We start from the raw sequence: 72,089 nt of genomic DNA on the forward strand, positions 1-72,089 counted from the left end.
TTAGTTTTCATTTTGGTGTTGAGTATTTAGCCTGTGGTGTTACCGTAAAGTCTTGAAATCACAAAAATGATGGCAGAAAAAACTTCAAATGCTCATAGCTTTTGAAATTTTTTTTGGTGTTTGAATATTTGAAACCTAGGTAATAGAGGACAGTCCCTTCAATCTTTTGAGACTTAGTTTTCATTTTGGTGTTGAGTTTTAAGCCTGTGGTGTGACCGTAAAGTCTTGAAATCACAAAAATGATGGCAAAAAAACCTTCAAATGCTCATAACTTTTGAAATTTATTTTGGTGTTTGAATATTTGAAACCTAGGTAATAGAGAAAAGTCCCTTCAATCTTTTGAGACTTAGTTTTCATTTTGGTGTTGAGTTTTAAGCCTGTGGTGTGACCGTAAAGTCTTGAAAATTCACAAAAATGATGGCAAAAAAACCTTCAAATGCTCATAACTTTTGAAATTTATTTTGGTGTTTGAATATTTGAAATTTAGGTAATAGAAGACAGTCCCCTCAATCTTTTGAGACTTAGTTTTCATTTTGGTGTTGAGTGTTAAGCCTGTGGTGTTACCGTAAATTCTTGAAATCACAAAAATGATGGCAGAAAAAAACTTCAAATGCTCATAACTTTTGAAATTTATTTTGGTGTTTGAATATTTGAAACCTAGGTAATAGAGAAAAGTCCCTTCAATCTTTTGAGACTTAGTTTTTATTTTTGTGTTGAGTATTAAGCCTGTGGTGTTACCGTAAAGTCTTGAAATCACAAAAATGATGGCAGAAAAAATTTCAATTGCTCATAACTTTTGAAATTTATTTTGGTGTTTGAATATTTGAAACCTAGGACCTAGGGAGGACAGTCCCTTCAATCTTTTGAGACTTAGTTTTCATTTTGGTGTTGAGTTTTAAGCCTGTGGTGTGACCGTAAAGTCTTGAAATCACAAAAATGATGGCAAAAAAACCTTCAAATGCTCATAACTTTTGAAATTTATTTTGGTGTTTGAATATTTGAAACCTAGGTAATAGAGGACAGTCCCCTCAATCTTTTGAGACTTAGTTTTCATTTTGGTGTTGAGTTTTAAGCCTGTGGTGTGACCGTAAAGTCTTGAAATCACAAAAATGATGGCAAAAAAACCTTCAAATGCTCATAACTTTTGAAATTTATTTTGGTGTTTGAATATTTGAAACCTAGGACCTAGGGAGGACAGTCCCTTCAATCTTTTGAGACTTAGTTTTCATTTTAGTGTTGAGTTTTAAGCCTGTGGTGTGACCGTAAAGTCTTGAAATCACAAAAATGATGGCAAAAAAACCTTCAAATGCTCATAACTTTTGAAATTTATTTTGGTGTTTGAATATTTGAAACCTAGGTAATAGAGAAAAGTCCCTTCAATCTTTTGAGACTTAGTTTTCATTTTGGTGTTGAGTTTTAAGCCTGTGGTGTGACCGTAAAGTCTTTAAATCACAAAAATTATGGCAAAAAAACCTTCAAATGCTCCTAACTTTTGAAATTTATTTTGGTGTTTGAATATTTGAAATCTAGGTAATAGAGGACAGTCCCCTCAATCTTTTGAGACTTAGTTTTCATTTTGGTGTTGAGTATTTAGCCTGTGGTGTTACCGTAAAGTCTTGAAATCACAAAAATGATGGCAGAAAAAACTTCAAATGCTCATAGCTTTTGAAATTTTTTTTGGTGTTTGAATATTTGAAACCTAGGTAATAGAGGACAGTCCCTTCAATCTTTTGAGACTTAGTTTTCATTTTGGTGTTGAGTTTTAAGCCTGTGGTGTGACCGTAAAGTCTTGAAATCACAAAAATGATGGCAAAAAAACCTTCAAATGCTCATAACTTTTGAAATTTATTTTGGTGTTTGAATATTTGAAACCTAGGTAATAGAGAAAAGTCCCTTCAATCTTTTGAGACTTAGTTTTCATTTTGGTGTTGAGTTTTAAGCCTGTGGTGTGACCGTAAAGTCTTGAAAATTCACAAAAATGATGGCAAAAAAACCTTCAAATGCTCATAACTTTTGAAATTTATTTTGGTGTTTGAATATTTGAAATTTAGGTAATAGAAGACAGTCCCCTCAATCTTTTGAGACTTAGTTTTCATTTTGGTGTTGAGTGTTAAGCCTGTGGTGTTACCGTAAATTCTTGAAATCACAAAAATGATGGCAGAAAAAAACTTCAAATGCTCATAACTTTTGAAATTTATTTTGGTGTTTGAATATTTGAAACCTAGGTAATAGAGAAAAGTCCCTTCAATCTTTTGAGACTTAGTTTTTATTTTTGTGTTGAGTATTAAGCCTGTGGTGTTACCGTAAAGTCTTGAAATCACAAAAATGATGGCAGAAAAAATTTCAAATGCTCATAACTTTTGAAATTTATTTTGGTGTTTGAATATTTGAAACCTAGGACCTAGGGAGGACAGTCCCTTCAATCTTTTGAGACTTAGTTTTCATTTTGGTGTTGAGTTTTAAGCCTGTGGTGTGACCGTAAAGTCTTGAAATCACAAAAATGATGGCAAAAAAACCTTCAAATGCTCATAACTTTTGAAATTTATTTTGGTGTTTGAATATTTGAAACCTAGGTAATAGAGGACAGTCCCCTCAATCTTTTGAGACTTAGTTTTCATTTTGGTGTTGAGTTTTAAGCCTGTGGTGTGACCGTAAAGTCTTGAAATCACAAAAATGATGGCAGAAAAAACTTCAAATGCTCATAACTTTTGAAATTTATTTTGGTGTTTGAATATTTGAAACCTAGGTAATAGAAGACAGTCCCTTCAATCTTTTGAGACTTAGTTTTTATTTTGGTGTTGAGTTTTAAGCCTGTGGTGTGACCGTAAAGTCTTTAAATCACAAAAATGATGGCAGAAAAAACTTCAAATGCTCATAACTTTTCAAATTTATTTTGGTGTTTGAATATTTGAAACCTAGGTAATAGAGGACAGTCCCCTCAATGTTTTGAGACTTAGTTTTCATATTGGTGTTGAGTTTTAAGCCTGTGGTGTTACCGTAAAGTCTTGAAATCACAAAAATGATGGCAGAAAAAACTTCAAATGCTCATAACTTTTGAAATTTATTTTGGTGTTTGAATATTTGAAACCTAGGTAATAGAGAAAAGTCCCTTCAATCTTTTGAGACTTAGTTTTCATTTTGGTGTTGAGTTTTAAGCCTGTGGTGTGACCGTAAAGTCTTGAAATCACAAAAATGATGGCAAAAAATCCTTCAAATGCTCATAACTTTTGAAATTTATTTTGGTGTTTGAATATTTGAAATTTAGGTAATAGAAGACAGTCTCCTCAATCTTTTGAGACTTAGTTTTCATTTTGGTGTTGAGTGTTAAGCCTGTGGTGTTACCGTAAATTCTTGAAATCACAAAAATGATGGCAGAAAAAAACTTCAAATGCTCATAACTTTTGAAATTTATTTTGGTGTTTGAATATTTGAAACCTAGGTAATAGAGAAAAGTCCCTTCAATCTTTTGAGACTTAGTTTTCATTTTGGTGTTGAGTTTTAAGCCTGTGGTGTGACCGTAAAGTCTTGAAATCACAAAAATTATGGCAAAAAAACCTTCAAATGCTCATAACTTTTGAAATTTATTTTGGTGTTTGAATATTTGAAATCTAGGTAATAGAGGACAGTCCCCTCAATCTTTTGAGACTTAGTTTTCATTTTGGTGTTGAGTATTTAGCCTGTGGTGTTACCGTAAAGTCTTGAAATCACAAAAATGATGGCAGAAAAAACTTCAAATGCTCATAGCTTTTGAAATTTTTTTTGGTGTTTGAATATTTGAAACCTAGGTAATAGAGGACAGTCCCTTCAATCTTTTGAGACTTAGTTTTCATTTTGGTGTTGAGTTTTAAGCCTGTGGTGTGACCGTAAAGTCTTGAAATCACAAAAATGATGGCAAAAAAATCTTCAAATGCTCATAACTTTTGAAATTTATTTTGGTGTTTGAATATTTGAAACCTAGGTAATAGAGAAAAGTCCCTTCAATCTTTTGAGACTTAGTTTTCATTTTGGTGTTGAGTTTTAAGCCTGTGGTGTGACCGTAAAGTCTTGAAAATTCACAAAAATGATGGCAAAAAAACCTTCAAATGCTCATAACTTTTGAAATTTATTTTGGTGTTTGAATATTTGAAATTTAGGTAATAGAAGACAGTCCCCTCAATCTTTTGAGACTTAGTTTTCATTTTGGTGTTGAGTGTTAAGCCTGTGGTGTTACCGTAAATTCTTGAAATCACAAAAATGATGGCAGAAAAAAACTTCAAATGCTCATAACTTTTGAAATTTATTTTGGTGTTTGAATATTTGAAACCTAGGTAATAGAGAAAAGTCCCTTCAATCTTTTGAGACTTAGTTTTTATTTTTGTGTTGAGTATTAAGCCTGTGGTGTTACCGTAAAGTCTTGAAATCACAAAAATGATGGCAGAAAAAATTTCAAATGCTCATAACTTTTGAAATTTATTTTGGTGTTTGAATATTTGAAACCTAGGACCTAGGGAGGACAGTCCCTTCAATCTTTTGAGACTTAGTTTTCATTTTGGTGTTGAGTTTTAAGCCTGTGGTGTGACCGTAAAGTCTTGAAATCACAAAAATGATGGCAAAAAAACCTTCAAATGCTCATAACTTTTGAAATTTATTTTGGTGTTTGAATATTTGAAACCTAGGTAATAGAGGACAGTCCCCTCAATCTTTTGAGACTTAGTTTTCATTTTGGTGTTGAGTTTTAAGCCTGTGGTGTGACCGTAAAGTCTTGAAATCACAAAAATGATGGCAGAAAAAACTTCAAATGCTCATAACTTTTGAAATTTATTTTGGTGTTTGAATATTTGAAACCTAGGTAATAGAAGACAGTCCCTTCAATCTTTTGAGACTTAGTTTTTATTTTGGTGTTGAGTTTTAAGCCTGTGGTGTGACCGTAAAGTCTTTAAATCACAAAAATGATGGCAGAAAAAACTTCAAATGCTCATAACTTTTCAAATTTATTTTGGTGTTTGAATATTTGAAACCTAGGTAATAGAGGACAGTCCCCTCAATGTTTTGAGACTCAGTTTTCATATTGGTGTTGAGTTTTAAGCCTGTGGTGTTACCGTAAAGTCTTGAAATCACAAAAATGATGGCAGAAAAAACTTCAAATGCTCATAACTTTTGAAATTTATTTTGGTGTTTGAATATTTGAAACCTAGGTAATAGAGAAAAGTCCCTTCAATCTTTTGAGACTTAGTTTTCATTTTGGTGTTGAGTTTTAAGCCTGTGGTGTGACCGTAAAGTCTTGAAATCACAAAAATGATGGCAAAAAATCCTTCAAATGCTCATAACTTTTGAAATTTATTTTGGTGTTTGAATATTTGAAATTTAGGTAATAGAAGACAGTCCCCTCAATCTTTTGAGACTTAGTTTTCATTTTGGTGTTGAGTGTTAAGCCTGTGGTGTTACCGTAAATTCTTGAAATCACAAAAATGATGGCAGAAAAAAACTTCAAATGCTCATAACTTTTGAAATTTATTTTGGTGTTTGAATATTTGAAACCTAGGTAATAGAGAAAAGTCCCTTCAATCTTTTGAGACTTAGTTTTCATTTTGGTGTTGAGTTTTAAGCCTGTGGTGTGACCGTAAAGTCTTGAAATCACAAAAATTATGGCAAAAAAACCTTCAAATGCTCATAACTTTTGAAATTTATTTTGGTGTTTGAATATTTGAAATCTAGGTAATAGAGGACAGTCCCCTCAATCTTTTGAGACTTAGTTTTCATTTTGGTGTTGAGTATTTAGCCTGTGGTGTTACCGTAAAGTCTTGAAATCACAAAAATGATGGCAGAAAAAACTTCAAATGCTCATAGCTTTTGAAATTTTTTTTGGTGTTTGAATATTTGAAACCTAGGACTTAGGGAGGACAGTCCCCTCAATCTTTTGAGACTTAGTTTTCATTTTGGTGTTGAGTTTTAAGCCTGTGGTGTGACCGTAAAGTCTTGAAATCACAAAAATGATGGCAAAAAAACCTTCAAATGCTCATAACTTTTGAAATTTATTTTGGTGTTTGAATATTTGAAACCTAGGTAATAGAGAAAAGTCCCTTCAATCTTTTGAGACTTAGTTTTTATTTTGGTGTTGAGTTTTAAGCCTGTGGTGTGACCGTAAAGTCTTGAAATCACAAAAATGATGGCAAAAAAACCTTCAAATGCTCATAACTTTTGAAATTTATTTTGGTGTTTGAATATTTGAAATTTAGGTAATAGAAGACAGTCCCCTCAATCTTTTGAGACTTAGTTTTCATTTTGGTGTTGAGTGTTAAGCCTGTGGTGTTACCGTAAATTCTTGAAATCACAAAAATGATGGCAGAAAAAAACTTCAAATGCTCATAACTTTTGAAATTTATTTTGGTGTTTGAATATTTGAAACCTAGGTAATAGAGAAAAATCCCTTCAATCTTTTGAGACTTAGTTTTCATTTTGGTGTTGAGTTTTAAGCCTGTGGTGTGACCGTAAAGTCTTGAAATCACAAAAATTATGGCAAAAAAACCTTCAAATGCTCATAACTTTTGAAATTTATTTTGGTGTTTGAATATTTGAAATCTAGGTAATAGAGGACAGTCCCCTCAATCTTTTGAGACTTAGTTTTCATTTTGGTGTTGAGTATTTAGCCTGTGGTGTTACCGTAAAGTCTTGAAATCACAAAAATGATGGCAGAAAAAACTTCAAATGCTCATAGCTTTTGAAATTTTTTTTGGTGTTTGAATATTTGAAACCTAGGACTTAGGGAGGACAGTCCCCTCAATCTTTTGAGACTTAGTTTTCATTTTGGTGTTGAGTTTTAAGCCTGTGGTGTGACCGTTAAGTCTTGAAATCACAAAAATGATGGCAAAAAAACCTTCAAATGCTCATAACTTTTGAAATTTATTTTGGTGTTTGAATATTTGAAACCTAGGTAATAGAGAAAAGTCCCTTCAATCTTTTGAGACTTAGTTTTTATTTTGGTGTTGAGTTTTAAGCCTGTGGTGTGACCGTAAAGTCTTGAAATCACAAAAATGATGGCAAAAAAACCTTCAAATGCTCATAACTTTTGAAATTTATTTTGGTGTTTGAATATTTGAAATTTAGGTAATAGAAGACAGTCCCCTCAATCTTTTGAGACTTAGTTTTCATTTTGGTGTTGAGTGTTAAGCCTGTGGTGTTACCGTAAATTCTTGAAATCACAAAAATGATGGCAGAAAAAAACTTCAAATGCTCATAACTTTTGAAATTTATTTTGGTGTTTGAATATTTGAAACCTAGGTAATAGAGAAAAGTCCCTTCAATCTTTTGAGACTTAGTTTTCATTTTGGTGTTGAGTTTTAAGCCTGTGGTGTGACCGTAAAGTCTTGAAATCACAAAAATTATGGCAAAAAAACCTTCAAATGCTCATAACTTTTGAAATTTATTTTGGTGTTTGAATATTTGAAATCTAGGTAATAGAGGACAGTCCCCTCAATCTTTTGAGACTTAGTTTTCATTTTGGTGTTGAGTATTTAGCCTGTGGTGTTACCGTAAAGTCTTGAAATCACAAAAATGATGGCAGAAAAAACTTCAAATGCTCATAGCTTTTGAAATTTTTTTTGGTGTTTGAATATTTGAAACCTAGGTAATAGAGGACAGTCCCTTTAATCTTTTGAGACTTAGTTTTCATTTTGGTGTTGAGTTTTAAGCCTGTGGTGTGACCGTAAAGTCTTGAAATCACAAAAATGATGGCAAAAAAACCTTCAAATGCTCATAACTTTTGAAATTTATTTTGGTGTTTGAATATTTGAAACCTAGGTAATAGAGAAAAGTCCCTTCAATCTTTTGAGACTTAGTTTTCATTTTGGTGTTGAGTTTTAAGCCTGTGGTGTGACCGTAAAGTCTTGAAATCACAAAAATGATGGCAAAAAAACCTTCAAATGCTCATAACTTTTCAAATTTATTTTGGTGTTTGAATATTTGAAACCTAGGTAATAGAGGACAGTCCCCTCAATCTTTTGAGACTTAGTTTTCATATTGGTGTTGAGTTTTAAGCCTGTGGTGTTACCGTAAAGTCTTGAAATCACAAAAATGATGGCAGAAAAAACTTCAAATGCTCATAACTTTTGAAATTTATTTTGGTGTTTGAATATTTGAAATTTAGGTAATAGAAGACAGTCCCCTCAATCTTTTGAGACTTAGTTTTCATTTTGGTGTTGAGTGTTAAGCCTGTGGTGTTACCGTAAATTCTTGAAATCACAAAAATGATGGCAGAAAAAAACTTCAAATGCTCATAACTTTTGAAATTTATTTTGGTGTTTGAATATTTGAAACCTAGGTAATAGAGAAAAATCCCTTCAATCTTTTGAGACTTAGTTTTCATTTTGGTGTTGAGTTTTAAGCCTGTGGTGTGACCGTAAAGTCTTGAAATCACAAAAATTATGGCAAAAAAACCTTCAAATGCTCATAACTTTTGAAATTTATTTTGGTGTTTGAATATTTGAAATCTAGGTAATAGAGGACAGTCCCCTCAATCTTTTGAGACTTAGTTTTCATTTTGGTGTTGAGTATTTAGCCTGTGGTGTTACCGTAAAGTCTTGAAATCACAAAAATGATGGCAGAAAAAACTTCAAATGCTCATAGCTTTTGAAATTTTTTTTGGTGTTTGAATATTTGAAACCTAGGACTTAGGGAGGACAGTCCCCTCAATCTTTTGAGACTTAGTTTTCATTTTGGTGTTGAGTTTTAAGCCTGTGGTGTGACCGTTAAGTCTTGAAATCACAAAAATGATGGCAAAAAAACCTTCAAATGCTCATAACTTTTGAAATTTATTTTGGTGTTTGAATATTTGAAACCTAGGTAATAGAGAAAAGTCCCTTCAATCTTTTGAGACTTAGTTTTTATTTTGGTGTTGAGTTTTAAGCCTGTGGTGTGACCGTAAAGTCTTGAAATCACAAAAATGATGGCAAAAAAACCTTCAAATGCTCATAACTTTTGAAATTTATTTTGGTGTTTGAATATTTGAAATTTAGGTAATAGAAGACAGTCCCCTCAATCTTTTGAGACTTAGTTTTCATTTTGGTGTTGAGTGTTAAGCCTGTGGTGTTACCGTAAATTCTTGAAATCACAAAAATGATGGCAGAAAAAAACTTCAAATGCTCATAACTTTTGAAATTTATTTTGGTGTTTGAATATTTGAAACCTAGGTAATAGAGAAAAGTCCCTTCAATCTTTTGAGACTTAGTTTTCATTTTGGTGTTGAGTTTTAAGCCTGTGGTGTGACCGTAAAGTCTTGAAATCACAAAAATTATGGCAAAAAAACCTTCAAATGCTCATAACTTTTGAAATTTATTTTGGTGTTTGAATATTTGAAATCTAGGTAATAGAGGACAGTCCCCTCAATCTTTTGAGACTTAGTTTTCATTTTGGTGTTGAGTATTTAGCCTGTGGTGTTACCGTAAAGTCTTGAAATCACAAAAATGATGGCAGAAAAAACTTCAAATGCTCATAGCTTTTGAAATTTTTTTTGGTGTTTGAATATTTGAAACCTAGGTAATAGAGGACAGTCCCTTTAATCTTTTGAGACTTAGTTTTCATTTTGGTGTTGAGTTTTAAGCCTGTGGTGTGACCGTAAAGTCTTGAAATCACAAAAATGATGGCAAAAAAACCTTCAAATGCTCATAACTTTTGAAATTTATTTTGGTGTTTGAATATTTGAAACCTAGGTAATAGAGAAAAGTCCCTTCAATCTTTTGAGACTTAGTTTTCATTTTGGTGTTGAGTTTTAAGCCTGTGGTGTGACCGTAAAGTCTTGAAATCACAAAAATGATGGCAAAAAAACCTTCAAATGCTCATAACTTTTCAAATTTATTTTGGTGTTTGAATATTTGAAACCTAGGTAATAGAGGACAGTCCCCTCAATCTTTTGAGACTTAGTTTTCATATTGGTGTTGAGTTTTAAGCCTGTGGTGTTACCGTAAAGTCTTGAAATCACAAAAATGATGGCAGAAAAAACTTCAAATGCTCATAACTTTTGAAATTTATTTTGGTGTTTGAATATTTGAAATTTAGGTAATAGAAGACAGTCCCCTCAATCTTTTGAGACTTAGTTTTCATTTTGGTGTTGAGTGTTAAGCCTGTGGTGTTACCGTAAATTCTTGAAATCACAAAAATGATGGCAGAAAAAAACTTCAAATGCTCATAACTTTTGAAATTTATTTTGGTGTTTGAATATTTGAAACCTAGGTAATAGAGAAAAATCCCTTCAATCTTTTGAGACTTAGTTTTCATTTTGGTGTTGAGTTTTAAGCCTGTGGTGTGACCGTAAAGTCTTGAAATCACAAAAATTATGGCAAAAAAACCTTCAAATGCTCATAACTTTTGAAATTTATTTTGGTGTTTGAATATTTGAAATCTAGGTAATAGAGGACAGTCCCCTCAATCTTTTGAGACTTAGTTTTCATTTTGGTGTTGAGTATTTAGCCTGTGGTGTTACCGTAAAGTCTTGAAATCACAAAAATGATGGCAGAAAAAACTTCAAATGCTCATAGCTTTTGAAATTTTTTTTGGTGTTTGAATATTTGAAACCTAGGACTTAGGGAGGACAGTCCCCTCAATCTTTTGAGACTTAGTTTTCATTTTGGTGTTGAGTTTTAAGCCTGTGGTGTGACCGTTAAGTCTTGAAATCACAAAAATGATGGCAAAAAAACCTTCAAATGCTCATAACTTTTGAAATTTATTTTGGTGTTTGAATATTTGAAACCTAGGTAATAGAGAAAAGTCCCTTCAATCTTTTGAGACTTAGTTTTTATTTTGGTGTTGAGTTTTAAGCCTGTGGTGTGACCGTAAAGTCTTGAAATCACAAAAATGATGGCAAAAAAACCTTCAAATGCTCATAACTTTTGAAATTTATTTTGGTGTTTGAATATTTGAAATTTAGGTAATAGAAGACAGTCCCCTCAATCTTTTGAGACTTAGTTTTCATTTTGGTGTTGAGTGTTAAGCCTGTGGTGTTACCGTAAATTCTTGAAATCACAAAAATGATGGCAGAAAAAAACTTCAAATGCTCATAACTTTTGAAATTTATTTTGGTGTTTGAATATTTGAAACCTAGGTAATAGAGAAAAGTCCCTTCAATCTTTTGAGACTTAGTTTTCATTTTGGTGTTGAGTTTTAAGCCTGTGGTGTGACCGTAAAGTCTTGAAATCACAAAAATTATGGCAAAAAAACCTTCAAATGCTCATAACTTTTGAAATTTATTTTGATGTTTGAATATTTGAAATCTAGGTAATAGAGGACAGTCCCCTCAATCTTTTGAGACTTAGTTTTCATTTTGGTGTTGAGTATTTAGCCTGTGGTGTTACCGTAAAGTCTTGAAATCACAAAAATGATGGCAGAAAAAACTTCAAATGCTCATAGCTTTTGAAATTTTTTTTGGTGTTTGAATATTTGAAACCTAGGACTTAGGGAGGACAGTCCCCTCAATCTTTTGAGACTTAGTTTTCATTTTGGTGTTGAGTTTTAAGCCTGTGGTGTGACCGTAAAGTCTTGAAATCACAAAAATGATGGCAAAAAAACCTTCAAATGCTCATAACTTTTGAAATTTATTTTGGTGTTTGAATATTTGAAACCTAGGTAATAGAGAAAAGTCCCTTCAATCTTTTGAGACTTAGTTTTTATTTTGGTGTTGAGTTTTAAGCCTGTGGTGTGACCGTAAAGTCTTGAAATCACAAAAATGATGGCAAAAAAACCTTCAAATGCTCATAACTTTTGAAATTTATTTTGGTGTTTGAATATTTGAAATTTAGGTAATAGAAGACAGTCCCCTCAATCTTTTGAGACTTAGTTTTCATTTTGGTGTTGAGTGTTAAGCCTGTGGTGTTACCGTAAATTCTTGAAATCACAAAAATGATGGCAGAAAAAAACTTCAAATGCTCATAACTTTTGAAATTTATTTTGGTGTTTGAATATTTGAAACCTAGGTAATAGAGAAAAGTCCCTTCAATCTTTTGAGACTTAGTTTTCATTTTGGTGTTGAGTTTTAAGCCTGTGGTGTGACCGTAAAGTCTTGAAATCACAAAAATGATGGCAAAAAAACCTTCAAATGCTCATAACTTTTGAAATTTATTTTGGTGTTTGAATATTTGAAACCTAGGTAATAGAGAAAAGTCCCTTCAATCTTTTGAGACTTAGTTTTCATTTTGGTATTGAGTTTTAAGCCTGTTGTGTGACCGTAAAGTCTTGAAATCACAAAAATTATGGCAAAAAAACCTTCAAATGCTCATAACTTTTGAAATTTATTTTGGTGTTTGAATATTTGAAATCTAGGTAATAGAGGACAGTCCCCTCAATCTTTTGAGACTTAGTTTTCATTTTGGTGTTGAGTATTTAGCCTGTGGTGTTACCGTAAAGTCTTGAAATCACAAAAATGATGGCAGAAAAAACTTCAAATGCTCATAGCTTTTGAAATTTTTTTTGGTGTTTGAATATTTGAAACCTAGGTAATAGAGGACAGTCCCTTTAATCTTTTGAGACTTAGTTTTCATTTTGGTGTTGAGTTTTAAGCCTGTGGTGTGACCGTAAAGTCTTGAAATCACAAAAATGATGGCAAAAAAACTTTCAAATGCTCATAACTTTTGAAATTTATTTTGGTGTTTGAATATTTGAAACCTAGGTAATAGAGAAAAGTCCCTTTAATCTTTTGAGACTTAGTTTTCATTTTGGTGTTGAGTTTTAAGCCTGTGGTGTGACCGTAAAGTCTTGAAATCACAAAAATGATGGCAAAAAAACCTTCAAATGCTCATAACTTTTCAAATTTATTTTGGTGTTTGAATATTTGAAACCTAGGTAATAGAGGACAGTCCCCTCAATCTTTTGAGACTTAGTTTTCATATTGGTGTTGAGTTTTAAGCCTGTGGTGTTACCGTAAAGTCTTGAAATCACAAAAATGATGGCAGAAAAAACTTCAAATGCTCATAACTTTTGAAATTTATTTTGGTGTTTGAATATTTGAAATTTAGGTAATAGAAGACAGTCCCCTCAATCTTTTGAGACTTAGTTTTCATTTTGGTGTTGAGTGTTAAGCCTGTGGTGTTACCGTAAATTCTTGAAATCACAAAAATGATGGCAGAAAAAAACTTCAAATGCTCATAACTTTTGAAATTTATTTTGGTGTTTGAATATTTGAAACCTAGGTAATAGAGAAAAATCCCTTCAATCTTTTGAGACTTAGTTTTCATTTTGGTGTTGAGTTTTAAGCCTGTGGTGTGACCGTAAAGTCTTGAAATCACAAAAATTATGGCAAAAAAACCTTCAAATGCTCATAACTTTTGAAATTTATTTTGGTGTTTGAATATTTGAAATCTAGGTAATAGAGGACAGTCCCCTCAATCTTTTGAGACTTAGTTTTCATTTTGGTGTTGAGTATTTAGCCTGTGGTGTTACCGTAAAGTCTTGAAATCACAAAAATGATGGCAGAAAAAACTTCAAATGCTCATAGCTTTTGAAATTTTTTTTGGTGTTTGAATATTTGAAACCTAGGACTTAGGGAGGACAGTCCCCTCAATCTTTTGAGACTTAGTTTTCATTTTGGTGTTGAGTTTTAAGCCTGTGGTGTGACCGTTAAGTCTTGAAATCACAAAAATGATGGCAAAAAAACCTTCAAATGCTCATAACTTTTGAAATTTATTTTGGTGTTTGAATATTTGAAACCTAGGTAATAGAGAAAAGTCCCTTCAATCTTTTGAGACTTAGTTTTCATTTTGGTGTTGAGTTTTAAGCCTGTTGTGTGACCGTAAAGTCTTGAAATCACAAAAATTATGGCAAAAAAACCTTCAAATGCTCATAACTTTTGAAATTTATTTTGGTGTTTGAATATTTGAAACCTAGGTAATAGAGGACAGTCCCCTCAATCTTTTGAGACTTAGTTTTCATTTTGGTGTTGAGTATTTAGCCTGTGGTGTTACCGTAAAGTCTTGAAATCACAAAAATGATGGCAGAAAAAACTTCAAATGCTCATAGCTTTTGAAATTTTTTTTGGTGTTTGAATATTTGAAAACTAGGTAATAGAGGACAGTCCCCTCAATGTTTTGAGACTTAGTTTTCATTTTGGTGTTGAGTTTTAAGCCTGTGGTGTGACCGTAAAGTCTTGAAATCACAAAAATTATGGCAAAAAAACCTTCAAATGCTCATAACTTTTGAAATTTATTTTGGTGTTTGAATATTTGAAATCTAGGTAATAGAGGACAGTCCCCTCAATCTTTTGAGACTTAGTTTTCATTTTGGTGTTGAGTATTTAGCCTGTGGTGTTACCGTAAAGTCTTGAAATCACAAAAATGATGGCAGAAAAAACTTCAAATGCTCATAGCTTTTGAAATTTTTTTTGGTGTTTGAATATTTGAAACCTAGGACTTAGGGAGGACAGTCCCTTTAATCTTTTGAGACTTAGTTTTCATTTTGGTGTTGAGTTTTAAGCCTGTGGTGTGACCGTAAAGTCTTGAAATCACAAAAATGATGGCAAAAAAACTTTCAAATGCTCATAACTTTTGAAATTTATTTTGGTGTTTGAATATTTGAAACCTAGGTAATAGAGAAAAGTCCCTTCAATCTTTTGAGACTTAGTTTTCATTTTGGTGTTGAGTTTTAAGCCTGTGGTGTGACCGTAAAGTCTTGAAATCACAAAAATGATGGCAAAAAAACCTTCAAATGCTCATAACTTTTCAAATTTATTTTGGTGTTTGAATATTTGAAACCTAGGTAATAGAGGACAGTCCCCTCAATCTTTTGAGACTTAGTTTTCATATTGGTGTTGAGTTTTAAGCCTGTGGTGTTACCGTAAAGTCTTGAAATCACAAAAATGATGGCAGAAAAAACTTCAAATGCTCATAACTTTTGAAATTTATTTTGGTGTTTGAATATTTGAAATTTAGGTAATAGAAGACAGTCCCCTCAATCTTTTGAGACTTAGTTTTCATTTTGGTGTTGAGTGTTAAGCCTGTGGTGTTACCGTAAATTCTTGAAATCACAAAAATGATGGCAGAAAAAAACTTCAAATGCTCATAACTTTTGAAATTTATTTTGGTGTTTGAATATTTGAAACCTAGGTAATAGAGAAAAGTCCCTTCAATCTTTTGAGACTTAGTTTTCATTTTGGTGTTGAGTTTTAAGCCTGTGGTGTGACCGTAAAGTCTTGAAATCACAAAAATTATGGCAAAAAAACCTTCAAATGCTCATAACTTTTGAAATTTATTTTGGTGTTTGAATATTTGAAATCTAGGTAATAGAGGACAGTCCCCTCAATCTTTTGAGACTTAGTTTTCATTTTGGTGTTGAGTATTTAGCCTGTGGTGTTACCGTAAAGTCTTGAAATCACAAAAATGATGGCAGAAAAAACTTCAAATGCTCATAGCTTTTGAAATTTTTTTTGGTGTTTGAATATTTGAAACCTAGGACTTAGGGAGGACAGTCCCCTCAATCTTTTGAGACTTAGTTTTCATTTTGGTGTTGAGTTTTAAGCCTGTGGTGTGACCGTTAAGTCTTGAAATCACAAAAATGATGGCAAAAAAACCTTCAAATGCTCATAACTTTTGAAATTTATTTTGGTGTTTGAATATTTGAAACCTAGGTAATAGAGAAAAGTCCCTTCAATCTTTTGAGACTTAGTTTTCATTTTGGTGTTGAGTTTTAAGCCTGTTGTGTGACCGTAAAGTCTTGAAATCACAAAAATTATGGCAAAAAAACCTTCAAATGCTCATAACTTTTGAAATTTATTTTGGTGTTTGAATATTTGAAACCTAGGTAATAGAGGACAGTCCCCTCAATCTTTTGAGACTTAGTTTTCATTTTGGTGTTGAGTATTTAGCCTGTGGTGTTACCGTAAAGTCTTGAAATCACAAAAATGATGGCAGAAAAAACTTCAAATGCTCATAGCTTTTGAAATTTTTTTTGGTGTTTGAATATTTGAAAACTAGGTAATAGAGGACAGTCCCCTCAATGTTTTGAGACTTAGTTTTCATTTTGGTGTTGAGTTTTAAGCCTGTGGTGTGACCGTAAAGTCTTGAAATCACAAAAATTATGGCAAAAAAACCTTCAAATGCTCATAACTTTTGAAATTTATTTTGGTGTTTGAATATTTGAAATCTAGGTAATAGAGGACAGTCCCCTCAATCTTTTGAGACTTAGTTTTCATTTTGGTGTTGAGTATTTAGCCTGTGGTGTTACCGTAAAGTCTTGAAATCACAAAAATGATGGCAGAAAAAACTTCAAATGCTCATAGCTTTTGAAATTTTTTTTGGTGTTTGAATATTTGAAACCTAGGACTTAGGGAGGACAGTCCCCTCAATCTTTTGAGACTTAGTTTTCATTTTGGTGTTGAGTTTTAAGCCTGTGGTGTGACCGTTAAGTCTTGAAATCACAAAAATGATGGCAAAAAAACCTTCAAATGCTCATAACTTTTGAAATTTATTTTGGTGTTTGAATATTTGAAACCTAGGTAATAGAGAAAAGTCCCTTCAATCTTTTGAGACTTAGTTTTCATTTTGGTGTTGAGTTTTAAGCCTGTTGTGTGACCGTAAAGTCTTGAAATCACAAAAATTATGGCAAAAAAACCTTCAAATGCTCATAACTTTTGAAATTTATTTTGGTGTTTGAATATTTGAAACCTAGGTAATAGAGGACAGTCCCCTCAATCTTTTGAGACTTAGTTTTCATTTTGGTGTTGAGTATTTAGCCTGTGGTGTTACCGTAAAGTCTTGAAATCACAAAAATGATGGCAGAAAAAACTTCAAATGCTCATAGCTTTTGAAATTTTTTTTGGTGTTTGAATATTTGAAAACTAGGTAATAGAGGACAGTCCCCTCAATGTTTTGAGACTTAGTTTTCATTTTGGTGTTGAGTTTTAAGCCTGTGGTGTGACCGTAAAGTCTTGAAATCACAAAAATTATGGCAAAAAAACCTTCAAATGCTCATAACTTTTGAAATTTATTTTGGTGTTTGAATATTTGAAATCTAGGTAATAGAGGACAGTCCCCTCAATCTTTTGAGACTTAGTTTTCATTTTGGTGTTGAGTATTTAGCCTGTGGTGTTACCGTAAAGTCTTGAAATCACAAAAATGATGGCAGAAAAAACTTCAAATGCTCATAGCTTTTGAAATTTTTTTTGGTGTTTGAATATTTGAAACCTAGGACTTAGGGAGGACAGTCCCCTCAATCTTTTGAGACTTAGTTTTCATTTTGGTGTTGAGTTTTAAGCCTGTGGTGTGACCGTTAAGTCTTGAAATCACAAAAATGATGGCAAAAAAACCTTCAAATGCTCATAACTTTTGAAATTTATTTTGGTGTTTGAATATTTGAAACCTAGGTAATAGAGAAAAGTCCCTTCAATCTTTTGAGACTTAGTTTTCATTTTGGTGTTGAGTTTTAAGCCTGTTGTGTGACCGTAAAGTCTTGAAATCACAAAAATTATGGCAAAAAAACCTTCAAATGCTCATAACTTTTGAAATTTATTTTGGTGTTTGAATATTTGAAACCTAGGTAATAGAGGACAGTCCCCTCAATCTTTTGAGACTTAGTTTTCATTTTGGTGTTGAGTATTTAGCCTGTGGTGTTACCGTAAAGTCTTGAAATCACAAAAATGATGGCAGAAAAAACTTCAAATGCTCATAGCTTTTGAAATTTTTTTTGGTGTTTGAATATTTGAAAACTAGGTAATAGAGGACAGTCCCCTCAATGTTTTGAGACTTAGTTTTCATTTTGGTGTTGAGTTTTAAGCCTGTGGTGTGACCGTAAAGTCTTGAAATCACAAAAATGATGGCAAAAAAACCTTCAAATGCTCATAACTTTTGAAATTTATTTTGGTGTTTGAATATTTGAAACCTAGGTAATAGAAGACAGTCCCCTCAATCTTTTTAGACTTAGTTTTCATTTTGGTGTTGAGTATTAAGCCTGTGGTGTTACCGTAAAGTCTTGAAATCACAAAAATGATGGCAGAAAAAATTTAAAATGCTCATAACTTTTGAAATTTATTTTGGTGTTTGAATATTTGAAACCTAGGACCTAGGGAGGACAGTCCCCTCAATCTTTTGAGACTTAGTTTTCATTTTGGTGTTGAGTTTTAAGCCTGTGGTGTGACCGTAAAGTCTTGAAATCACAAAAATGATGGCAAAAAAACCTTCAAATGCTCATAACTTTTGAAATTTATTTTGGTGTTTGAATATTTGAAACCTAGGTAATAGAGAAAAGTCCCTTCAATCTTTTGAGACTTAGTTTTTATTTTGGTGTTGAGTTTTAAGCCTGTGGTGTGACCGTAAAGTCTTGAAATCACAAAAATGATGGCAAAAAAACCTTCAAATGCTCATAACTTTTGAAACTTATTTTGGTGTTTGAATATTTGAAATTTAGGTAATAGAAGACAGTCCCCTCAATCTTTTGAGACTTAGTTTTCATTTTGGTATTGAGTGTTAAGCCTGTGGTGTTACCGTAAATTCTTGAAATCACAAAAATGATGGCAGAAAAAAACTTCAAATGCTTATAACTTTTGAAATTTATTTTGGTGTTTGAATATTTGAAACCTAGGTAATAGAGAAACGTCCCTTCAATCTTTTGAGACTTAGTTTTCATTTTGGTGTTGAGTTTTAAGCCTGTGGTGTGACCGTAAAGTCTTGAAATCACAAAAATGATGGCAAAAAAACCTTCAAATGCTCATAACTTTTGAAATTTATTTTGGTGTTTGAATATTTGAAACCTAGGTAATAGAGAAAAGTCCCTTCAATCTTTTGAGACTTAGTTTTCATTTTGGTGGTGAGTTTTAAGCCTGTTGTGTGACCGTAAAGTCTTGAAATCACAAAAATTATGGCAAAAAAACCTTCAAATGCTCATAACTTTTGAAATTTATTTTGGTGTTTGAATATTTGAAACCTAGGTAATAGAAGACAGTCCCCTCAATCTTTTGAGACTTAGTTTTCATTTTGGTGTTGAGTATTAAGCCTGTGGTGTTACCGTAAAGTCTTGAAATCACAAAAATGATGGCAAAAAAACCTTCAAATGCTCATAACTTTTGAAATTTATTTTGGTGTTTGAATATTTGAAACCTAGGTAATAGAGAAAAGTCCCTTCAATCTTTTGAGACTTAGTTTTCATTTTGGTGTTGAGTTTTAAGCCTGTTGTGTGACCGTAAAGTCTTGAAATCACAAAAATTATGGCAAAAAAACCTTCAAATGCTCATAACTTTTGAAATTTATTTTGGTGTTTGAATATTTGAAACCTAGGTAATAGAGGACAGTCCCCTCAATCTTTTGAGACTTAGTTTTCATTTTGGTGTTGAGTATTTAGCCTGTGGTGTTACCGTAAAGTCTTGAAATCACAAAAATGATGGCAGAAAAAACTTCAAATGCTCATAGCTTTTGAAATTTTTTTTGGTGTTTGAATATTTGAAAACTAGGTAATAGAGGACAGTCCCCTCAATGTTTTGAGACTTAGTTTTCATTTTGGTGTTGAGTTTTAAGCCTGTGGTGTGACCGTAAAGTCTTGAAATCACAAAAATGATGGCAAAAAAACCTTCAAATGCTCATAACTTTTGAAATTTATTTTGGTGTTTGAATATTTGAAACCTAGGTAATAGAAGACAGTCCCCTCAATCTTTTTAGACTTAGTTTTCATTTTGGTGTTGAGTATTAAGCCTGTGGTGTTACCGTAAAGTCTTGAAATCACAAAAATGATGGCAGAAAAAATTTAAAATGCTCATAACTTTTGAAATTTATTTTGGTGTTTGAATATTTGAAACCTAGGACCTAGGGAGGACAGTCCCCTCAATCTTTTGAGACTTAGTTTTCATTTTGGTGTTGAGTTTTAAGCCTGTGGTGTGACCGTAAAGTCTTGAAATCACAAAAATGATGGCAAAAAAACCTTCAAATGCTCATAACTTTTGAAATTTATTTTGGTGTTTGAATATTTGAAACCTAGGTAATAGAGAAAAGTCCCTTCAATCTTTTGAGACTTAGTTTTTATTTTGGTGTTGAGTTTTAAGCCTGTGGTGTGACCGTAAAGTCTTGAAATCACAAAAATGATGGCAAAAAAACCTTCAAATGCTCATAACTTTTGAAACTTATTTTGGTGTTTGAATATTTGAAATTTAGGTAATAGAAGACAGTCCCCTCAATCTTTTGAGACTTAGTTTTCATTTTGGTATTGAGTGTTAAGCCTGTGGTGTTACCGTAAATTCTTGAAATCACAAAAATGATGGCAGAAAAAAACTTCAAATGCTTATAACTTTTGAAATTTATTTTGGTGTTTGAATATTTGAAACCTAGGTAATAGAGAAACGTCCCTTCAATCTTTTGAGACTTAGTTTTCATTTTGGTGTTGAGTTTTAAGCCTGTGGTGTGACCGTAAAGTCTTGAAATCACAAAAATGATGGCAAAAAAACCTTCAAATGCTCATAACTTTTGAAATTTATTTTGGTGTTTGAATATTTGAAACCTAGGTAATAGAGAAAAGTCCCTTCAATCTTTTGAGACTTAGTTTTCATTTTGGTGGTGAGTTTTAAGCCTGTTGTGTGACCGTAAAGTCTTGAAATCACAAAAATTATGGCAAAAAAACCTTCAAATGCTCATAACTTTTGAAATTTATTTTGGTGTTTGAATATTTGAAACCTAGGTAATAGAAGACAGTCCCCTCAATCTTTTGAGACTTAGTTTTCATTTTGGTGTTGAGTATTAAGCCTGTGGTGTTACCGTAAAGTCTTGAAATCACAAAAATGATGGCAGAAAAAATTTCAAATGCTCATAACTTTTGAAATTTATTTTGGTGTTTGAATATTTGAAACCTAGGACCTAGGGGGGACAGTCCCCTCAATCTTTTGAGACTTAGTTTTCATTTTGGTGTTGAGTTTTAAGCCTGTGGTGTGACCGTAAAGTCTTGAAATCACAAAAATGATGGCAAAAAAACCTTCAAATGCTCATAACTTTTGAAATTTATTTTGGTGTTTGAATATTTGAAACCTAGGTAATAGAGAAAAGTCCCTTCAATCTTTTGAGACTTAGTTTTCATTTTGGTGTTGAGTTTTAAGCCTGTGGTGTGACCGTAAAGTCTTGAAATCACAAAAATTATGGCAAAAAAACCTTCAAATGCTCATAACTTTTGAAATTTATTTTGGTGTTTGAATATTTGAATTCTAGGTAATAGAGGACAGTCCCCTCAATCTTTTGAGACTTAGTTTTCATTTTTGTGTTGAGTGTTAAGCCTGTGGTGTTACCGTAAATTCTTGAAATCACAAAAATGATGGCAGAAAAAAACTTCAAATGCTCATAACTTTTGAAATTTATTTTGGTGTTTGAATATTTGAAACCAAGGTAATAGAGAAAAGTCCCTTCAATGTTTTGAGACTTAGTTTTCATTTTGGTGTTGAGTTTTAAGCCTGTGGTGTGACCGTAAAGTCTTGAAATCACAAAAATGATGGCAGAAAAAACTTCAAATGCTCATAACTTTTGAAATTTATTTTGGTGTTTGAATATTTGAAACCTAGGTAATAGAGGACAGTCCCTTCAATCTTTTGAGACTTAGGTTTAATTTTGGTGTTGAGTTTTAAGCCTGTGGTGTGACCGTAAAGTCTTGAAATCACAAAAATGATGGCAAAAAAACCTTCAAATGCTCATAACTTTTGAAATTTATTTTGGTGTTTTAATATTTGAAACCTAGGTAATAGAGAAAAGTCCCTTCAATCTTTTGAGACTTAGTTTTCATTTTGGTGTTGAGTTTTAAGCCTGTGGTGTGACCGTAAAGTCTTTAAATCACAAAAATTATGGCAAAAAAACCTTCAAATGCTCATAACTTTTGAAATTTATTTTGGTGTTTGAATATTTGAAATCTATGTAATAGAGGACAGTCCCCTCAATCTTTTGAGACTTAGTTTTCATTTTGGTGTTGAGTATTTAGCCTGTGGTGTTACCGTAAAGTCTTGAAATCACAAAAATGATGGCAAAAAAACCTTCAAATGCTCATAACTTTTGAAATTTATTTTGGTGTTTGAATATTTGAAATTTAGGTAATAGAAGACAGTCCCCTCAATCTTTTGAGACTTAGTTTTCATTTTGGTGTTGAGTGTTAAGCCTGTGGTGTTACCGTAAATTCTTGAAATCACAAAAATGATGGCAAAAAAACCTTCAAATGCTCATAACTTTTGAAATTTATTTTGGTGTTTGAATATTTGAAATCTAGGTAATAGAGGACAGTCCCTTCAATCTTTTGAGACTTAGTTTTCATTTTGGTGTTGAGTTCTAAGCCTGTGGTGTGACCGTAAAGTCTTGAAATCACAAAAATGATGGCAAAAAAACCTTCAAATGCTCATAACTTTTGAAATTTATTTTGGTGTTTGAATATTTGAAACCTAGGTAATAGAAGACAGTCCCCTCAATCTTTTGAGACTTAGTTTTCATTTTGGTGTTGAGTATTAAGCCTGTGGTGTTACCGTAAAGTCTTGAAATCACAAAAATGATGGCAGAAAAAATTTCAAATGCTCATAACTTTTGAAATTTATTTTGTTGTTTGAATAATTGAAACCTAGGACCTAGGGAGGACAGTCCCCTCAATCTTTTGAGACTTAGTTTTCATTTTGGTGTTGAGTTTTAAGCCTGTGGTGTGACCGTAAAGTCTTTAAATCACAAAAATTATGGCAAAAAAACCTTCAAATGCTCATAACTTTTGAAATTTATTTTGGTGTTTGAATATTTGAAACCTAGGTAATAGAAGACAGTCCCCTCAATCTTTTTAGACTTAGTTTTCATTTTGGTGTTGAGTATTAAGCCTGTGGTGTTACCGTAAAGTCTTGAAATCACAAAAATGATGGCAGAAAAAATTTAAAATGCTCATAACTTTTGAAATTTATTTTGGTGTTTGAATATTTGAAATTTAGGTAATAGAAGACAGTCCCCTCAATCTTTTGAGACTTAGTTTTCATTTTGGTGTTGAGTGTTAAGCCTGTGGTGTTACCGTAAATTCTTGAAATCACAAAAATGATGGCAGAAAAAAACTTCAAATGCTCATAACTTTTGAAATTTATTTTGGTGTTTGAATATTTGAAACCTAGGTAATAGAGAAAAGTCCCTTCAATCTTTTGAGACTTAGTTTTCATTTTGGTGTTGAGTTTTAAGCCTGTGGTGTGACCGTAAAGTCTTGAAATCACAAAAATGATGGCAAAAAAACCTTCAAATGCTCATAACTTTTGAAATTTATTTTGGTGTTTGAATATTTGAAACCTAGGTAATAGAGAAAAGTCCCTTCAATCTTTTGAGACTTAGTTTTCATTTTGGTGTTGAGTTTTAAGCCTGTTGTGTGACCGTAAAGTCTTGAAATCACAAAAATTATGGCAAAAAAACCTTCAAATGCTCATAACTTTTGAAATTTATTTTGGTGTTTGAATATTTGAAACCTAGGTAATAGAGGACAGTCCCCTCAATCTTTTGAGACTTAGTTTTCATTTTGGTGTTGAGTATTTAGCCTGTGGTGTTACCGTAAAGTCTTGAAATCACAAAAATGATGGCAGAAAAAACTTCAAATGCTCATAGCTTTTGAAATTTTTTTTGGTGTTTGAATATTTGAAAACTAGGTAATAGAGGACAGTCCCCTCAATGTTTTGAGACTTAGTTTTCATTTTGGTGTTGAGTTTTAAGCCTGTGGTGTGACCGTAAAGTCTTGAAATCACAAAAATGATGGCAAAAAAACCTTCAAATGCTCATAACTTTTGAAATTTATTTTGGTGTTTGAATATTTGAAACCTAGGTAATAGAAGACAGTCCCCTCAATCTTTTTAGACTTAGTTTTCATTTTGGTGTTGAGTATTAAGCCTGTGGTGTTACCGTAAAGTCTTGAAATCACAAAAATGATGGCAGAAAAAATTTAAAATGCTCATAACTTTTGAAATTTATTTTGGTGTTTGAATATTTGAAACCTAGGACCTAGGGAGGACAGTCCCCTCAATCTTTTGAGACTTAGTTTTCATTTTGGTGTTGAGTTTTAAGCCTGTGGTGTGACCGTAAAGTCTTGAAATCACAAAAATGATGGCAAAAAAACCTTCAAATGCTCATAACTTTTGAAATTTATTTTGGTGTTTGAATATTTGAAACCTAGGTAATAGAGAAAAGTCCTTTCAATCTTTTGAGACTTAGTTTTTATTTTGGTGTTGAGTTTTAAGCCTGTGGTGTGACCGTAAAGTCTTGAAATCACAAAAATGATGGCAAAAAAACCTTCAAATGCTCATAACTTTTGAAACTTATTTTGGTGTTTGAATATTTGAAATTTAGGTAATAGAAGACAGTCCCCTCAATCTTTTGAGACTTAGTTTTCATTTTGGTATTGAGTGTTAAGCCTGTGGTGTTACCGTAAATTCTTGAAATCACAAAAATGATGGCAGAAAAAAACTTCAAATGCTCATAACTTTTGAAATTTATTTTGGTGTTTGAATATTTGAAACCTAGGTAATAGAGAAAAGTCCCTTCAATCTTTTGAGACTTAGTTTTCATTTTGGTGTTGAGTTTTAAGCCTGTGGTGTGACCGTAAAGTCTTGAAATCACAAAAATGATGGCAAAAAAACCTTCAAATGCTCATAACTTTTGAAATTTATTTTGGTGTTTGAATATTTGAAACCTAGGTAATAGAGAAAAGTCCCTTCAATCTTTTGAGACTTAGTTTTCATTTTGGTGGTGAGTTTTAAGCCTGTTGTGTGACCGTAAAGTCTTGAAATCACAAAAATTATGGCAAAAAAACCTTCAAATGCTCATAACTTTTGAAATTTATTTTGGTGTTTGAATATTTGAAACCTAGGTAATAGAGGACAGTCCCCTCAATCTTTTGAGACTTAGTTTTCATTTTGGTGTTGAGTATTTAGCCTGTGGTGTTACCGTAAAGTCTTGAAATCACAAAAATGATGGCAGAAAAAACTTCAAATGCTCATAGCTTTTGAAATTTTTTTTTGTGTTTGAATATTTGAAAACTAGGTAATAGAGGACAGTCCCGTCAATGTTTTGAGACTTAGTTTTCATTTTGGTGTTGAGTTTTAAGCCTGTGGTGTGACCGTAAAGTCTTGAAATCACAAAAATGATGGCAAAAAAACCTTCAAATGCTCATAACTTTTGAAATTTATTTTGGTGTTTGAATATTTGAAACCTAGGTAATAGAAGACAGTCCCCTCAATCTTTTGAGACTTAGTTTTCATTTTGGTGTTGAGTATTAAGCCTGTGGTGTTACCGTAAAGTCTTGAAATCACAAAAATGATGGCAGAAAAAATTTCAAATGCTCATAACTTTTGAAATTTATTTTGGTGTTTGAATATTTGAAACCTAGGACCTAGGGGGGACAGTCCCCTCAATCTTTTGAGACTTAGTTTTCATTTTGGTGTTGAGTTTTAAGCCTGTGGTGTGACCGTAAAGTCTTGAAATCACAAAAATGATGGCAAAAAAACCTTCAAATGCTCATAACTTTTGAAATTTATTTTGGTGTTTGAATATTTGAAACCTAGGTAATAGAGAAAAGTCCCTTCAATCTTTTGAGACTTAGTTTTCATTTTGGTGTTGAGTTTTAAGCCTGTGGTGTGACCGTAAAGTCTTGAAATCACAAAAATGATGGCAAAAAAACCTTCAAATGCTCATAACTTTTGAAATTTATTTTGGTGTTTGAATATTTGAATTCTAGGTAATAGAGGACAGTCCCCTCAATCTTTTGAGACTTAGTTTTCATTTTTGTGTTGAGTGTTAAGCCTGTGGTGTTACCGTAAATTCTTGAAATCACAAAAATGATGGCAGAAAAAAACTTCAAATGCTCATAACTTTTGAAATTTATTTTGGTGTTTGAATATTTGAAACCAAGGTAATAGAGAAAAGTCCCTTCAATGTTTTGAGACTTAGTTTTCATTTTGGTGTTGAGTTTTAAGCCTGTGGTGTGACCGTAAAGTCTTGAAATCACAAAAATTATGGCAGAAAAAACTTCAAATGCTCATAACTTTTGAAATTTATTTTGGTGTTTGAATATTTGAAACCTAGGTAATAGAGGACAGTCCCTTCAATCTTTTGAGACTTAGGTTTAATTTTGGTGTTGAGTTTTAAGCCTGTGGTGTGACCGTAAAGTCTTGAAATCACAAAAATGATGGCAAAAAAACCTTCAAATGCTCATAACTTTTGAAATTTATTTTGGTGTTTGAATATTTGAAACCTAGGTAATAGAGAAAAGTCCCTTCAATCTTTTGAGACTTAGTTTTCATTTTGGTGTTGAGTTTTAAGCCTGTGGTGTGACCGTAAAGTCTTTAAATCACAAAAATTATGGCAAAAAAACCTTCAAATGCTCATAACTTTTGAAATTTATTTTGGTGTTTGAATATTTGAAATCTATGTAATAGAGGACAGTCCCCTCAATCTTTTGAGACTTAGTTTTCATTTTGGTGTTGAGTATTTAGCCTGTGGTGTTACCGTAAAGTCTTGAAATCACAAAAATGATGGCAAAAAAACCTTCAAATGCTCATAACTTTTGAAATTTATTTTGGTGTTTGAATATTTGAAATTTAGGTAATAGAAGACAGTCCCCTCAATCTTTTGAGACTTAGTTTTCATTTTGGTGTTGAGTGTTAAGCCTGTGGTGTTACCGTAAATTCTTGAAATCACAAAAATGATGGCAGAAAAAAACTTCAAATGCTCATAACTTTTGAAATTTATTTTGGTGTTTGAATATTTGAAACCTAGGTAATAGAGAAAAGTCCCTTCAATCTTTTGAGACTTAGTTTTCATTTTGGTGTTGAGTTTTAAGCCTGTGGTGGGACCGTAAAGTCTTGAAATCATAAAAATTATGGCAAAAAAACCTTCAAATGCTCATAACTTTTGAAATTTATTTTGGTGTTTGAATATTTGAAATCTAGGTAATAGAGGACAGTCCCTTCAATCTTTTGAGACTTAGTTTTCATTTTGGTGTTGAGTTCTAAGCCTGTGGTGTGACCGTAAAGTCTTGAAATCACAAAAATGATGGCAAAAAAACCTTCAAATGCTCATAACTTTTGAAATTTATTTTGGTGTTTGAATATTTGAAACCTAGGTAATAGAAGACAGTCCCCTCAATCTTTTGAGACTTAGTTTTCATTTTGGTGTTGAGTATTAAGCCTGTGGTGTTACCGTAAAGTCTTGAAATCACAAAAATGATGGCAGAAAAAATTTCAAATGCTCATAACTTTTGAAATTTATTTTGTTGTTTGAATAATTGAAACCTAGGACCTAGGGAGGACAGTCCCCTCAATCTTTTGAGACTTAGTTTTCATTTTGGTGTTGAGTTTTAAGCCTGTGGTGTGACCGTAAAGTCTTTAAATCACAAAAATTATGGCAAAAAAACCTTCAAATGCTCATAACTTTTGAAATTTATTTTGGTGTTTGAATATTTGAAACCTAGGTAATAGAAGACAGTCCCCTCAATCTTTTTAGACTTAGTTTTCATTTTGGTGTTGAGTATTAAGCCTGTGGTGTTACCGTAAAGTCTTGAAATCACAAAAATGATGGCAGAAAAAATTTAAAATGCTCATAACTTTTGAAATTTATTTTGGTGTTTGAATATTTGAAACCTAGGACCTAGGGAGGACAGTCCCCTCAATCTTTTGAGACTTAGTTTTCATTTTGGTGTTGAGTTTTAAGCCTGTGGTGTGACCGTAAAGTCTTGAAATCACAAAAATGATGGCAAAAAAACCTTCAAATGCTCATAACTTTTGAAATTTATTTTGGTGTTTGAATATTTGAAACCTAGGTAATAGAGAAAAGTCCCTTCAATCTTTTGAGACTTAGTTTTTATTTTGGTGTTGAGTTTTAAGCCTGTGGTGTGACCGTAAAGTCTTGAAATCACAAAAATGATGGCAAAAAAACCTTCAAATGCTCATAACTTTTGAAACTTATTTTGGTGTTTGAATATTTGAAATTTAGGTAATAGAAGACAGTCCCCTCAATCTTTTGAGACTTAGTTTTCATTTTGGTGTTGAGTGTTAAGCCTGTGGTGTTACCGTAAATTCTTGAAATCACAAAAATGATGGCAGAAAAAAACTTCAAATGCTCATAACTTTTGAAATTTATTTTGGTGTTTGAATATTTGAAACCTAGGTAATAGAGAAAAGTCCCTTCAATCTTTTGAGACTTAGTTTTCATTTTGGTGTTGAGTTTTAAGCCTGTGGTGGGACCGTAAAGTCTTGAAATCATAAAAATTATGGCAAAAAAACCTTCAAATGCTCATAACTTTTGAAATTTATTTTGGTGTTTGAATATTTGAAATCTAGGTAATAGAGGACAGTCCCTTCAATCTTTTGAGACTTAGTTTTCATTTTGGTGTTGAGTTCTAAGCCTGTGGTGTGACCGTAAAGTCTTGAAATCACAAAAATGATGGCAAAAAAACCTTCAAATGCTCATAACTTTTGAAATTTATTTTGGTGTTTGAATATTTGAAACCTAGGTAATAGAAGACAGTCCCCTCAATCTTTTGAGACTTAGTTTTCATTTTGGTGTTGAGTATTAAGCCTGTGGTGTTACCGTAAAGTCTTGAAATCACAAAAATGATGGCAGAAAAAATTTCAAATGCTCATAACTTTTGAAATTTATTTTGTTGTTTGAATAATTGAAACCTAGGACCTAGGGAGGACAGTCCCCTCAATCTTTTGAGACTTAGTTTTCATTTTGGTGTTGAGTTTTAAGCCTGTGGTGTGACCGTAAAGTCTTGAAATCACAAAAATGATGGCAAAAAAACCTTCAAATGCTCATAACTTTTGAAATTTATTTTGGTGTTTGAATATTTGAAATTTAGGTAATAGAAGACAGTCCCCTCAATCTTTTGAGACTTAGTTTTCATTTTGGTGTTGAGTGTTAAACCTGTGGTGTTACCGTAAATTCTTGAAATCACAAAAATGATGGCAGAAAAAAACTTCAAATGCTCATAACTTTTGAAATTTATTTTGGTGTTTGAATATTTGAAACCTAGGTAATAGAGAAAAGTCCCTTCAATCTTTTGAGACTTAGTTTTCATTTTGGTGTTGAGTTTTAAGCCTGTGGTGTGACCGTAAAGTCTTGAAATCACAAAAATTATGGCAAAAAAACCTTCAAATGCTCATAACTTTTGAAATTTATTTTGGTGTTTGAATATTTGAAATCTAGGTAATAGAGGACAGTCCCCTCAATCTTTTGAGACTTAGTTTTCATTTTGGTGTTGAGTATTTAGCCTGTGGTGTTACCGTAAAGTCTTGAAATCACAAAAATGATGGCAGAAAAAACTTCAAATGCTCATAGCTTTTGAAATTTTTTTTGGTGTTTGAATATTTGAAACCTAGGACTTAGGGAGGACAGTCCCCTCAATCTTTTGAGACTTAGTTTTCATTTTGGTGTTGAGTGTTAAGCCTGTGGTGTGACCGTAAAGTCTTGAAATCACAAAAATTTGTGCAGAAAAAACTTCAAATGCTCATAACTTTTGAAATTTATTTTGTTGTTTGAATATTTGAAACCTAGGTAATAGAGGACAGTCATTTCAATCTTTTGAGACTTAGTTTTCATTTTGGTGTTGAGTTTTAAGCCTGTGGTGTGACCGTAAAGTCTTGAAATCACAAAAATGATGGCAAAAAAACCTTCAAATGCTCATAACTTTTCAAATTTATTTTGGTGTTTGAATATTTGAAATCTATGTAATAGAGGACAGTCCCCTCAATCTTTTGAGACTTAGTTTTCATTTTGGTGTTGAGTATTTAGCCTGTGGTGTTACCGTAAAGTCTTGAAATCACAAAAATGATGGCAAAAAAACCTTCAAATGCTCATAACTTTTGAAATTTATTTTGGTGTTTGAATATTTGAAATTTAGGTAATAGAAGACAGTCCCCTCAATCTTTTGAGACTTAGTTTTCATTTTGGTGTTGAGTGTTAAGCCTGTGGTGTTACCGTAAATTCTTGAAATCACAAAAATGATGGCAGAAAAAAACTTCAAATGCTCATAACTTTTGAAATTTATTTTGGTGTTTGAATATTTGAAACCTAGGTAATAGAGAAAAGTCCCTTCAATCTTTTGAGACTTAGTTTTCATTTTGGTGTTGAGTTTTAAGCCTGTGGTGGGACCGTAAAGTCTTGAAATCATAAAAATTATGGCAAAAAAACCTTCAAATGCTCATAACTTTTGAAATTTATTTTGGTGTTTGAATATTTGAAATCTAGGTAATAGAGGACAGTCCCTTCAATCTTTTGAGACTTAGTTTTCATTTTGGTGTTGAGTTCTAAGCCTGTGGTGTGACCGTAAAGTCTTGAAATCACAAAAATGATGGCAAAAAAACCTTCAAATGCTCATAACTTTTGAAATTTATTTTGGTGTTTGAATATTTGAAACCTAGGTAATAGAAGACAGTCCCCTCAATCTTTTGAGACTTAGTTTTCATTTTGGTGTTGAGTATTAAGCCTGTGGTGTTACCGTAAAGTCTTGAAATCACAAAAATGATGGCAGAAAAAATTTCAAATGCTCATAACTTTTGAAATTTATTTTGTTGTTTGAATAATTGAAACCTAGGACCTAGGGAGGACAGTCCCCTCAATCTTTTGAGACTTAGTTTTCATTTTGGTGTTGAGTTTTAAGCCTGTGGTGTGACCGTAAAGTCTTTAAATCACAAAAATTATGGCAAAAAAACCTTCAAATGCTCATAACTTTTGAAATTTATTTTGGTGTTTGAATATTTGAAACCTAGGTAATAGAAGACAGTCCCCTCAATCTTTTTAGACTTAGTTTTCATTTTGGTGTTGAGTATTAAGCCTGTGGTGTTACCGTAAAGTCTTGAAATCACAAAAATGATGGCAGAAAAAATTTAAAATGCTCATAACTTTTGAAATTTATTTTGGTGTTTGAATATTTGAAACCTAGGACCTAGGGAGGACAGTCCCCTCAATCTTTTGAGACTTAGTTTTCATTTTGGTGTTGAGTTTTAAGCCTGTGGTGTGACCGTAAAGTCTTGAAATCACAAAAATGATGGCAAAAAAACCTTCAAATGCTCATAACTTTTGAAATTTATTTTGGTGTTTGAATATTTGAAACCTAGGTAATAGAGAAAAGTCCCTTCAATCTTTTGAGACTTAGTTTTTATTTTGGTGTTGAGTTTTAAGCCTGTGGTGTGACCGTAAAGTCTTGAAATCACAAAAATGATGGCAAAAAAACCTTCAAATGCTCATAACTTTTGAAACTTATTTTGGTGTTTGAATATTTGAAATTTAGGTAATAGAAGACAGTCCCCTCAATCTTTTGAGACTTAGTTTTCATTTTGGTGTTGAGTGTTAAGCCTGTGGTGTTACCGTAAATTCTTGAAATCACAAAAATGATGGCAGAAAAAAACTTCAAATGCTCATAACTTTTGAAATTTATTTTGGTGTTTGAATATTTGAAACCTAGGTAATAGAGAAAAGTCCCTTCAATCTTTTGAGACTTAGTTTTCATTTTGGTGTTGAGTTTTAAGCCTGTGGTGGGACCGTAAAGTCTTGAAATCATAAAAATTATGGCAAAAAAACCTTCAAATGCTCATAACTTTTGAAATTTATTTTGGTGTTTGAATATTTGAAATCTAGGTAATAGAGGACAGTCCCTTCAATCTTTTGAGACTTAGTTTTCATTTTGGTGTTGAGTTCTAAGCCTGTGGTGTGACCGTAAAGTCTTGAAATCACAAAAATGATGGCAAAAAAACCTTCAAATGCTCATAACTTTTGAAATTTATTTTGGTGTTTGAATATTTGAAACCTAGGTAATAGAAGACAGTCCCCTCAATCTTTTGAGACTTAGTTTTCATTTTGGTGTTGAGTATTAAGCCTGTGGTGTTACCGTAAAGTCTTGAAATCACAAAAATGATGGCAGAAAAAATTTCAAATGCTCATAACTTTTGAAATTTATTTTGTTGTTTGAATAATTGAAACCTAGGACCTAGGGAGGACAGTCCCCTCAATCTTTTGAGACTTAGTTTTCATTTTGGTGTTGAGTTTTAAGCCTGTGGTGTGACCGTAAAGTCTTGAAATCACAAAAATGATGGCAAAAAAACCTTCAAATGCTCATAACTTTTGAAATTTATTTTGGTGTTTGAATATTTGAAATTTAGGTAATAGAAGACAGTCCCCTCAATCTTTTGAGACTTAGTTTTCATTTTGGTGTTGAGTGTTAAACCTGTGGTGTTACCGTAAATTCTTGAAATCACAAAAATGATGGCAGAAAAAAACTTCAAATGCTCATAACTTTTGAAATTTATTTTGGTGTTTGAATATTTGAAACCTAGGTAATAGAGAAAAGTCCCTTCAATCTTTTGAGACTTAGTTTTCATTTTGGTGTTGAGTTTTAAGCCTGTGGTGTGACCGTAAAGTCTTGAAATCACAAAAATTATGGCAAAAAAACCTTCAAATGCTCATAACTTTTGAAATTTATTTTGGTGTTTGAATATTTGAAATCTAGGTAATAGAGGACAGTCCCCTCAATCTTTTGAGACTTAGTTTTCATTTTGGTGTTGAGTATTTAGCCTGTGGTGTTACCGTAAAGTCTTGAAATCACAAAAATGATGGCAGAAAAAACTTCAAATGCTCATAGCTTTTGAAATTTTTTTTGGTGTTTGAATATTTGAAACCTAGGACTTAGGGAGGACAGTCCCCTCAATCTTTTGAGACTTAGTTTTCATTTTGGTGTTGAGTGTTAAGCCTGTGGTGTGACCGTAAAGTCTTGAAATCACAAAAATTTGTGCAGAAAAAACTTCAAATGCTCATAACTTTTGAAATTTATTTTGTTGTTTGAATATTTGAAACCTAGGTAATAGAGGACAGTCATTTCAATCTTTTGAGACTTAGTTTTCATTTTGGTGTTGAGTTTTAAGCCTGTGGTGTGACCGTAAAGTCTTGAAATCACAAAAATGATGGCAAAAAAACCTTCAAATGCTCATAACTTTTCAAATTTATTTTGGTGTTTGAATATTTGAAACCTAGGTAATAGAGGACAGTCCCCTCAATCTTTTGAGACTTATTTTTCATTTTGGTGTTGAGTATTTAGCCTGTGGTGTTACCGTAAAGTCTTGAAATCACAAAAATGATGGCAGAAAAAACTTCAAATGCTCATAGCTTTTGAAATTTTTTTTGGTGTTTGAATATTTGAAACCTAGGTAATAGAGGACAGTCCCTTCAATCTTTTGAGACTTAGTTTTCATTTTGGTGTTGAGTTTTAAGCCTGTGGTGTGACCGTAAAGTCTTGAAATCACAAAAATGATGGCAAAAAAACCTTCAAATGCTCATAACTTTTGAAATTTATTTTGGTGTTTGAATAATTGAAACCTAGGACCTAGGAAGGACAGTCCCCTCAATCTTTTGAGACTTAGTTTTCATTTTGGTGTTGAGTTTTAAGCCTGTGGTGTGACCGTAAAGTCTTGAAATCACAAAAATTATGGCAAAAAAACCTTCAAATGCTCATAACTTTTGAAATTTATTTTGGTGTTTGAATATTTGAAATCTAGGTAATAGAGGACAGTCCCCTCAATCTTTTGAGACTTAGTTTTCATTTTGGTGTTGAGTATTTAGCCTGTGGTGTTACCGTAAAGTCTTGAAATCACAAAAATGATGGCAGAAAAAACTTCAAATGCTCATAGCTTTTGAAATTTTTTTTGGTGTTTGAATATTTGAAACCTAGGACTTAGGGAGGACAGTCCCCTCAATCTTTTGAGACTTAGTTTTCATTTTGGTGTTGAGTTTTAAGCCTGTGGTGTGACCGTAAAGTCTTGAAATCACAAAAATGATGGCAAAAAAACCTTCAAATGCTCATAACTTTTGAAATTTATTTTGGTGTTTGAATATTTGAAATTTAGGTAATAGAAGACAGTCCCCTCAATCTTTTGAGACTTAGTTTTCATTTTGGTGTTGAGTGTTAAGCCTGTGGTGTGACCGTAAAGTCTTGAAATCACAAAAATGATGGCAAAAAAACCTTCAAATACTCATAACTTTTGAAATTTATTTTGGTGTTTGAATAATTGAAACCTAGGACCTAGGGAGGACAGTCCCCTCAATCTTTTGAGACTTAGTTTTCATTTTGGTGTTGAGTTTTAAGCCTGTGGTGTGACCGTAAAGTCTTGAAATCACAAAAATTATGGCAAAAAAACCTTCAAATGCTCATAACTTTTGAAATTTATTTTGGTGTTTGAATATTTGAAATCTAGGTAATAGAGGACAGTCCCCTCAATCTTTTGAGACTTAGTTTTCATTTTGGTGTTGAGTATTTAGCCTGTGGTGTTACCGTAAAGTCTTGAAATCACAAAAATGATGGCAGAAAAAACTTCAAATGCTCATAACTTTTGAAATTTATTTTGGTGTTTGAATATTTGAAACCTAGGACTTAGGGAGGACAATCCCCTCAATCTTTTGAGACTTAGTTTTCATTTTGGTGTTGAGTTTTAAGCCTGTGGTGTGACCGTAAAGTCTTAAAATCACAAAAATGATGGCAAAAAAACCTTCAAATGCTCATAACTTTTGAAATTTATTTTGGTGTTTGAATATTTGAAATCTAGGTAATAGAGGACAGTCCCCTCAATCTTTTGAGACTTAGTTTTCATTTTGGTGTTGAGTATTTAGCCTGTGGTGTTACCGTAAAGTCTTGAAATCACAAAAATGATGGCAGAAAAAACTTCAAATGCTCATAGCTTTTGAAATTTTTTTTGGTGTTTGAATATTTGAAACCTAGGACTTAGGGAGGACAGTCCCCTCAATCTTTTGAGACTTAGTTTTCATTTTGGTGTTGAGTTTTAAGCCTGTGGTGTGACCGTAAAGTCTTGAAATCACAAAAATGATGGCAAAAAAACCTTCAAATGCTCATAACTTTTGAAATTTATTTTGGTGTTTGAATATTTGAAACCTAGGTAATAGAGAAAAGTCCCTTCAATCTTTTGAGACTTAGTTTTTATTTTGGTGTTGAGTTTTAAGCCTGTGGTGTGACCGTAAAGTCTTGAAATCACAAAAATGATGGCAAAAAAACCTTCAAATGCTCATAACTTTTGAAATTTATTTTGGTGTTTGAATATTTGAAATTTAGGTAATAGAAGACAGTCCCCTCAATCTTTTGAGACTTAGTTTTCATTTTGGTGTTGAGTGTTAAGCCTGTGGTGTGACCGTAAAGTCTTGAAATCACAAAAATGATGGCAAAAAAACCTTCAAATGCTCATAACTTTTGAAATTTATTTTGGTGTTTGAATAATTGAAACCTAGGACCTAGGGAGGACAGTCCCCTCAATCTTTTGAGACTTAGTTTTCATTTTGGTGTTGAGTTTTAAGCCTGTGGTGTGACCGTAAAGTCTTGAAATCACAAAAATTATGGCAAAAAAACCTTCAAATGCTCATAACTTTTGAAATTTATTTTGGTGTTTGAATATTTGAAATCTAGGTAATAGAGGACAGTCCCCTCAATCTTTTGAGACTTAGTTTTCATTTTGGTGTTGAGTATTTAGCCTGTGGTGTTACCGTAAAGTCTTGAAATCACAAAAATGATGGCAGAAAAAACTTCAAATGCTCATAGCTTTTGAAATTTTTTTTGGTGTTTGAATATTTGAAACCTAGGACTTAGGGAGGACAGTCCCCTCAATCTTTTGAGACTTAGTTTTCATTTTGGTGTTGAGTTTTAAGCCTGTGGTGTGACCGTAAAGTCTTGAAATCACAAAAATGATGGCAAAAAAACCTTCAAATGCTCATAACTTTTGAAATTTATTTTGGTGTTTGAATATTTGAAACCTAGGTAATAGAGAAAAGTCCCTTCAATCTTTTGAGACTTAGTTTTTATTTTGGTGTTGAGTTTTAAGCCTGTGGTGTGACCGTAAAGTCTTGAAATCACAAAAATGATGGCAAAAAAACCTTCAAATGCTCATAACTTTTGAAATTTATTTTGGTGTTTGAATATTTGAAATTTAGGTAATAGAAGACAGTTCCCTCAATCTTTTGAGACTTAGTTTTCATTTTGGTGTTGAGTGTTAAGCCTGTGGTGTTACCGTAAATTCTTGAAATCACAAAAATGATGGCAGAAAAAAACTTCAAATGCTCATAACTTTTGAAATTTATTTTGGTGTTTGAATATTTGAAACCTAGGTAATAGAGAAAAGTCCCTTCAATCTTTTGAGACTTAGTTTTCATTTTGGTGTTGAGTTTTAAGCCTGTGGTGTGACCGTAAAGTCTTGAAATCACAAAAATTATGGCAAAAAAACCTTCAAATGCTCATAACTTTTGAAATTTATTTTGGTGTTTGAATATTTGAAATCTAGGTAATAGAGGACAGTCCCCTCAATCTTTTGAGACTTAGTTTTCATTTTGGTGTTGAGTATTTAGCCTGTGGTGTTACCGTAAAGTCTTGAAATCACAAAAATGATGGCAGAAAAAACTTCAAATGCTCATAGCTTTTGAAATTTATTTTGGTGTTTGAATATTTGAAATTTAGGTAATAGAAGACAGTCCCCTCAATCTTTTGAGACTTAGTTTTCATTTTGGTGTTGAGTGTTAAGCCTGTGGTGTGACCGTAAAGTCTTGAAATCACAAAAATTATGGCAAAAAAACCTTCAAATGCTCATAACTTTTGAAATTTATTTTGGTGTTTGAATATTTGAAATCTAGGTAATAGAGGACAGTCCCCTCAATCTTTTGAGACTTAGTTTTCATTTTGGTGTTGAGTATTTAGCCTGTGGTGTTACCGTAAAGTCTTGAAATCACAAAAATGATGGCAGAAAAAACTTCAAATGCTCATAGCTTTTGAAATTTTTTTTGGTGTTTGAATATTTGAAACCTAGGACTTAGGGAGGACAGTCCCCTCAATCTTTTGAGACTTAGTTTTCATTTTGGTGTTGAGTTTTAAGCCTGTGGTGTGACCGTAAAGTCTTGAAATCACAAAAATGATGGCAAAAAAACCTTCAAATGCTCATAACTTTTGAAATTTATTTTGGTGTTTGAATATTTGAAACCTAGGTAATAGAGAAAAGTCCCTTCAATCTTTTGAGACTTAGTTTTTATTTTGGTGTTGAGTTTTAAGCCTGTGGTGTGACCGTAAAGTCTTGAAATCACAAAAATGATGGCAAAAAAACCTTCAAATGCTCATAACTTTTGAAATTTATTTTGGTGTTTGAATATTTGAAATTTAGGTAATAGAAGACAGTCCCCTCAATCTTTTGAGACTTAGTTTTCATTTTGGTGTTGAGTGTTAAGCCTGTGGTGTGACCGTAAAGTCTTGAAATCACAAAAATGATGGCAAAAAAACCTTCAAATGCTCATAACTTTTGAAATTTATTTTGGTGTTTGAATAATTGAAACCTAGGACCTAGGGAGGACAGTCCCCTCAATCTTTTGAGACTTAGTTTTCATTTTGGTGTTGAGTTTTAAGCCTGTGGTGTGACCGTAAAGTCTTGAAATCACAAAAATTATGGCAAAAAAACCTTCAAATGCTCATAACTTTTGAAATTTATTTTGGTGTTTGAATATTTGAAATCTAGGTAATAGAGGACAGTCCCCTCAATCTTTTGAGACTTAGTTTTCATTTTGGTGTTGAGTATTTAGCCTGTGGTGTTACCGTAAAGTCTTGAAATCACAAAAATGATGGCAGAAAAAACTTCAAATGCTCATAGCTTTTGAAATTTTTTTTGGTGTTTGAATATTTGAAACCTAGGACTTAGGGAGGACAGTCCCCTCAATCTTTTGAGACTTAGTTTTCATTTTGGTGTTGAGTTTTAAGCCTGTGGTGTGACCGTAAAGTCTTGAAATCACAAAAATGATGGCAAAAAAACCTTCAAATGCTCATAACTTTTGAAATTTATTTTGGTGTTTGAATATTTGAAACCTAGGTAATAGAGAAAAGTCCCTTCAATCTTTTGAGACTTAGTTTTTATTTTGGTGTTGAGTTTTAAGCCTGTGGTGTGACCGTAAAGTCTTGAAATCACAAAAATGATGGCAAAAAAACCTTCAAATGCTCATAACTTTTGAAATTTATTTTGGTGTTTGAATATTTGAAATTTAGGTAATAGAAGACAGTCCCCTCAATCTTTTGAGACTTAGTTTTCATTTTGGTGTTGAGTGTTAAGCCTGTGGTGTTACCGTAAATTCTTGAAATCACAAAAATGATGGCAGAAAAAAACTTCAAATGCTCATAACTTTTGAAATTTATTTTGGTGTTTGAATATTTGAAACCTAGGTAATAGAGAAAAGTCCCTTCAATCTTTTGAGACTTAGTTTTCATTTTGGTGTTGAGTTTTAAGCCTGTGGTGTGACCGTAAAGTCTTGAAATCACAAAAATTATGGCAAAAAAACCTTCAAATGCTCATAACTTTTGAAATTTATTTTGGTGTTTGAATATTTGAAATCTAGGTAATAGAGGACAGTCCCCTCAATCTTTTGAGACTTAGTTTTCATTTTGGTGTTGAGTATTTAGCCTGTGGTGTTACCGTAAAGTCTTGAAATCACAAAAATGATGGCAGAAAAAACTTCAAATGCTCATAGCTTTTGAAATTTATTTTGGTGTTTGAATATTTGAAATTTAGGTAATAGAAGACAGTCCCCTCAATCTTTTGAGACTTAGTTTTCATTTTGGTGTTGAGTGTTAAGCCTGTGGTGTGACCGTAAAGTCTTGAAATCACAAAAATTATGGCAAAAAAACCTTCAAATGCTCATAACTTTTGAAATTTATTTTGGTGTTTGAATATTTGAAACCTAGGTAATAGAGAAAAGTCCCTTCAATCTTTTGAGACTTAGTTTTCATTTTGGTGTTGAGTTTTAAGCCTGTGGTGTGACCGTAAAGTCTTGAAATCACAAAAATTATGGCAAAAAAACCTTCAAATGCTCATAACTTTTGAAATTTATTTTGGTGTTTGAATATTTGAAATCTAGGTAATAGAGGACAGTCCCCTCAATCTTTTGAGACTTAGTTTTCATTTTGGTGTTGAGTATTTAGCCTGTGGTGTTACCGTAAAGTCTTGAAATCACAAAAATGATGGCAGAAAAAACTTCAAATGCTCATAGCTTTTGAAATTTATTTTGGTGTTTGAATATTTGAAATTTAGGTAATAGAAGACAGTCCCCTCAATCTTTTGAGACTTAGTTTTCATTTTGGTGTTGAGTGTTAAGCCTGTGGTGTGACCGTAAAGTCTTGAAATCACAAAAATGATGGCAAAAAAACCTTCAAATGCTCATAACTTTTGAAATTTATTTTGGTGTTTGAATAATTGAAACCTAGGACCTAGGGAGGACAGTCCCCTCAATCTTTTGAGACTTAGTTTTCATTTTGGTGTTGAGTTTTAAGCCTGTGGTGTGACCGTAAAGTCTTGAAATCACAAAAATTATGGCAAAAAAACCTTCAAATGCTCATAACTTTTGAAATTTATTTTGGTGTTTGAATATTTGAAATCTAGGTAATAGAGGACAGTCCCCTCAATCTTTTGAGACTTAGTTTTCATTTTGGTGTTGAGTATTTAGCCTGTGGTGTTACCGTAAAGTCTTGAAATCACAAAAATGATGGCAGAAAAAACTTCAAATGCTCATAGCTTTTGAAATTTTTTTTGGTGTTTGAATATTTGAAACCTAGGACTTAGGGAGGACAGTCCCCTCAATCTTTTGAGACTTAGTTTTCATTTTGGTGTTGAGTTTTAAGCCTGTGGTGTGACCGTAAAGTCTTGAAATCACAAAAATGATGGCAAAAAAACCTTCAAATGCTCATAACTTTTGAAATTTATTTTGGTGTTTGAATATTTGAAACCTAGGTAATAGAGAAAAGTCCCTTCAATCTTTTGAGACTTAGTTTTTATTTTGGTGTTGAGTTTTAAGCCTGTGGTGTGACCGTAAAGTCTTGAAATCACAAAAATGATGGCAAAAAAACCTTCAAATGCTCATAACTTTTGAAATTTATTTTGGTGTTTGAATATTTGAAATTTAGGTAATAGAAGACAGTCCCCTCAATCTTTTGAGACTTAGTTTTAATTTTGGTGTTGAGTGTTAAGCCTGTGGTGTTACCGTAAATTCTTGAAATCACAAAAATGATGGCAGAAAAAAACTTCAAATGCTCATAACTTTTGAAATTTATTTTGGTGTTTGAATATTTGAAACCTAGGTAATAGAGAAAAGTCCCTTCAATCTTTTGAGACTTAGTTTTCATTTTGGTGTTGAGTTTTAAGCCTGTGGTGTGACCGTAAAGTCTTGAAATCACAAAAATTATGGCAAAAAAACCTTCAAATGCTCATAACTTTTGAAATTTATTTTGGTGTTTGAATATTTGAAATCTAGGTAATAGAGGACAGTCCCCTCAATCTTTTGAGACTTAGTTTTCATTTTGGTGTTGAGTATTTAGCCTGTGGTGTTACCGTAAAGTCTTGAAATCACAAAAATGATGGCAGAAAAAACTTCAAATGCTCATAGCTTTTGAAATTTATTTTGGTGTTTGAATATTTGAAATTTAGGTAATAGAAGACAGTCCCCTCAATCTTTTGAGACTTAGTTTTCATTTTGGTGTTGAGTGTTAAGCCTGTGGTGTGACCGTAAAGTCTTGAAATCACAAAAATTATGGCAAAAAAACCTTCAAATGCTCATAACTTTTGAAATTTATTTTGGTGTTTGAATATTTGAAACCTAGGTAATAGAGAAAAGTCCCTTCAATCTTTTGAGACTTAGTTTTCATTTTGGTGTTGAGTTTTAAGCCTGTGGTGTGACCGTAAAGTCTTGAAATCACAAAAATTATGGCAAAAAAACCTTCAAATGCTCATAACTTTTGAAATTTATTTTGGTGTTTGAATATTTGAAATCTAGGTAATAGAGGACAGTCCCCTCAATCTTTTGAGACTTAGTTTTCATTTTGGTGTTGAGTATTTAGCCTGTGGTGTTACCGTAAAGTCTTGAAATCACAAAAATGATGGCAGAAAAAACTTCAAATGCTCATAGCTTTTGAAATTTATTTTGGTGTTTGAATATTTGAAATTTAGGTAATAGAAGACAGTCCCCTCAATCTTTTGAGACTTAGTTTTCATTTTGGTGTTGAGTGTTAAGCCTGTGGTGTGACCGTAAAGTCTTGAAATCACAAAAATGATGGCAAAAAAACCTTCAAATGCTCATAACTTTTGAAATTTATTTTGGTGTTTGAATAATTGAAACCTAGGACCTAGGGAGGACAGTCCCCTCAATCTTTTGAGACTTAGTTTTCATTTTGGTGTTGAGTTTTAAGCCTGTGGTGTGACCGTAAAGTCTTGAAATCACAAAAATTATGGCAAAAAAACCTTCAAATGCTCATAACTTTTGAAATTTATTTTGGTGTTTGAATATTTGAAATCTAGGTAATAGAGGACAGTCCCCTCAATCTTTTGAGACTTAGTTTTCATTTTGGTGTTGAGTATTTAGCCTGTGGTGTTACCGTAAAGTCTTGAAATCACAAAAATGATGGCAGAAAAAACTTCAAATGCTCATAGCTTTTGAAATTTTTTTTGGTGTTTGAATATTTGAAACCTAGGACTTAGGGAGGACAGTCCCCTCAATCTTTTGAGACTTAGTTTTCATTTTGGTGTTGAGTTTTAAGCCTGTGGTGTGACCGTAAAGTCTAGAAATCACAAAAATGATGGCAAAAAAACCTTCAAATGCTCATAACTTTTGAAATTTATTTTGGTGTTTGAATATTTGAAACCTAGGTAATAGAGAAAAGTCCCTTCAATCTTTTGAGACTTAGTTTTTATTTTGGTGTTGAGTTTTAAGCCTGTGGTGTGACCGTAAAGTCTTGAAATCACAAAAATGATGGCAAAAAAACCTTCAAATGCTCATAACTTTTGAAATTTATTTTGGTGTTTGAATATTTGAAATTTAGGTAATAGAAGACAGTCCCCTCAATCTTTTGAGACTTAGTTTTAATTTTGGTGTTGAGTGTTAAGCCTGTGGTGTTACCGTAAATTCTTGAAATCACAAAAATGATGGCAGAAAAAAACTTCAAATGCTCATAACTTTTGAAATTTATTTTGGTGTTTGAATATTTGAAACCTAGGTAATAGAGAAAAGTCCCTTCAATCTTTTGAGACTTAGTTTTCATTTTGGTGTTGAGTTTTAAGCCTGTGGTGTGACCGTAAAGTCTTGAAATCACAAAAATTATGGCAAAAAAACCTTCAAATGCTCATAACTTTTGAAATTTATTTTGGTGTTTGAATATTTGAAATCTAGGTAATAGAGGACAGTCCCCTCAATCTTTTGAGACTTAGTTTTCATTTTGGTGTTGAGTATTTAGCCTGTGGTGTTACCGTAAAGTCTTGAAATCACAAAAATGATGGCAGAAAAAACTTCAAATGCTCATAGCTTTTGAAATTTTTTTTGGTGTTTGAATATTTGAAACCTAGGTAATAGAGGACAGTCCCTTCAATCTTTTGAGACTTAGTTTTTATTTTGGTGTTGAGTTTTAAGCCTGTGGTGTGACCGTAAAGTCTTGAAATCACAAAAATGATGGCAAAAAAACCTTCAAATGCTCATAACTTTTGAAATTTATTTTGGTGTTTGAATATTTGAAACCTAGGTAATAGAAGACAGTCCCCTCAATCTTTTGAGACTTAGTTTTTATTTTGGTGTTGAGTATTAAGCCTGTGGTGTTACCGTAAAGTCTTGAAATCACAAAAATGATGGCAGAAAAAATTTCAAATGCTCATAACTTTTGAAATTTATTTTGGTGTTTGAATATTTGAAACCTAGGACCTAGGGAGGACAGTCCCTTCAATCTTTTGAGACTTAGTTTTCATTTTGGTGTTGAGTTTTAAGCCTGTGGTGTGACCGTAAAGTCTTGAAATCACAAAAATGATGGCAAAAAAACCTTCAAATGCTCATTACTTTTGAAATTTATTTTGGTGTTTGAATATTTGAAACCTAGGTAATAGAGAAAAGTCCCTTCAATCTTTTGAGACTTAGTTTTCATTTTGGTGTTGAGTTTTAAGCCTGTGGTGTGACCGTAAAGTCTTGAAATCACAAAAATTATGGCAAAAAAACCTTCAAATGCTCATAACTTTTGAAATTTATTTTGGTGTTTGAATATTTGAAATCTAGGTAATAGAGGACAGTCCCCTCAATCTTTTGAGACTTAGTTTTCATTTTGGTGTTGAGTATTTAGCCTGTGGTGTTACCGTAAAGTCTTGAAATCACAAAAATGATGGCAGAAAAAACTTCAAATGCTCATAGCTTTTGAAATTTATTTTGGTGTTTGAATATTTGAAATTTAGGTAATAGAAGACAGTCCCCTCAATCTTTTGAGACTTAGTTTTCATTTTGGTGTTGAGTGTTAAGCCTGTGGTGTGACCGTAAAGTCTTGAAATCACAAAAATGATGGCAAAAAAACCTTCAAATGCTCATAACTTTTGAAATTTATTTTGGTGTTTGAATAATTGAAACCTAGGACCTAGGGAGGACAGTCCCCTCAATCTTTTGAGACTTAGTTTTCATTTTGGTGTTGAGTTTTAAGCCTGTGGTGTGACCGTAAAGTCTTGAAATCACAAAAATTATGGCAAAAAAACCTTCAAATGCTCATAACTTTTGAAATTTATTTTGGTGTTTGAATATTTGAAATCTAGGTAATAGAGGACAGTCCCCTCAATCTTTTGAGACTTAGTTTTCATTTTGGTGTTGAGTATTTAGCCTGTGGTGTTACCGTAAAGTCTTGAAATCACAAAAATGATGGCAGAAAAAACTTCAAATGCTCATAGCTTTTGAAATTTTTTTTGGTGTTTGAATATTTGAAACCTAGGACTTAGGGAGGACAGTCCCCTCAATCTTTTGAGACTTAGTTTTCATTTTGGTGTTGAGTTTTAAGCCTGTGGTGTGACCGTAAAGTCTTGAAATCACAAAAATGATGGCAAAAAAACCTTCAAATGCTCATAACTTTTGAAATTTATTTTGGTGTTTGAATATTTGAAACCTAGGTAATAGAGAAAAGTCCCTTCAATCTTTTGAGACTTAGTTTTTATTTTGGTGTTGAGTTTTAAGCCTGTGGTGTGACCGTAAAGTCTTGAAATCACAAAAATGATGGCAAAAAAACCTTCAAATGCTCATAACTTTTGAAATTTATTTTGGTGTTTGAATATTTGAAATTTAGGTAATAGAAGACAGTCCCCTCAATCTTTTGAGACTTAGTTTTAATTTTGGTGTTGAGTGTTAAGCCTGTGGTGTTACCGTAAATTCTTGAAATCACAAAAATGATGGCAGAAAAAAACTTCAAATGCTCATAACTTTTGAAATTTATTTTGGTGTTTGAATATTTGAAACCTAGGTAATAGAGAAAAGTCCCTTCAATCTTTTGAGACTTAGTTTTCATTTTGGTGTTGAGTTTTAAGCCTGTGGTGTGACCGTAAAGTCTTGAAATCACAAAAATTATGGCAAAAAAACCTTCAAATGCTCATAACTTTTGAAATTTATTTTGGTGTTTGAATATTTGAAATCTAGGTAATAGAGGACAGTCCCCTCAATCTTTTGAGACTTAGTTTTCATTTTGGTGTTGAGTATTTAGCCTGTGGTGTTACCGTAAAGTCTTGAAATCACAAAAATGATGGCAGAAAAAACTTCAAATGCTCATAGCTTTTGAAATTTTTTTTGGTGTTTGAATATTTGAAACCTAGGTAATAGAGGACAGTCCCTTCAATCTTTTGAGACTTAGTTTTTATTTTGGTGTTGAGTTTTAAGCCTGTGGTGTGACCGTAAAGTCTTGAAATCACAAAAATGATGGCAAAAAAACCTTCAAATGCTCATAACTTTTGAAATTTATTTTGGTGTTTGAATATTTGAAACCTAGGTAATAGAAGACAGTCCCCTCAATCTTTTGAGACTTAGTTTTTATTTTGGTGTTGAGTATTAAGCCTGTGGTGTTACCGTAAAGTCTTGAAATCACAAAAATGATGGCAGAAAAAATTTCAAATGCTCATAACTTTTGAAATTTATTTTGGTGTTTGAATATTTGAAACCTAGGACCTAGGGAGGACAGTCCCTTCAATCTTTTGAGACTTAGTTTTCATTTTGGTGTTGAGTTTTAAGCCTGTGGTGTGACCGTAAAGTCTTGAAATCACAAAAATGATGGCAAAAAAACCTTCAAATGCTCATTACTTTTGAAATTTATTTTGGTGTTTGAATATTTGAAACCTAGGTAATAGAGAAAAGTCCCTTCAATCTTTTGAGACTTAGTTTTCATTTTGGTGTTGAGTTTTAAGCCTTTGGTGTGACCGTACAGTCTTGAAATCACAAAAATTATGGCAAAAAAACCTTCAAATGCTCATAACTTTTGAAATTTATTTTGGTGTTTGAATATTTGAAACCTAGGTAATAGAGAAAAGTCCCTTCAATCTTTTGAGACTTAGTTTTCATTTTGGTGTTGAGTTTTAAGCCTGTGGTGTGACCGTAAAGTCTTGAAATCACAAAAATGATGGCAAAAAAACCTTCAAATGCTCATAACTTTTGAAATTTATTTTGGTGTTTGAATATTTGAAATTTAGGTAATAGAAGACAGTCCCCTCAATCTTTTGAGACTTATTTTTCATTTTGGTGTTGAGTGTTAAGCCTGTGGTGTTACCGTAAATTCTTGAAATCACAAAAATGATGGCAGAAAAAAACTTCAAATGCTCATAACTTTTGAAATTTATTTTGGTGTTTGAATATTTGAAACCTAGGTAATAGAAGACAGTCCCCTCAATCTTTTGAGACTTAGTTTTAATTTTGGTGTTGAGTATTAAGCCTGTGGTGTTACCGTAAAGTCTTGAAATCACAAAAATGATGGCAGAAAATATTTCAAATGCTCATAACTTTTGAAATTTATTTTGGTGTTTGAATATTTGAAACCTACGACCTAGGGAGGACAGTCCCCTCAATCTTTTGAGACTTAGTTTTCATTTTGGTGTTGAGTTTTAAGCCTGTGGTGTGACCGTAAAGTCTTGAAATCACAAAAATGATGGCAAAAAAACCTTCAAATGCTCATAACTTTTGAAATTTATTTTGGTGTTTGAATATTTGAAACCTAGGTAATAGAGAAAAGTCCCTTCAATCTTTTGAGACTTAGTTTTCATTTTGGTGTTGAGTTTAAAGCCTGTGGTGTGACCGTAAAGTCTTGAAATCACAAAAATGATGGCAAAAAAACCTTCAAATGCTCATAACTTTTGAAATTTATTTTGGTGTTTGAATATTTGAAATTTAGGTAATAGAAGACAGTCCCCTCAATCTTTTGAGACTTAGTTTTCATTTTGGTGTTGAGTGTTAAGCCTGTGGTGTTACCGTAAATTCTTGAAATCACAAAAATGATGGCAGAAAAAAACTTCAAATGCTCATAACTTTTGAAATTTATTTTGGTGTTTGAATATTTGAAACCTAGGTAATAGAGAAAAGTCCCTTCAATCTTTTGAGACTTAGTTTTCATTTTGGTGTTGAGTTTTAAGCCTGTGGTGTGACCGTAAAGTCTTGAAATCATAAAAATTATGGCAAAAAAACCTTCAAATGCTCATAACTTTTGAAATTTATTTTGGTGTTTGAATATTTGAAATCTAGGTAATAGAGGACAGTCCCCTCAATCTTTTGAGACTTAGTTTTCATTTTGGTGTTGAGTATTTAGCCTGTGGTGTTACCGTAAAGTCTTGAAATCACAAAAATGATGGCAGAAAAAACTTCAAATGCTCATAGCTTTTAAAATTTTTTTTGGTGTTTGAATATTTGAAACCTAGGTAATAGAGGACAGTCCCTTCAATCTTTTGAGACTTAGTTTTCATATTGGTGTTGAGTGTTAAGCCTGTGGTGTGACCGTAAAGTCTTGAAATCACAAAAATTTGTGCAGAAAAAACTTCAAATGCTCATAACTTTTGAAATTTATTTTGTTGTTTGAATATTTGAAACCTAGGTAATAGAGGACAGTCATTTTAATCTTTTGAGACTTAGTTTTCATTTTGGTGTTGAGTTTTAAGCCTGTGGTGTGACCGTAAAGTCTTGAAATCACAAAAATGATGGCAAAAAAACCTTCAAATGCTCATAACTTTTCAAATTTATTTTGGTGTTTGAATATTTGAAACCTAGGACCTAGGGAGGACAGTCCCCTCAATCTTTTGAGACTTAGTTTTCATTTTGGTGTTGAGTTTTAAGCCTGTGGTGAGACCGTAAAGTCTTGAAATCACAAAAATGATGGCAAAAAAACCTTCAAATGCTCATAACTTTGGAAATTTATTTTGGTGTTTGAATATTTGAAACCTAGGTAATAGAGAAAAGTCCCTTCAATCTTTTGAGACTTAGTTTTCATTTTGGTGTTGAGTTTTAAGCCTGTGGTGTGACCGTAAAGTCTTGAAATCACAAAAATGATGGCAAAAAAACCTTCAAATGCTCATAACTTTTGAAATTTATTTTGGTGTTTGAATATTTGAAACCTAGGACCTAGGAAGGACAGTCCCCTCAATCTTTTGAGACTTAGTTTTCATTTTTATGTTGAGTTTTAAGCCTGTGGTGTGACCGTAAAGTCTTGAAATCACAAAAATGATGGCAAAAAAACCTTCAAATGCTCATAACTTTTGAAATTTATTTTGGTGTTTGACTATTTTAAACGTAGGTAATAGAGGACAGTCTCTTCAATCTTTTGAGACTTAGTTTTTATTTTGGTGTTGAGTTTTAAGCCTTTGGTGTGACCGTAAAGTCTTGAAATCACAAAAATGATGGCAGAAAAAACTTCAAATGCTCATAACTTTTGAAATTTCTTTTGGTGTTTGAATATTTGAAACCTAGGTAATAGAGGACAGTCCCTTCAATCTTTTGAGAATTAGTTTTCATTTTGGTGTTGAGTTTTAAGCCTGTGGTGTGACCGTAAAGTCTTGAAATCACAAAAATGATGGCAGAAAAAACTTAAAATGCTCATAACTTTTGAAATTTATTTTGGTGTTTGAATATTTGAAACCTAGGTAATAGAGGACAGTCCCTTCAATCTTTTGAGACTTCGTTTTCATTTTGGTGTTGAGTTTTAAGCCTGTGGTGTGACCGTAAAGTCTTGAAATCACAAAAATGATGACAGAAAAAACTTCAAATGCTCATAACTTTTCAAATTTATTTTGGTGTTTGAATATTTGAAACCTAGGTAATAGAGGACAGTCCCTTCAATCTTTTGAGACTTAGTTTTAATTTTGGTGTTGAGTTTTAAGCCTGTGGTGTGACCGTAAAGTCTTTAAATCACAAAAATGATGGCAGAAAAAACTTCAAATGCTCATAACTTTTCAAATTTATTTTGGTGTTTGAATATTTGAAACCTAGGTAATAGAGGACAGTCCCTTCAATCTTTTGAGCCTTAGTTTTCATATCGGTGTTGAGTTTTAAGCCTGTGGTGTTACCGTAAAGTCTTGAAATCACAAAAATGATGGCAGAAAAAACTTCAAATGCTCATAACTTTTGAAATTTATTTTGGTGTTTGAATATTTGAAACCGAGGTAATAGAGGACAGTCCCCTCAATCTTTTGAGACTTAGTTTTCATTTTGATGTTGAGTATTAAGCCTGTTGTGTTACCGTAAAGTCTTGAAATCACAAAAATGATGGCAAAAAACCTTCAAATGCTCATAACTTTTTAAATTTATTTTGGTGTTTGAATATTTGAAATCTAGATAATAGAGGACAGTCCCTTCAATCTTTTGAGACTTAGTTTTCATTTTGGTGTTGAGTTTAAAGCCTGTGGTGTGACCGTAAAGTCGTGAAATCACAAAAATGATGGCAAAAAAACCTTCAAATGCTCATAGCTTTTGAAATTTATTTTGGTGTTTGAATATTTGAAACCTAGGACCTAGGAAGGACAGTCCCCTCAATCTTTTGAGACTTAGTTTTCATTTTTATGTTGAGTTTTAAGCCTGTGGTGTGACCGTAAAGTCTTGAAATCACAAAAATGATGGCAAAAAAACCTTCAAATGCTCATAACTTTTGAAATTTATTTTGGTGTTTGACTATTTTAAACGTAGGTAATAGAGGACAGTCTCTTCAATCTTTTGAGACTTAGTTTTTATTTTGGTGTTGAGTTTTAAGCCTTTGGTGTGACCGTAAAGTCTTGAAATCACAAAAATGATGGCAGAAAAAACTTCAAATGCTCATAACTTTTGAAATTTCTTTTGGTGTTTGAATATTTGAAACCTAGGTAATAGAGGACAGTCCCTTCAATCTTTTGAGAATTAGTTTTCATTTTGGTGTTGAGTTTTAAGCCTGTGGTGTGACCGTAAAGTCTTGAAATCACAAAAATGATGGCAGAAAAAACTTAAAATGCTCATAACTTTTGAAATTTATTTTGGTGTTTGAATATTTGAAACCTAGGTAATAGAGGACAGTCCCTTCAATCTTTTGAGACTTCGTTTTCATTTTGGTGTTGAGTTTTAAGCCTGTGGTGTGACCGTAAAGTCTTGAAATCACAAAAATGATGACAGAAAAAACTTCAAATGCTCATAACTTTTCAAATTTATTTTGGTGTTTGAATATTTGAAACCTAGGTAATAGAGGACAGTCCCTTCAATCTTTTGAGACTTAGTTTTAATTTTGGTGTTGAGTTTTAAGCCTGTGGTGTGACCGTAAAGTCTTTAAATCACAAAAATGATGGCAGAAAAAACTTCAAATGCTCATAACTTTTCAAATTTATTTTGGTGTTTGAATATTTGAAACCTAGGTAATAGAGGACAGTCCCTTCAATCTTTTGAGCCTTAGTTTTCATATCGGTGTTGAGTTTTAAGCCTGTGGTGTTACCGTAAAGTCTTGAAATCACAAAAATGATGGCAGAAAAAACTTCAAATGCTCATAACTTTTGAAATTTATTTTGGTGTTTGAATATTTGAAACCGAGGTAATAGAGGACAGTCCCCTCAATCTTTTGAGACTTAGTTTTCATTTTGATGTTGAGTATTAAGCCTGTTGTGTTACCGTAAAGTCTTGAAATCACAAAAATGATGGCAAAAAACCTTCAAATGCTCATAACTTTTTAAATTTATTTTGGTGTTTGAATATTTGAAATCTAGATAATAGAGGACAGTCCCTTCAATCTTTTGAGACTTAGTTTTCATTTTGGTGTTGAGTTTAAAGCCTGTGGTGTGACCGTAAAGTCGTGAAATCACAAAAATGATGGCAAAAAAACCTTCAAATGCTCATAGCTTTTGAAATTTATTTTGGTGTTTGAATATTTGAAACCTAGGTAATAGAGGACAGTCCCTTCAATCTTTTGAGAATTAGTTTTTATTTTGGTGTTGAGTTTTAAGCCTGTGGTGTGACCGTAAAGTCTTGAAATCACAAAAATGATGGCAGAAAAAACTTCAAATGCTCATAACTTTTGAAATTTATTTTGGTGTTTGAATATTTGAAACCTAGGTAATAGAGGACAGTCCCTTCAATCTTTTGAGACTTAGTTTTCATTTTGGTGTTGAGTTTTAAGCCTGTGGTGTTACTGTAAAGTCTTGAAATCACAAAAATGATGGCAGAAAAAACTTCAAATGCTCATAACTTTTGAAATTTATTTTGGTGTTTGAATATTTGAAACCTAGGTAATAGAGAAAAGTCCCTTCAATCTTTTGAGACTTAGTTTTCATATTGGTGTTGAGTTTTAAGCCTGTGGTGTTACCGTAAAGTCTTGAAATCACAAAAATGATGGCAGAAAAAACTTCAAATGCTCATAACTTTTGAAATTTATTTTGGTGTTTGAATATTTGAAACCTAGGTAATAGAGGACAGTCCCCTCAATCTTTTGAGACTTAGTTTTCATTTTGGTGTTGAGTGTTAAGCCTGTGGTGTTACCGTAAATTCTTGAAATCACAAAAATGATGGCAGAAAAAAAATTCAAATGCTCATAACTTTTGAAATTTATTTTGGTGTTTGAATATTTAAAACCTAGGTAATAGAGAAAAGTCCCTTCAATCTTTTGAGACTTAGTTTTCATTTTGGTGTTGAGTTTTAAGCCTGTGGTTCGACCGTAAAGTCTTGAAATCACAAAAATTATGGCAAAAAAACCTTCAAATGCTCATAACTTTTGAAATTTATTTTGGTGTTTGAATATTTGAAATCTAGGTAATAAAGGACAGTCCCCTCAATCTTTAGAGACTTAGTTTTGATTTTGGTGTTGAGTATTAAGCCTGTGGTGTTACCGTAAAGTCTTGAAATCACAAAAATGATGGCAGAAAAAACTTCAAATGCTCATAGCTTTTGAAATTTTTTTTTGGTGTTTGAATATTTGAAACCTAGGTAATAGAGGACAGTCCCTTCAATCTTTTGAGACTTAGTTTTCATTTTGGTGTTGAGTTTTAAGCCTGTGGTGTGACCGTAAAGTCTTGAAATCACAAAAATGATGGCAAAAAAACCTTCAAATGCTCATAACTTTTGAAATTTATTTTGGTGTTTGAATATTTGAAACCTAGGACCTAGGGAGGACAGTCCCCTCAATCTTTTGAGACTTAGTTTTCATTTTGGTGTTGAGTTTTAAGCCTGTGGTGTGACCGTAAAGTCTTGAAATCACAAAAATGATGGCAAAAAAACCTTCAAATGCTCATAACTTTTGAAATTTATTTTGGTGTTTGAATATTTGAAACCTAGGTAATAGAGAAAAGTCCCTTCAATCTTTTGAGACTTAGTTTTCATTTTGGTGTTGAGTTTTAAGCCTGTGGTGTGACCGTAAAGTCTTGAAATCACAAAAATGATGGCAAAAAAACCTTCAAATGCTCATAACTTTTGAAATTTATTTTGGTGTTTGAATATTTGAAACCTAGGTAATAGAGGACAGTCCCTTCAATCTTTTGAGAATTAGTTTTAATTTTGGTGTTGAGTTTTAAGCCTGTGGTGTGACCGTAAAGTCTTGAAATCACAAAAATGATGGCAGAAAAAACTTAAAATGCTCATAACTTTTGAAATTTATTTTGGTGTTTGAATATTTGAAACCTAGGTAATAGAGGACAGTCCCTTCAATCTTTTGAGACTTCGTTTTCATTTTGGTGTTGAGTTTTAAGCCTGTGGTGTGACCGTAAAGTCTTTAAATCACAAAAATGATGGCAGAAAAAACTTCAAATGCTCATAACTTTTCAAATTTATTTTGGTGTTTGAATATTTGAAACCTAGGTAATAGAGGACAGTCTCTTAAATCTTTTGAGACTTAGTTTTCATTTTGGTGTTGAGTGTTAAGCCTGTGGTGTGACCGTAAAGTCTTGAAATCACAAAAATGATGGCAAAAAAACCTTCAAATGCTCATAACTTTTGAAATTTATTTTGGTGTTTGAATATTTGAAACCTAGGACCTAGGGAGGACAGTCCCCTCAATCTTTTGAGACTTAGTTTTCATTTTGGTGTTGAGTTTTAAGCCTGTGGTGTGACCGTAAAGTCTTGAAATCACAAAAATGATGGCAAAAAAACCTTCAAATGCTCATAACTTTTGAAATTTATTTTGATGTTTGAATATTTGAAACCTAGGTAATAGAGAAAAGTCCCTTCAATCTTTTGAGACTTAGTTTTCATTTTGGTGTTGAGTTTTAAGCCTGTGGTGTGACCGTAAAGTCTTGAAATCACAAAAATGATGGCAAAAAAACCTTCAAATGCTCATAACTTTTGAAATTTATTTTGGTGTTTGAATATTTGAATCCTAGGTAATAGAGAAAAGTCCCTTCAATCTTTTGAGACTTAGTTTTCATTTTGGTGTTGAGTTTTAAGCCTGTGGTGTGACCGTAAAGTCTTGAAATCACAAAAATGATGGCAAAAAAACCTTCAAATGCTCATAACTTTTGAAATTTATTTTGGTGTTTGAATATTTGAAACCTAGGACCTAGGGAGGACAGTCCCCTCAATCTTTTGAGACTTAGTTTTCATTTTGGTGTTGAGTTTTAAGCCTGTGGTGTGACCGTAAAGTCTTGAAATCACAAAAATGCTGGCAAAAAAACCTTCAAATGCTCATAACTTTTGAAATTTATTTTGGTGTTTGAATATTTGAAACCTAGGTAATAGAGAAAAGTCCCTTCAATCTTTTGAGACTTAGTTTTCATTTTGGTGTTGAGTTTTAAGCCTGTGGTGTGACCGTAAAGTCTTGAAATCACAAAAATGATGGCAAAAAAACCTTCAAATGCTCATAACTTTTGAAATTTATTTTGGTGTTTGAATATTTGAAATTTAGGTAATAGAAGACAGTCCCCTCAATCTTTTGAGACTTAGTTTTCATTTTGGTGTGGAGTGTTAAGCCTGTGGTTTTACCGTAAATTCTTGAAATCACAAAAATGATGGCAGAAAAAAACTTCAAATGCTCATAACTTTTGAAATTTATTTTGGTGTTTGAATATTTGAAACCTAGGTAATAGAGAAAAGTCCCTTCAATCTTTTGAGACTTAGTTTTCATTTTGGTGTTGAGTTTTAAGCCTGTGGTGTGACCGTAAAGTCTTGAAATCACAAAAATGATGGCAAAAAAACCTTCAAATGCTCATAACTTTTGAAATTTATTTTGGTGTTTGAATATTTGAAACCTAGGTAATAGAAGACAGTCCCCTCAATCTTTTGAGACTTAGTTTTCATTTTGGTGTTGAGTATTAAGCCTGTGGTGTTACCGTAAAGTCTTGAAATCACAAAAATGATGGCAGAAAAAATTTCAAATGCTCATAACTTTTGAAATTTATTTTGGTGTTTGAATATTTGAAACCTAGGTAATAGCGGACAGTCCCTTCAATCTTTTGAGACTTAGTTTTCATTTTGATGTTAAGTATTAAGCCTGTGGTGTTACCGTAAAGTCTTGAAATCACAAAAATGATGGCAAAAAACCTTCAAATGCTCATAACTTTTTAAATTTATTTTGGTGTTTGAATATTTGAAATCTAGATAATAGAGGACAGTCCCTTCAATCTTTTGAGAATTAGTTTTCATTTTGGTGTTGAGTTTAAAGCCTGTGGTGTGACCGTAAAGTCCTGAAATCACAAAAATGATGACAAGAAAACCTTCAAATGCTCATTACTTTTGAAATTTATTTTGGTGTTTGAATATTTGAAACCTAGGTAATAGAGGACAGTCCCTTCAATCTTTTGAGACTTAGTTTTCATTTTGGTGTTGAGTTTTAAGCCTGTGGTGTGACCGTAAAGTCTTGAAATCACAAAAATGATGGCAAAAAAACCTTCAAATGCTCATAACTTTTGAAATTTATTTTGGTGTTTGAATATTTGAAATTTAGGTAATAGAAGACAGTCCCCTCAATCTTTTGAGACTTAGTTTTCATTTTGGTGTGGAGTGTTAAGCCTGTGGTTTTACCGTAAATTCTTGAAATCACAAAAATGATGGCAGAAAAAAACTTCAAATGCTCATAACTTTTGAAATTTATTTTGGTGTTTGAATATTTGAAACCTAGGTAATAGAGAAAAGTCCCTTCAATCTTTTGAGACTTAGTTTTCATTTTGGTGTTGAGTTTTAAGCCTGTGGTGTGACCGTAAAGTCTTGAAATCACAAAAATGATGGCAAAAAAACCTTCAAATGCTCATAACTTTTGAAATTTATTTTGGTGTTTGAATATTTGAAACCTAGGTAATAGAAGACAGTCCCCTCAATCTTTTGAGACTTAGTTTTCATTTTGGTGTTGAGTATTAAGCCTGTGGTGTTACCGTAAAGTCTTGAAATCACAAAAATGATGGCAGAAAAAATTTCAAATGCTCATAACTTTTGAAATTTATTTTGGTGTTTGAATATTTGAAACCTAGGTAATAGCGGACAGTCCCTTCAATCTTTTGAGACTTAGTTTTCATTTTGATGTTAAGTATTAAGCCTGTGGTGTTACCGTAAAGTCTTGAAATCACAAAAATGATGGCAAAAAACCTTCAAATGCTCATAACTTTTTAAATTTATTTTGGTGTTTGAATATTTGAAATCTAGATAATAGAGGACAGTCCCTTCAATCTTTTGAGAATTAGTTTTCATTTTGGTGTTGAGTTTAAAGCCTGTGGTGTGACCGTAAAGTCCTGAAATCACAAAAATGATGACAAGAAAACCTTCAAATGCTCATTACTTTTGAAATTTATTTTGGTGTTTGAATATTTGAAACCTAGGTAATAGAGGACAGTCCCTTCAATCTTTTGAGACTTAGTTTTCATTTTGGTGTTGAGTTTTAAGCCTGTGGTGTGACCGTAAAGTCTTGAAATCACAAAAATGATGGCAAAAAAACCTTCAAATGCTCATAACTTTTGAAATTTATTTTGGTGTTTGAATATTTGAAATTTAGGTAATAGAAGACAGTCCCCTCAATCTTTTGAGACTTAGTTTTCATTTTGGTGTGGAGTGTTAAGCCTGTGGTTTTACCGTAAATTCTTGAAATCACAAAAATGATGGCAGAAAAAAACTTCAAATGCTCATAACTTTTGAAATTTATTTTGGTGTTTGAATATTTGAAACCTAGGTAATAGAGAAAAGTCCCTTCAATCTTTTGAGACTTAGTTTTCATTTTGGTGTTGAGTTTTAAGCCTGTGGTGTGACCGTAAAGTCTTGAAATCACAAAAATGATGGCAAAAAAACCTTCAAATGCTCATAACTTTTGAAATTTATTTTGGTGTTTGAATATTTGAAACCTAGGTAATAGAAGACAGTCCCCTCAATCTTTTGAGACTTAGTTTTCATTTTGGTGTTGAGTATTAAGCCTGTGGTGTTACCGTAAAGTCTTGAAATCACAAAAATGATGGCAGAAAAAATTTCAAATGCTCATAACTTTTGAAATTTATTTTGGTGTTTGAATATTTGAAACCTAGGTAATAGCGGACAGTCCCTTCAATCTTTTGAGACTTAGTTTTCATTTTGATGTTAAGTATTAAGCCTGTGGTGTTACCGTAAAGTCTTGAAATCACAAAAATGATGGCAAAAAACCTTCAAATGCTCATAACTTTTTAAATTTATTTTGGTGTTTGAATATTTGAAATCTAGATAATAGAGGACAGTCCCTTCAATCTTTTGAGAATTAGTTTTCATTTTGGTGTTGAGTTTAAAGCCTGTGGTGTGACCGTAAAGTCCTGAAATCACAAAAATGATGACAAGAAAACCTTCAAATGCTCATTACTTTTGAAATTTATTTTGGTGTTTGAATATTTGAAACCTAGGTAATAGAGGACAGTCCCTTCAATCTTTTGAGAATTAGTTTTCATTTTGGTGTTGAGTTTTAAGCCTGTGGTGTGACCGTAAAGTCTTGAAATCACAAAAATGATGGCAGAAAAAACTTCAAATGCTCATAACTTTTGAAATTTATTTTGGTGTTTGAATATTTGAAACCTAGGTAATAGAGGACAGTCCCCTCAATCTTTTGAGACTTAGTTTTCATTTTGATGTTGAGTATTAAGCCTGTGGTGTTACCGTAAAGTCTTGAAATCACAAAAATGATGGTAAAAAACCTTCAAATGCTCATAACTTTTTAAATTTATTTTGGTGTTTGAATATTTGAAATCTAGATAATAGAGGACAGTCCCTTCAATCTTTTGAGACTTAGTTTTCATTTTGGTTTTGAGTTTAAAGCCTGTGGTGTGACCGTAAAGTCCTGAAATCACAAAAATGATGGCAAAAAAACCTTCAAATGCTCATAACTTTTGAAATTTATTTTGGTGTTTGAATATTTGACACCTAGGTAATAGAGGACAGTCCCTTCAATCTTTTGAGACTTAGTTTTCATTTTGGTGTTGAGTTTTAAGCCTGTGGTGTGACCGTAAAGTCTTGAAATCACAAAAATGATGACAGAAAAAACTTCAAATGCTCATAACTTTTCAAATTTATTTTGGTGTTTGAATATTTGAAACCTAGGTAATAGAGGACAGTCCCTTCAATCTTTTGAGACTTAGTTTTAATTTTGGTGTTGAGTTTTAAGCCTGTGGTGTGACCGTAAAGTCTTTAAATCACAAAAACGATGGCAGAAAAAACTTCAAATGCTCATAACTTTTCAAATTTATTTTGGTGTTTGAATATTTGAAACCTAGGTAATAGAGGACAGTCCCCTCAATCTTTTGAGACTTAGTGTTTATATTGGTGTTGAGTTTTAAGCCTGTGGTGTTACCGTAAAGTCTTGAAATCACAAAAATGATGGCAGAAAAAACTTCAAATGCTCATAACTTTTGAAATTTATTTTGGTGTTTGAATATTTGAAACCTAGGTAATAGAGGACAGTCCCCTCAATCTTTTGAGACTTAGTTTTCATTTTGATGTTGAGTATTAAGCCTGTGGTGTTACCGTAAAGTCTTGAAATCACAAAAATGATGGCAAAAAAACTTCAAATGCTCATAACTTTTGAAATTTATTTTGGTGTTTGAATATTTGAAATCTAGATAATAGAGGACAGTCCCTTCAATCTTTTGAGAATTAGTTTTCATTTTGGTGTTGAGTTTAAAGCCTGTGGTGTGACCGTAAAGTCCTGAAATCACAAAAATTATGGCAAGAAAACCTTCAAATGCTCATAACTTTTGAAATTTATTTTGGTGTTTGAATATTTGAAACCTAGGTAATAGAGGACAGTTCCTTCAATCTTTTGAGAATTAGTTTTCATTTTGGTGTTAAGTATTTAGCCTGTGGTGTTACCGTAAAGTCTTGAAATCACAAAAATGATGGCAAAAAACCTTCAAATGCTCATAACTTTTTAAATTTATTTTGGTGTTTGAATATTTGAAATCTAGATAATAGAGGACAGTCCCTTCAATCTTTTGAGACTTAGTTTTCATTTTGGTTTTGAGTTTAAAGCCTGTGGTGTGACCGTAAAGTCTTTAAATCACAAAAATGATGGCAGAAAAAACTTCAAATGCTCATAACTTTTCAAATTTATTTTAGTGTTTGAATATTTGAAACCTAGGTAATAGAGAAAAGTCCCTTCAATCTTTTGAGACTTAGTTTTCATATTGGTGTTGAGTTTTAAGCCTGTGGTGTTACCGTAAAGTCTTGAAATCACAAAAATGATGGCAGAAAAAACTTCAAATGCTCATAACTTTTCAAATTTATTTTGGTGTTTGAATATTTGAAACCTAGGTAATAGAGAAAAGTCCCTTCAATCTTTTGAGACTTAGTTTTTATTTTGGTGTTCAGTTTTAAGCCTGTGGTGTGACCGTAAAGTCTTTAAATCACAAAAATGATGGCAGAAAAAGCTTCAAATGCTCATAACTTTTCAAATTTATTTTAGTGTTTGAATATTTGAAACCTAGGTAATAGAGAAAATTCCCTTCAATCTTTTGAGACTTAGTTTTCATATTGGTGTTGAGTTTTAAGCCTGTGGTGTTACCGTAAAGTCTTGAAATCACAAAAATGATGGCAGAAAAAACTTCAAATGCTCATAACTTTTGAAATTTATTTTGGTGTTTGAATATTTGAAACCTAGGTAATAGAGGACAGTCCCCTCAATCTTTTGAGACTTAGTTTTCATTTTGGTGTTGAGTGTTAAGTCTGTGGTGTTACCGTAAATTCCCGAAATCACAAAAATGATGGCAGAAAAAAACTTCAAATGCTCATACTTTTTGAAATTTATTTTGGTGTTTGAATATTTGAAACCTAGGTAATAGAGGACAGTCCCTTCAATCTTTTGAGAATTAGTTTTTATTTTGGTGTTGAGTTTTAAGCCTGTGGTGTGACCGTAAAGTCTTGAAATCACAAAAATGATGACAGAAAAAACTTCAAATGCTCATAACTTTTGAAATTTATTTTGGTGTTTGAATATTTGAAACCTAGGTAATAGAGGACAGTCGTTTAAATCTTTTGAGACTTATTTTTCATGTTGGTGTTGAGTTTTAAGCCTGTGGTGTTACCGTAAAGTCTTGAAATCACAAAAATGATGGCAGAAAAAACTTCAAATGCTCATAACTTTTGAAATTTATTTTGGTGTTTGAATATTTGAAACCTAGGTAATAGAGAAAAGTCCCCTCAATCTTTTGAGACTTAGTTTTCATTTTGATGTTGAGTATTAAGCCTGTGGTGTTACCGTAAAGTCTTGAAATCACAAAAATGATGGCAAAAAACCTTCAAATGCTCATAACTTTTTAAATTTATTTTGGTGTTTGAATATTTGAAATCTAGATAATAGAGGACAGTCCCTTCAATCTTTTGAGAATTAGTTTTCATTTTGGTGTTGAGTTTTAAGCCTGTGGTGTGACCGTTAAGTCTTGAAATCACAAAAATGATGACAGAAAAAACTTCAAATGCTCATAACTTTTGAAATTTTTTTTGGTGTTTGAATATTTGAAACCTAGATAATAGAGAACAGTCCCCTCAATATTTTGAGACTTAGTTTTCATTTTGGTGTTGAGTTTAAAGCCTGTGGTGTGACCGTAAAGTCCTGAAATCACAAAAATGATGGCAAAAAAACCTTCAAATGCTCATAACTTTTGAAATTTATTTTGGTGTTTGAATATTTGAAACCTAGGTAATAGAGGACAGTCCCTCCAATCTTTTGAGAATTAGTTTTTATTTTGGTGTTGAGTTTTAAGCCTGTGGTGTGACCGTAAAGTCTTGAAATCACAAAAATGATGGCAGAAAAAACTTCAAATGCTCATAACTTTTGAAATTTATTTTGGTGTTTGAATATTTGAAACCTAGGTAATAGAGGACAGAACCCTCAATCTTTTGAGACTTAGTTTTCATTTTGATGTTGAGTATTAAGCCTGTGGTGTTACCGTAAAGTCTTGAAATCACAAAAATGATGGCAAAAAACCTTCAAATGCTCATAACTTTTTTAATTTATTTTGGTGTTTGAATATTTGAAATCTAGATAATAGAGGACAGTCCCTTCAATCTTTTGAGAATTAGTTTTCATTTTGGTGTTGAGTTTTAAGCCTGTGGTGTGACCGTTAAGTCTTGAAATCACAAAAATGATGACAGAAAAAACTTCAAATGCTCATAACTTTTGAAATTTTTTTTGGTGTTTGAATATTTGAAACCTAGATAATAGAGAACAGTCCCCTCAATCTTTTGAGACTTAGTTTTCATTTATGTGTTGAGTTTAAAGCCTGTGGTGTGACCGTAAAGTCCTGAAATCACAAAAATGATGGCAAAAAAACCTTCAAATGCTCATAACTTTTGAAATTTATTTTGGTGTTTGAATATTTGAAACCTAGGTAATAGAGGACAGTCCCTCCAATCTTTTGAGAATTAGTTTTCATTTTGGTGTTGAGTTTTAAGCCTGTGGTGTGACCGTAAAGTCTTGAAATCACAAAAATGATGACAGAAAAAACTTCAAATGCTCATAACTTTTGAAATTTTTTTTGGTGTTTGAATATTTGAAACCTAGATAATAGAGAACAGTCCCCTCAATCTTTTGAGATTTAGTTTTTATTTTGGTGTTGAGTATTAAGCCTGTGGTGTTACCGTAAAGTATTGAAATCACAAAAATGATGGCAGAAAAAACTTCAAATGCTCATAACTTTTGAAATTTATTTTGGTGTTTGAATATTTGAAACCTAGGTAATAGAGGACAGTCCCTTCAATCTTTTGAGACTTAGTTTTCATTTTGATGTTGAGTATTAAGCCTGTGGTGTTACCGTAAAGTCTTGAAATCACAAAAATGATGGCAAAAAACCTTCAAATGCTCATAACTTTTTAAATTTATTTTGGTGTTTGAATATTTGAAATCTAGATAATAGAGGACAGTCCCTTCAATCTTTTGAGAATTAGTTTTCATTTTGGTGTTGAGTTTTAAGCCTGTGGTGTGACCGTTAAGTCTTGAAATCACAAAAATGATGACAGAAAAAACTTCAAATGCTCATAACTTTTGAAATTTTTTTTGGTGTTTGAATATTTGAAACCTAGATAATAGAGAACAGTCCCCTCAATATTTTGAGACTTAGTTTTCATTTTGGTGTTGAGTTTAAAGCCTGTGGTGTGACCGTAAAGTCCTGAAATCACAAAAATGATGGCAAAAAAACCTTCAAATGCTCATAACTTTTGAAATTTATTTTGGTGTTTGAATATTTGAAACCTAGGTAATAGAGGACAGTCCCTCCAATCTTTTGAGAATTAGTTTTTATTTTGGTGTTGAGTTTTAAGCCTGTGGTGTGACCGTAAAGTCTTGAAATCACAAAAATGATGGCAGAAAAAACTTCAAATGCTCATAACTTTTGAAATTTATTTTGGTGTTTGAATATTTGAAACCTAGGTAATAGAGGACAGAACCCTCAATCTTTTGAGACTTAGTTTTCATTTTGATGTTGAGTATTAAGCCTGTGGTGTTACCGTAAAGTCTTGAAATCACAAAAATGATGGCAAAAAACCTTCAAATGCTCATAACTTTTTTAATTTATTTTGGTGTTTGAATATTTGAAATCTAGATAATAGAGGACAGTCCCTTCAATCTTTTGAGAATTAGTTTTCATTTTGGTGTTGAGTTTTAAGCCTGTGGTGTGACCGTTAAGTCTTGAAATCACAAAAATGATGACAGAAAAAACTTCAAATGCTCATAACTTTTGAAATTTTTTTTGGTGTTTGAATATTTGAAACCTAGATAATAGAGAACAGTCCCCTCAATCTTTTGAGACTTAGTTTTCATTTATGTGTTGAGTTTAAAGCCTGTGGTGTGACCGTAAAGTCCTGAAATCACAAAAATGATGGCAAAAAAACCTTCAAATGCTCATAACTTTTGAAATTTATTTTGGTGTTTGAATATTTGAAACCTAGGTAATAGAGGACAGTCCCTCCAATCTTTTGAGAATTAGTTTTCATTTTGGTGTTGAGTTTTAAGCCTGTGGTGTGACCGTAAAGTCTTGAAATCACAAAAATGATGACAGAAAAAACTTCAAATGCTCATAACTTTTGAAATTTTTTTTGGTGTTTGAATATTTGAAACCTAGATAATAGAGAACAGTCCCCTCAATCTTTTGAGATTTAGTTTTTATTTTGGTGTTGAGTATTAAGCCTGTGGTGTTACCGTAAAGTATTGAAATCACAAAAATGATGGCAGAAAAAACTTCAAATGCTCATAACTTTTGAAATTTATTTTGGTGTTTGAATATTTGAAACCTAGGTAATAGAGGACAGTCCCTTCAATCTTTTGAGACTTAGTTTTCATTTTGGTGTTGAGTTTTAAGCCTGTGGTGTTACCGTAAAGTCTTGAAATCACAAAAATGATGGCAGAAAAAACTTCAAATGCTCATAACTTTTGAAATTTATTTTGGTGTTTGAATATTTGAAATCTAGGTAATAGAGGACAGAACCCTCAATCTTTTGAGACTTAGTTTTCATTTTGATGTTGAGTATTAAGCCTGTGGTGTTACCGTAAAGTCTTGAAATCACAAAAATGATGGCAAAAAACCTTCAAATGCTCATAACTTTTTTAATTTATTTTGGTGTTTGAATATTTGAAATCTAGATAATAGAGGACAGTCCCTTCAATCTTTTGAGAATTAGTTTTCATTTTGGTGTTGAGTTTTAAGCCTGTGGTGTGACCGTTAAGTCTTGAAATCACAAAAATGATGACAGAAAAAACTTCAAATGCTCATAACTTTTGAAATTTTTTTTGGTGTTTGAATATTTGAAACCTAGATAATAGAGAACAGTCCCCTCAATCTTTTGAGACTTAGTTTTCATTTATGTGTTGAGTTTAAAGCCTGTGGTGTGACCGTAAAGTCCTGAAATCACAAAAATGATGGCAAAAAAACCTTCAAATGCTCATAACTTTTGAAATTTATTTTGGTGTTTGAATATTTGAAACCTAGGTAATAGAGGACAGTCCCTCCAATCTTTTGAGAATTAGTTTTCATTTTGGTGTTGAGTTTTAAGCCTGTGGTGTGACCGTAAAGTCTTGAAATCACAAAAATGATGACAGAAAAAACTTCAAATGCTCATAACTTTTGAAATTTTTTTTGGTGTTTGAATATTTGAAACCTAGATAATAGAGAACAGTCCCCTCAATCTTTTGAGATTTAGTTTTTATTTTGGTGTTGAGTATTAAGCCTGTGGTGTTACCGTAAAGTATTGAAATCACAAAAATGATGGCAGAAAAAACTTCAAATGCTCATAACTTTTGAAATTTATTTTGGTGTTTGAATATTTGAAACCTAGGTAATAGAGGACAGTCCCTTCAATCTTTTGAGACTTAGTTTTCATTTTGGTGTTGAGTTTTAAGCCTGTGGTGTTACCGTAAAGTCTTGAAATCACAAAAATGATGGCAGAAAAAACTTCAAATGCTCATAACTTTTGAAATTTATTTTGGTGTTTGAATATTTGAAACCTAGGTAATAGAGAAAAGTCCCCTCAATCTTTTGAGACTTAGTTTTCATTTTGATGTTGAGTATTAAGCCTGTGGTGTTACCGTAAAGTCTTGAAATCACAAAAATGATGGCAAAAAACCTTCAAATGCTCATAACTTTTTAAATTTATTTTGGTGTTTGAATATTTGAAATCTAGATAATAGAGGACAGTCCCTTCAATCTTTTGAGAATTAGTTTTCATTTTGGTGTTGAGTTTTAAGCCTGTGGTGTGACCGTTAAGTCTTGAAATCACAAAAATGATGACAGAAAAAACTTCAAATGCTCATAACTTTTGAAATTTTTTTTGGTGTTTGAATATTTGAAACCTAGATAATAGAGAACAGTCCCCTCAATATTTTGAGACTTAGTTTTCATTTTGGTGTTGAGTTTAAAGCCTGTGGTGTGACCGTAAAGTCCTGAAATCACAAAAATGATGGCAAAAAAACCTTCAAATGCTCATAACTTTTGAAATTTATTTTGGTGTTTGAATATTTGAAACCTAGGTAATAGAGGACAGTCCCTCCAATCTTTTGAGAATTAGTTTTTATTTTGGTGTTGAGTTTTAAGCCTGTGGTGTGACCGTAAAGTCTTGAAATCACAAAAATGATGGCAGAAAAAACTTCAAATGCTCATAACTTTTGAAATTTATTTTGGTGTTTGAATATTTGAAACCTAGGTAATAGAGGACAGAACCCTCAATCTTTTGAGACTTAGTTTTCATTTTGATGTTGAGTATTAAGCCTGTGGTGTTACCGTAAAGTCTTGAAATCACAAAAATGATGGCAAAAAACCTTCAAATGCTCATAACTTTTTTAATTTATTTTGGTGTTTGAATATTTGAAATCTAGATAATAGAGGACAGTCCCTTCAATCTTTTGAGAATTAGTTTTCATTTTGGTGTTGAGTACACAGCCTGTGGTGTGACCGTTAAGTCTTGAAATCACAAAAATGATGACAGAAAAAACTTCAAATGCTCATAACTTTTGAAATTTTTTTTGGTGTTTGAATATTTGAAACCTAGATAATAGAGAACAGTCCCCTCAATCTTTTGAGACTTAGTTTTCATTTATGTGTTGAGTTTAAAGCCTGTGGTGTGACCGTAAAGTCCTGAAATCACAAAAATGATGGCAAAAAAACCTTCAAATGCTCATAACTTTTGAAATTTATTTTGGTGTTTGAATATTTGAAACCTAGGTAATAGAGGACAGTCCCTCCAATCTTTTGAGAATTAGTTTTCATTTTGGTGTTGAGTTTTAAGCCTGTGGTGTGACCGTAAAGTCTTGAAATCACAAAAATGATGACAGAAAAAACTTCAAATGCTCATAACTTTTGAAATTTTTTTTGGTGTTTGAATATTTGAAACCTAGATAATAGAGAACAGTCCCCTCAATCTTTTGAGATTTAGTTTTTATTTTGGTGTTGAGTATTAAGCCTGTGGTGTTACCGTAAAGTATTGAAATCACAAAAATGATGGCAGAAAAAACTTCAAATGCTCATAACTTTTGAAATTTATTTTGGTGTTTGAATATTTGAAACCTAGGTAATAGAGGACAGTCCCTTCAATCTTTTGAGACTTAGTTTTCATTTTGGTGTTGAGTTTTAAGCCTGTGGTGTTACCGTAAAGTCTTGAAATCACAAAAATGATGGCAGAAAAAACTTCAAATGCTCATAACTTTTGAAATTTATTTTGGTGTTTGAATATTTGAAACCTAGGTAATAGAGAAAAGTCCCTTCAATCTTTTGAGACTTAGTTTTCATATTGGTGTTGAGTTTTAAGCCTGTGGTGTTACCGTAAAGTCTTGAAATCACAAAAATGATGGCAGAAAAAACTTCAAATGCTCATAACTTTTGAAATTTATTTTGGTGTTTGAATATTTGAAACCTAGGTAATAGAGGACAGTCCCCTCAATCTTTTGAGACTTAGTTTTCATTTTGGTGTTGAGTGTTAAGTCTGTGGTGTTACCGTAAATTCCCGAAATAACAAAAATGATGGCAGAAAAAAACTTCAAATGCTCATAACTTTTGAAATTTATTTTGGTATTTGAATATTTGAAACCTAGGTAATAGAGGACAGTCCCTTCAATCTTTTGAGAATTAGTTTTCATTTTGGTGTTGAGTTTTAAGCCTGTGGTGTGACCGTAAAGTCTTGAAATCACAAAAATGATGACAGAAAAAACTTCAAATGCTCATAACTTTTGAAATTTATTTTGGTGTTTGAATATTTGAAACCTAGGTAATAGAGGACAGTCGTTTCAATCTTTTGAGACTTAGTTTTCATGTTGGTGTTGAGTTTTAAGCCTGTGGTGTTACCGTAAAGTCTTGAAATCACAAAAATGATGGCAGAAAAAACTTCAAATGCTCATAACTTTTGAAATTTATTTTGGTGTTTGAATATTTGAAACCTAGGTAATAGAGAAAAGTCCCTTCAATCTTTTGAGACTTAGTTTTCATTTTGATGTTGAGTATTAAGCCTGTGGTGTTACCGTAAAGTCTTGAAATCACAAAAATGATGGCAAAAAACCTTCAAATGCTCATAACTTTTTAAATTTATTTTGGTGTTTGAATATTTGAAATCTAGATAATAGAGGACAGTCCCTTCAATCTTTTGAGAATTAGTTTTCATTTTGGTGTTGAGTTTTAAGCCTGTGGTGTGACCGTTAAGTCTTGAAATCACAAAAATGATGACAGAAAAAACTTCAAATGCTCATAACTTTTGAAATTTTTTTTGGTGTTTGAATATTTGAAACCTAGATAATAGAGAACAGTCCCCTCAATCTTTTGAGACTTAGTTTTCATTTTGGTGTTGAGTTTAAAGCCTGTGGTGTGACCGTAAAGTCCTGAAATCACAAAAATGATGGCAAAAAAACCTTCAAATGCTCATAACTTTTGAAATTTATTTTGGTGTTTGAATATTTGAAACCTAGGTAATAGAGGACAGTCCCTCCAATCTTTTGAGAATTAGTTTTTATTTTGGTGTTGAGTTTTAAGCCTGTGGTGTGACCGTAAAGTCTTGAAATCACAAAAATGATGGCAGAAAAAACTTCAAATGCTCATAACTTTTGAAATTTATTTTGGTGTTTGAATATTTGAAACCTAGGTAATAGAGGACAGAACCCTCAATCTTTTGAGACTTAGTTTTCATTTTGATGTTGAGTATTAAGCCTGTGGTGTTACCGTAAAGTCTTGAAATCACAAAAATGATGGCAAAAAACCTTCAAATGCTCATAACTTTTTTAATTTATTTTGGTGTTTGAATATTTGAAATCTAGATAATAGAGGACAGTCCCTTCAATCTTTTGAGAATTAGTTTTCATTTTGGTGTTGAGTTTTAAGCCTGTGGTGTGACCGTTAAGTCTTGAAATCACAAAAATGATGACAGAAAAAACTTCAAATGCTCATAACTTTTGAAATTTTTTTTGGTGTTTGAATATTTGAAACCTAGATAATAGAGAACAGTCCCCTCAATCTTTTGAGACTTAGTTTTCATTTATGTGTTGAGTTTAAAGCCTGTGGTGTGACCGTAAAGTCCTGAAATCACAAAAATGATGGCAAAAAAACCTTCAAATGCTCATAACTTTTGAAATTTATTTTGGTGTTTGAATATTTGAAACCTAGGTAATAGAGGACAGTCCCTCCAATCTTTTGAGAATTAGTTTTCATTTTGGTGTTGAGTTTTAAGCCTGTGGTGTGACCGTAAAGTCTTGAAATCACAAAAATGATGACAGAAAAAACTTCAAATGCTCATAACTTTTGAAATTTTTTTTGGTGTTTGAATATTTGAAACCTAGATAATAGAGAACAGTCCCCTCAATCTTTTGAGATTTAGTTTTTATTTTGGTGTTGAGTATTAAGCCTGTGGTGTTACCGTAAAGTATTGAAATCACAAAAATGATGGCAGAAAAAACTTCAAATGCTCATAACTTTTGAAATTTATTTTGGTGTTTGAATATTTGAAACCTAGGTAATAGAGGACAGTCCCTTCAATCTTTTGAGACTTAGTTTTCATTTTGGTGTTGAGTTTTAAGCCTGTGGTGTTACCGTAAAGTCTTGAAATCACAAAAATGATGGCAGAAAAAACTTCAAATGCTCATAACTTTTGAAATTTATTTTGGTGTTTGAATATTTGAAACCTAGGTAATAGAGAAAAGTCCCTTCAATCTTTTGAGACTTAGTTTTCATATTGGTGTTGAGTTTTAAGCCTGTGGTGTTACCGTAAAGTCTTGAAATCACAAAAATGATGGCAGAAAAAACTTCAAATGCTCATAACTTTTGAAATTTATTTTGGTGTTTGAATATTTGAAACCTAGGTAATAGAGGACAGTCCCCTCAATCTTTTGAGACTTAGTTTTCATTTTGGTGTTGAGTGTTAAGTCTGTGGTGTTACCGTAAATTCCCGAAATAACAAAAATGATGGCAGAAAAAAACTTCAAATGCTCATAACTTTTGAAATTTATTTTGGTATTTGAATATTTGAAACCTAGGTAATAGAGGACAGTCCCTTCAATCTTTTGAGAATTAGTTTTCATTTTGGTGTTGAGTTTTAAGCCTGTGGTGTGACCGTAAAGTCTTGAAATCACAAAAATGATGGCAGAAAAAACTTCAAATGCTCATAACTTTTGAAATTTATTTTGGTGTTTGAATATTTGAAACCTAGGTAATAGAGGACAGAACCCTCAATCTTTTGAGACTTAGTTTTCATTTTGATGTTGAGTATTAAGCCTGTGGTGTTACCGTAAAGTCTTGAAATCACAAAAATGATGGCAAAAAACCTTCAAATGCTCATAACTTTTTTAATTTATTTTGGTGTTTGAATATTTGAAATCTAGATAATAGAGGACAGTCCCTTCAATCTTTTGAGAATTAGTTTTCATTTTGGTGTTGAGTTTTAAGCCTGTGGTGTGACCGTTAAGTCTTGAAATCACAAAAATGATGACAGAAAAAACTTCAAATGCTCATAACTTTTGAAATTTTTTTTGGTGTTTGAATATTTGAAACCTAGATAATAGAGAACAGTCCCCTCAATCTTTTGAGACTTAGTTTTCATTTATGTGTTGAGTTTAAAGCCTGTGGTGTGACCGTAAAGTCCTGAAATCACAAAAATGATGGCAAAAAAACCTTCAAATGCTCATAACTTTTGAAATTTATTTTGGTGTTTGAATATTTGAAACCTAGGTAATAGAGGACAGTCCCTCCAATCTTTTGAGAATTAGTTTTCATTTTGGTGTTGAGTTTTAAGCCTGTGGTGTGACCGTAAAGTCTTGAAATCACAAAAATGATGACAGAAAAAACTTCAAATGCTCATAACTTTTGAAATTTTTTTTGGTGTTTGAATATTTGAAACCTAGATAATAGAGAACAGTCCCCTCAATCTTTTGAGATTTAGTTTTTATTTTGGTGTTGAGTATTAAGCCTGTGGTGTTACCGTAAAGTATTGAAATCACAAAAATGATGGCAGAAAAAACTTCAAATGCTCATAACTTTTGAAATTTATTTTGGTGTTTGAATATTTGAAACCTAGGTAATAGAGGACAGTCCCTTCAATCTTTTGAGACTTAGTTTTCATTTTGGTGTTGAGTTTTAAGCCTGTGGTGTTACCGTAAAGTCTTGAAATCACAAAAATGATGGCAGAAAAAACTTCAAATGCTCATAACTTTTGAAATTTATTTTGGTGTTTGAATATTTGAAACCTAGGTAATAGAGAAAAGTCCCTTCAATCTTTTGAGACTTAGTTTTCATATTGGTGTTGAGTTTTAAGCCTGTGGTGTTACCGTAAAGTCTTGAAATCACAAAAATGATGGCAGAAAAAACTTCAAATGCTCATAACTTTTGAAATTTATTTTGGTGTTTGAATATTTGAAACCTAGGTAATAGAGGACAGTCCCCTCAATCTTTTGAGACTTAGTTTTCATTTTGGTGTTGAGTGTTAAGTCTGTGGTGTTACCGTAAATTCCCGAAATAACAAAAATGATGGCAGAAAAAAACTTCAAATGCTCATAACTTTTGAAATTTATTTTGGTATTTGAATATTTGAAACCTAGGTAATAGAGGACAGTCCCTTCAATCTTTTGAGAATTAGTTTTCATTTTGGTGTTGAGTTTTAAGCCTGTGGTGTGACCGTAAAGTCTTGAAATCACAAAAATGATGACAGAAAAAACTTCAAATGCTCATAACTTTTGAAATTTATTTTGGTGTTTGAATATTTGAAACCTAGGTAATAGAGGACAGTCGTTTCAATCTTTTGAGACTTAGTTTTCATGTTGGTGTTGAGTTTTAAGCCTGTGGTGTTACCGTAAAGTCTTGAAATCACAAAAATGATGGCAGAAAAAACTTCAAATGCTCATAACTTTTGAAATTTATTTTGGTGTTTGAATATTTGAAACCTAGGTAATAGAGAAAAGTCCCTTCAATCTTTTGAGACTTAGTTTTCATTTTGATGTTGAGTATTAAGCCTGTGGTGTTACCGTAAAGTCTTGAAATCACAAAAATGATGGCAAAAAACCTTCAAATGCTCATAACTTTTTAAATTTATTTTGGTGTTTGAATATTTGAAATCTAGATAATAGAGGACAGTCCCTTCAATCTTTTGAGAATTAGTTTTCATTTTGGTGTTGAGTTTTAAGCCTGTGGTGTGACCGTTAAGTCTTGAAATCACAAAAATGATGACAGAAAAAACTTCAAATGCTCATAACTTTTGAAATTTTTTTTGGTGTTTGAATATTTGAAACCTAGATAATAGAGAACAGTCCCCTCAATCTTTTGAGACTTAGTTTTCATTTTGGTGTTGAGTTTAAAGCCTGTGGTGTGACCGTAAAGTCCTGAAATCACAAAAATGATGGCAAAAAAACCTTCAAATGCTCATAACTTTTGAAATTTATTTTGGTGTTTGAATATTTGAAACCTAGGTAATAGAGGACAGTCCCTCCAATCTTTTGAGAATTAGTTTTTATTTTGGTGTTGAGTTTTAAGCCTGTGGTGTGACCGTAAAGTCTTGAAATCACAAAAATGATGGCAGAAAAAACTTCAAATGCTCATAACTTTTGAAATTTATTTTGGTGTTTGAATATTTGAAACCTAGGTAATAGAGGACAGAACCCTAAATCTTTTGAGACTTAGTTTTCATTTTGATGTTGAGTATTAAGCCTGTGGTGTTACCGTAAAGTCTTGAAATCACAAAAATGATGGCAAAAAACCTTCAAATGCTCATAACTTTTTAAATTTATTTTGGTGTTTGAATATTTGAAATCTAGATAATAGAGGACAGTCCCTTCAATCTTTTGAGAATTAGTTTTCATTTTGGTGTTGAGTTTTAAGCCTGTGGTGTGACCGTTTAGTCTTGAAATCACAAAAATGATGACAGAAAAAACTTCAAATGCTCATAACTTTTGAAATTTTTTTTGGTGTTTGAATATTTGAAACCTAGATAATAGAGAACAGTCCCCTCAATCTTTTGAGACTTAGTTTTCATTTTGGTGTTGAGTTTAAAGCCTGTGGTGTGACCGTAAAGTCCTGAAATCACAAAAATGATGGCAAAAAAACCTTCAAATGCTCATAACTTTTGAAATTTATTTTGGTGTTTGAATATTTGAAACCTAGGTAATAGAGGACAGTCCCTCCAATCTTTTGAGAATTAGTTTTTATTTTGGTGTTGAGTTTTAAGCCTGTGGTGTGACCGTAAAGTCTTGAAATCACAAAAATGATGGCAGAAAAAACTTCAAATGCTCATAACTTTTGAAATTTATTTTGGTGTTTGAATATTTGAAACCTAGGTTATAGAGGACAGAACCCTCAATCTTTTGAGACTTAGTTTTCATTTTGATGTTGAGTATTAAGCCTGTGGTGTTACCGTAAAGTCTTGAAATCACAAAAATGATGGCAAAAAACCTTCAAATGCTCATAACTTTTTAAATTTATTTTGGTGTTTGAATATTTGAAATCTAGATAATAGAGGACAGTCCCTTCAATCTTTTGAGAATTAGTTTTCATTTTGGTGTTGAGTTTTAAGCCTGTGGTGTGACCGTAAAGTCCTGAAATCACAAAAATGATGGCAAAAAAACCTTCAAGTGCTCATAACTTTTGAAATTTATTTTGGTGTTTGAATATTTGAAACCTAGGTAATAGAGGACAGTCCCTTCAATCTTTTGAGAATTAGTTTTCATTTTGGTGTTGAGTTTTAAGCCTGTGGTGTGACCGTAAAGTCTTGAAATCACAAAAATGATGGCAGAATTAACTTCAAATGCTCATAACTTTTGAAATTTATTTTGGTGTTTGAATATTTGAAACCTAGGTAATAGAAGACAGTCCCCTCAATCTTTTGAGACTTAGTTTTCATTTTGGTGTTGAGTTTTAAGCCTGTGGTGTGACCGTAAAGTCTTGAAATCACAAAAATGATGGCAAAAAAACCTTCAAATGCTCATAACTTTTGAAATTTATTTTGGTGTTTGAATATTTGAAACCTAGGTAATAGAGGACAGTCCCCTAAATCTTTTGAGACTTAGTTTTCATTTTGGTGTTGAGTTTTAAGCCTGTGGTGTGACCGTAAAGTCTTGAAATCACAAAAATGATGGCAGAAAAAACTTCAAATGCTCATAACTTTTGAAATTTATTTTGGTGTTTGAATATTTGAAACCTAGGTAATAGAAGACAGTCCCCTCAATCTTTTGAGACTTAGTTTTTATTTTGGTGTTGAGTATTAAGCCTGTGGTGTTACCGTAAAGTCTTGAAATCACAAAAATGATGGCAGAAAAAATTTCAAATGCTCATAACTTTTGAAATTTATTTTGGTGTTTGAATATTTGAAACCTAGGTAATAGAGGACAGTCCCTTCAATCTTTGGAGACTTAGTTTTCATTGTGATGTTGAGTTTTAAGCCTGTGGTGTGACCGTAAAGTCTTGAAATCACAAAAATGATGACAGAAAAAACTTCAAATGCTCATAACTTTTGAAATTTATTTTGGTGTTTGAATATTTGAAACCTAGGTAATAGAGGACAGTCCCTTCA

The sequence above is a fragment of the Daphnia pulicaria genome, chromosome 6 (genome assembly GCF_021234035.1).
Source record: "Daphnia pulicaria isolate SC F1-1A chromosome 6, SC_F0-13Bv2, whole genome shotgun sequence".
Classification (NCBI taxonomy): Eukaryota; Metazoa; Arthropoda; class Branchiopoda; order Diplostraca; family Daphniidae; genus Daphnia; species Daphnia pulicaria.